Source organism: Protomyctophum bolini, assembly GCF_963924005.1.
Source record: "Protomyctophum bolini genome assembly, chromosome: 1".
Lineage (NCBI taxonomy): Eukaryota > Metazoa > Chordata > Actinopteri > Myctophiformes > Myctophidae > Protomyctophum > Protomyctophum bolini.
The window spans coordinates 16,325,228-16,397,316 of NC_137862.1; the positions used below are offsets into that span (position 1 = coordinate 16,325,228).

At 43.3% G+C, this 72,089-nt stretch overlaps 1 protein-coding gene across 3 annotated transcripts; it reads left to right on the forward strand.

Annotated features, from left to right (window-relative positions):
* The first annotated feature begins 22,472 nt into the window (after positions 1-22,472).
* On the forward strand, positions 22,473-41,615 carry sall1a (spalt-like transcription factor 1a). 3 transcript variants are annotated; one of them, XM_080768416.1, is made up of 3 exons: positions 22,473-22,604; positions 34,019-37,767; positions 39,973-41,615. In XM_080768416.1, exons 2-3 carry the CDS (start codon positions 34,234-34,236, stop codon positions 40,411-40,413), a joined length of 3,975 nt encoding a protein of 1,324 aa, XP_080624542.1. In that variant the 5' UTR covers positions 22,473-22,604; positions 34,019-34,233; the 3' UTR covers positions 40,414-41,615. The 3 variants fall into 3 exon arrangements, with proteins under 3 accessions (XP_080624542.1, XP_080624540.1, XP_080624541.1); XM_080768414.1 differs by lacking the exon at positions 22,473-22,604 and adding an exon at positions 26,768-27,724; XM_080768415.1 differs by lacking the exon at positions 22,473-22,604 and adding an exon at positions 30,807-30,929.
* The last annotated feature ends 30,474 nt before the right edge of the window (positions 41,616-72,089 follow it).

A 72,089-nucleotide genomic window follows, 5' to 3' on the forward strand; every position in this document is an offset into this window, starting at 1 on the left:
ATTTCTTTTGTCAATTATTTGGGGGCCCACTTTTAACATCCTCACAGCCCACTAGTGGGCCCACAGGTTGAGAATCATTGGATTATAGAGACAAGACAAACCCACTCCTGGCAGCAGAAGAGCCGCAGCCCAAAGTGACCGAACAAGGCGAACAATGCAGCAAAAGTGCTGAAGTACCCCCTCGTCTCCCGCCATTCATCCACCACCCCTCTTCCATTACAAAGTTTATATGCAATCAGCTCGTATATTGCTCTGGCGCATCCTCAGATCCACAGGGGCCGAATTTGGGTTTTTTAGAATTGACAGGGGGATTAATCAGGGAGATGGTAAAAGTGGAGTGAGATCACCCGGCTGCTCTCTTATCTCTTCAAAGAGAGAGATTTGTTTATTTTTGCATTCTCCTTCTTCATCGTCTTCCTTCCTGTCTGTTTTTTCTTCTTCTTTATGAGGACAGGAACAGCAGGTGCCCCCCTCTTTGCCGCCCGGACCTCTCCATCATCGCTGACGTCCTGCTGGCCTGCCGTCGTGTCACATCGCAGGACATGGACGGCGAAGAGAGAGCAGGTAGCGGCATTAAATCCAGTGTCAGTCTTCCTGTCCAGCTAGATATCACTTAACCCCTGACTGTAGACGTTTGTCACCTGTAGTAAACAGTGGGCTCTGTGCCACAGAGGGAGGGGGGGAGCTGAAGAGTGTGTTGGAGAGGTCAAGACGGACAAGAGCAGCGATTTAACAGCAGAAGTTAGAGAAGAATGAAGCCATGGTTGGATATTGAGTGTGAAGGGCTTAACAGGGACATGGTGATGCAGTCGGTAGCACTGCCTGTCACCTCATAGCTAGAAGGTCCCAGGTTCGATTCCTGCCGGGTATGCTGTGGGCACTGGGTGTTTGTGTTCTCTCCTCTGCGTCACCAGAACCCATACCCTATAGGTTTGTTTGGCGAAAGCGAAAGGGCCTTTCTGTGTGGAGTTTTCATGTTCTTGGTTGCATGTTCTCGCCTCCCCCCGGTCAGGTCAGTCCTTATACATTGAATGAAGCAGGAGCTCAGTTCAGGGCTCTCCCCAGGTTGGCAGAGGGAGAGTAGTGTCCAGGATTACAGTTCAGGCAATTGAAAAATGGGTTACAAAATCGTGCAGGATAAAAATTATAAGAAAAATAAGTAAAGAGCTTAACAGCACTGTAAAATGCTGTACAGAGCAAAGAAAAAATACATTGTGAGTGAGACCAAACAAATAATCACATCGTGAGTTTAAAGATTTGAATGAGGTCAGGGTTTATGTGTATTAATTCAGGGGTAATTCTGCATGTGTGGCCATTCTGTTTAAACTTTACACGTTCGTAGTGTGGTATATTTTTGTAGGGCGGCTATAGCCGAGTGGGTAGAGAGAGAGATGTCGTCTGGGAATGGAAAAGGTCACGGGTGGGTGGCCTCCAGCCTGCCCACTCTGTGTGTCCAAGACGTGTCCCTGAACAAGACACTTAACCCCTAACTGCTCCATATGGTGCCATATTAATGGCAGCCACTGCTCCTATAATAGTTATGATAGGTAAATGCAGAGAACTCATTCTACGTATTATATGCAAATGTGTACTGTAGCAAATACCCCCAACAACTAGAATAGGGGCTCACACACTCATTATGTATTAACTACATGTATGGACCGTCCTCATTATATGTCATATTAGGCAAACATTCTGGGGAAAAAACAAACAAACAAAAAAGCAGCCGATCTATAAGCTCATTACACGCCACAACTTATACCATAACACTTCAGTTAAAAAATAAACCAATCAAGTACAGACATTTTGAGGAATATATACCAATAATATTCTACAACTAAATTAAATTACATTAACCTCAAAACAAAGTAAACATAATCACTCGGATGACCAGTCCGAAACTATACATGTGAGCACAGTTGATTTGATTTCAACCATAATTTGAGTCCTCTGTAGAACACATTCTCATCCGTCTCTAGTTGTAGTACCGTAGGCATGGAGTTCCAGAGGTTTGCCCCCTTTACTGAGAAGGCAGACTGTCCGAATGAGTTGTTACACAACATTACAGTTACCACTTGTGGAGGCTTGTGTAGTTGCTCTACCAGAGCTCGGAAGTCTGTCAACCAGTCCAGAGAACAAAGGTGAAACATGACTATACAAACATTTAAAAAACAATTTGATAGTAAAAAAAATTTGGTTTGTGGATTGTGACCATGTTGTAATGCTGATAGGTGTGAGAAAATCATAGCATGCATGTACACCTGTGCAGTTTTAGCTGATAAGTCCCTTCTAATGTGACGAAAACAATTTAAATTTGGTTTAACATTCTTACATAATGACCATGTTGTAATGCTGATAGGTGTGAGAAAATCATAGCATGCATGTACATCTGTGCAGTTTTAGCTGATAAGTCCCTTCTAATGTGACGAAAACAATTTAAATTTGGTTTAACATTCTTACATAATGCTTTAGTTTTTATCCAAGATTATTCCTAAATATTTTACTTCGCTCATTTCGACAAGAGTTTCATTTTTGATGCATACCTCAAAGGTATCCGTAGCAGGCGTGTTACGGGTTGAGATACACATTGAAACTGTTTTTACTCGAGCCAATTTGAGATGTTCTGCGATTCCTGTGTCAGATGCGCAGCTGCCATGCTGGCTGTTTTAGCAGACGCATAGATGACAGTGTCATATGCATACATCTGGCAACTAATGCCTGAACAGGTATTTGGAAGATTGTTAATGTACATGGTGAACAACAATGGTCCAAGTACAGACCCTTGGGGCACTCTCATACTATTAGGAAGCAGTGTTGATTTCTCCCCATTGACCCTAACACACTGTTGACTTGTTTCCATTGTGGCCATAACTGCCACATTGTGAGCTCATAGATCATCTATTTTCGGCGAAGAGATTTGATGTAGAAAGAAAAAAAGTCAACAAACTATATAGGTTTAAGTGGTTAAACAATACATACTGTAACACCTGTATGTGTTATCCTGTCTTATCTCATTTGAGCTTATTTTCTGTTATAATCAAATAATAAACGTTAGCCCCAAAAGTATAGCCTAGGATGCCTTAGCCATTTCCTTGCTTTTGGGAGGAGGTCTAAGGCTCATGTGTGCTGTCCAAATTATGACAGGGCCTGACAGGAGGCTCCTTATTACCTCACCCCCTCTACTCAGCCACCACCTGGGAAGCAGACATGTCCGTTTGGGGGATTCTACGATATACTTACATATGTTCACATACGTCTGGGGGAATTAAGACGCGTTACTGCCGTCCGGCACTGCGACGTCTCACTCTGGGGGCCCCCGGTGAGTATTTACGACCGTGTCTGTCGTACTAGCTTGCTGCAGTTCACACTTTGGATTATTTCGTTTCTCTACTTTGCGTTTTGCAGGGGTAACGTCCTCAATAAATCAGCCAGCGGGTCCCCCACTCCCCGCACAACAACTCACATTCAGTGCAGCTTGTTTTACCCTCTCTTTTTTTAATTGCCGAGACCAATTGGATATGTTCTGTTGGCAACAGGAACGAGCTGCAGCTCACACAGTGGGCCTTTGTGGACCGAGCAAGCGGAGGAGCGCACAGCGACGACAGGGGCCTCTGGAATCTGTGCTTCTGCGTGTGACAGTCAGTACAAGGCCCTCCGAACACCGAGCGCTACAGTAGAACTTTAATGGTTCAAACCACTGTTATAGTCGTTATAGTTGTGGCATCCATCTGCTTGAGTTGCAACGATTTTTATATCTTTATAGATATCGTTGCTGATGGACAGAAACTTCTTATCTCACAAAGCCTTTCAAGCTTGTATATCTTGAGCTTGAAGATCTTGCGTTTGTAGATTTCGAGCTTGTTCTTCAAGCTCACATCAGGACGTGTTGTGAGCTTGAAGATCGTCTACTTAGTACAGAGACAACTCTTGTCCAGTTTTACTATGTCTCTAGAGGGTTTAAGAAGTGGTTAACAGTTGGCTCAGGCTGTACAGTATGTTATAGTAGGTGAACATTCCATGAAGATGGCAGATCTGCGGTTACAAGCTTATAGATCACCCTTTTTCAGTAAAGAGATTTGGTGTAGGGGCTGCGTGTAGCTGCCCAGTTGTCTCTGTGCTGAGTATGTCCTGTGCGTGCGTGCGGGTATGTCCTGTGCGTGCATGCGTGCGTGCACATTAGGTTTCATCTGTCCTCAAAAGACACCAACATTATATTTCATAAGTGAGGAGGAAGCATTGTGTTCATTACATCACACATGGAGGTTATTGCCAAGACATAAAGCACTATTGCAGGAAGTGGCTTCAAAATGCCAGTTATTCAATATTCAGTATGTCCTGTTATTATGACCCAATATTATGTTGAAATGGCGAGGTTATTTTTCTCCTTCTGACAGCAACAACCTCACCATGTGGCATGCTGCGACGTATCGTGAGCCTATAACACTACATGTATTTACGAAATTACAGCCGAGCTACACCAGGCGCGTCTATGTTTGTATGTCATTGATAATTTGATACCGGCCGGCTGCACCAGGCACGCGGATAGCGTGAGCCCCGGATACGCATGCTCTACAAATAGGATTGTTTCTAGTTTTTTAAATGTACGTATATGCTCCCACACGCACGTATATTGTCCCCCACAAACTGAAACAAATTGAGCAAATCTGCGCATGGCCACAGATCTGGTGTAGCCAGGAGCGTTTCGTGCGTGCCTTATTTTCACGGACTGTGCATGCGTCACGCACACATTAACTGGTGTACCTAACTTTGGCCGTTGGACTTATAAATCACTTTGCTTATACACACACGCGCGCGCACATGCACACACCGCGAAGATTACATCGCAAAACTCACATAATGCATGCACATTGAATGCAAATGTGGTCAGATTGACAGATATTTAAAGGGATGAATGGCATCTTCTTCATGGTACATTTGGCAGCACTTTCTTTGATAGCAGCAGTCCATTCCGACGAGCCGCAGACGGGGCCATGTCTTTGAAGATGAAAGACCTGTTAATCTGTGGACAATGGCACACGGGATCAAACGCCTCTATTGTGTTATCAATATGTGCAGTCAAGAATATCAGAAGCTGTTATGGGTAATCCCTTTATCCACATCTCAAGGAAGTCCACCACCAACTCTCATCCTCCAATTCTTCAGTGCCCGGGAAGTTTTTCGCACAAACATTGACAGTTTTAGGCATTTTCGCACACACTTTTTTGTGCTATTGTAGACTGCGGGACCCCACCCCACGCTGATAAGCACTCCCACACTGCTAATGTAAAGGAGTTGAGGCATTACGTTTAGTTTGACTCTGTTCCACAGATAATAGCCGATCTACAAGCTCACAACGCCTCATGTTGCGAGCCCTTGTGAGCTTGTAGATCGGCAATTTTCACACTTTTTGACTCCTTATATTATTTGACAAATTTGGCCAATGTTTGACCAGTTTTTATCGTATAGTTTGTTGATTACTTATTCTTTTGAGGCAGTAATGGTCTTTTTACTTTCTTTCTTTTTCTTTCTTTCTTTCTTTCTTTCTTTCTTTCTTCTCTTGTATTAAAAAGTTCCTTAAATTGTCACTTGACTGTCATCTGGTCTGGAGTGGTGAGTGACCCAACCCTAAACTCCTGTGGGGACCGACCCACAGGTTGAGAACTCCTGCTGTAGACTAAGCTACATGTTTGGAGGTCAAGTGCACAATGATGAACCAATAATAAGTGATACAAGGTCAGAGCCATACCGCTCATATCATACCGTGTTCTCGTTCCCACCAGATCGAAACATGGGAAACCATGAGTGTATTAACAAGGACAAGAATTAAGGGAAGAGAAAGAATTTGTTGGGGTTGTCTTTTTTCTTTTTCAAATAGTGTTATTTCCACTCCCACACCGCTATTGCCCAATCTGTACTTTCCCAAGGTCATGTTTTCTGGGTGATGGACACAAGTCAAGAGAACCTCCTTTATTTACCCAAAGCCATTTTATCCATCACTTCCTTAAAGAGAAAACTGCCAAGAGTTCCCTCTTGGTGGGCTATAGTAACGTTGTCCCAATTATCCGGGCTGAACCTCACGGCAGGTATCCAAATGTCAAGCGTCCCCCCGTGTTATTTATTTATTTTCTTCCCACATTACTAGCCCCGCCACGGAGTGCACACGGTAATTAGTACCTGTGGGATGTGTCTCTGTGATCAGGGGGTCTCGCGCTAAGCACGGCTCTGCTGAGCTCACACACCACATGCTCCCCTATAGCGGCTCGTGCAGCTGCAGTGTTCAGATTTTGGGGGGATTTGGGTTCGTTAGAGCCCCACGATTCAGCCATTATGGCCGTGTCAGCGACGGACAGGTAGGGGCAGGGGCAGTTAGTGTAGTGAGGTGGGTCTTAGTGTTCTGTTCACACAGCCCTGCTAGGGCTGAACAACTGCATTCCCACAACTCACTTTAAGTATAGGAATAGAAGTATGAGAGAGAGAGAGGGTTGCTGTTGAAGTTGTTTGGAATACTTTCTAAACGTGTCATAATGTTATACCGTACAGTTCAGAATGATGGGTCTGACACGTACTGTTTGGGGTTTTCATTAATGCAGACTCTGTTCACACAATTAGGCAGAGATTGCAGGTCAATTGTATGACCACAATTGACCTGCATTTGAGTCGCATCAAATGATTTGGCTTAGGACTGCGACGATGACAAAACATCTCCATGAATGTATGGCTTCCTGGGGTATGTAATTGATAGAAAACGTCTCTGTTAACACAAATGGAATCCTGTGGACCTCATGATCTCTATGGGAACGGCGTGGCTCCAATGTGGATCTTGAACCTGAACGTGACCTGCAGCTCGTGACATCAGACATCTCTCACGTCTGTCGTCTATGACGTATCTATAGGTAGCTCTCTGTTGAATGGGCGATGGGTACGCTGTCGCGTTGGATAGCAGCACGGGCTTGTTGTTGAAAAAGACACCATAGGCTAATTTTACTGTAGCACCATAGTAGCCGTCTGTCAGTGTCGGCTCTCAGGTGCTCTTCATTTGACTGCCAGTCTGTAGTAGTCTGTTTGGTGAAGAGCTGCGAGACTTTCATTATACACTTACATTAAAAACAATTAAGTGTAAAATGTGTGGAATGTGTAATGGAGGTATACACTAGCCTACTGACAGTGTGCGCCATAAATCTGTTTGCAAGTTTAACTCACACTGAGTCACACAGACAGACCCTCTTATGGATTGGCTGCATGGTCTCCTGCAGATCCACGTAGTCAGTGTGGATGTATAGCCTCACACAGACAGGATTTGAGTATTGCTTTCCATGCACTTGGTCCACACATGCTACAAATGTGCTCATGGGACTGAATGGTGGCTTTGTGTCAAACCTAATGGTAAGTGTTAATTCAAGCCTAATTGATAGTAACATAGTTCAGAACAATTGAGGGGACAGGTTTTTTTTTGGGGGTTGGGGGTGGGGGGGGGGGGGGGGGGGTCTTGAAACACTAATACTTTCTCCCTTGCTGCTGTGTTGCAAGCTTCACTAAATAAGATGAGAACAAGTAATAAACGCAACCATGGAACACTGGGAAATCAACTGAGCCTGGCTCAATGTCCCCCGGTTTGATATAAGAGCTATTCTATGCAAAAGCACTCCCTGCTCGTTTGTCCTCCCCTCTCTCCACTCTGTCCCCCGCTCCTCCTTTGTCACTTAAAGAATGCTCACCGTCTGTGGATTAATTAAAGTCTAAACATTAAATATTGATTGATGCATTATCAGCCGCTCGCAGTCGCCTCCTCTCGGATTGATTTCCGCCGTGATTTATTGTCATATTTGCAGAGTCATTTCACTTGATAACAAAGAGAAATGGCTTGCAACCTCGCCACACCCCCTGCAAGACACACGCACGCGCACACACACACACACACACACACACACACACACACACACACACACACACACACACACACACACACACACACACACACACACACACACGTGCGCGAGCACGCACATGCCCATTAGCCCCCCACATTGACACGCTCACTGGTGCCTCCCCCCACCCACCCTTATCTGGTCTTCTTCTCCCTCATTTCACTCACTTTTCCTCCCGTTTCTTTGTTGTCTGTCCCCGTGCGTGCGCGGTGTCTTCAGATTCTTTGTTTAAGAAAAAGGATGATGGCGTGCTCTCATACTGACACACTCACACTGTGCTCTCATACTGACACACTCACACTATTGCACTTTGCGAGAGTTACCCAAAACACAAAGATAAGTGATAGAAAATGACCAAAATATTTTACTCATCATCAGAGAACCAAGGAAGAGAACTGCATATAGTATACTATATAGGCCATCGTTATTTAGGAAAGTCATTAAGGTTAGAATAAATAATCCAAAACACTCAACTATTATAATATAACTTTAGGTTCTCCACTAAAATATAAAATGTACCATATTTTTTGCCTAAATTGTTTATAGGCAAAGGGATTTTTTTTCTATGACGGATCTGTCTGTTGTCATGCCATTTTCACACGTCAAACATAATTTATGATTTGTCTGTTCAGCCTGTCAGCAGTGAACTCTATTCATTTGTGGTGGGGGAGTCTGATTTATAAGCCACTGGGACCAGGTATTCACATTAGCATTTGTTATACAGATATTTGCTGCCAGCCTTTCAGATGATGGCATCACACTCTGTCTGTCTGTCTGTCTGTCTGTCTGTCTGTCTGTCTGTCTGTCTGTCTGTCTGTCTGTCTGTCTGTCTGTCTGTCTGTCTGTCTGTCTGTCTGTCTGTCTGTTTGTGTTGCACACTGTGTCTCACGCACACGCACAGACATGCACACGTATAAATAGGCCATTTGCAACCATTGTTGTAATGCAGAGAAATGAGTGAAATCCTTGCCCAACTTGAACATATACTGGGTCAAGGCCTAAATTAGCCACACACTCAAAAAAATATGAATAACAAAATACCCTGATTGTTTAATATTTTGTCCTCCAGCCTCAGTCAGAGCAGTCAACTCAAATTCTATTTCATATTTACAAGGCATCACATTATATTCATTCAGAAAATATTACATTCACGCCTAAGGTTCCTGCTATAGTTTTAGTAAATTAAAGAACATGGCGATTTAAACGCTCTGATTTTGCGCAGTCATGTGCTGTCATTTTAGAAAAGTGTATCAGAGTCATTAAGCATCGCGGGGAAGACAGGGCCTGTATTCTACAACTGCTCATTTAACCGGGATGTATTTTCTGTCTTTGACGTCCATAATCAGCACACGACAAGGACAATTATTCAATTAACCCTAATTAACGCCATAATATCCCCGCTAACCACAAGAAGATTAGTCGCTTCGTGCTCCCGACTACGTTGAAATGTGTTCACACGCAATCGTACAAGCTTCGTCTATTGTCTGGGAGCACTTAATTAAAGAGCTTAAATTTTGCTAATTGTTCATTTGTATTTTTCTTATTGGCCTGTCATGATAAATCATGGCACGGTAATTCATCTCGTCCGGACGTAGTTCATCTCTGTCTTGGTGAGCGCGGGGAGAGCTGGGGGTGCTGGGGGTGTTCCACCGAAGATGAAATGCTCTGCGCTTGGCGTCATCCATCAACGCAACGGGTGCACAGTGATGACACAGCCCTGATCTGCCTGCCTGCCTGCCTGGCTGCCGGGGCTCTTACAGTACATAACAGGCCTTCTCAAGGTCTCCTTTAATACAGTCACTCTCAACCTTCTATCTTTTCAAGGACCCCCGGTTTGATATGCACTGAGTCAGTGGTTTTCAACCCTTTTCATATCAAGGTCCATTATTCATCCTGCATTTGAGACCACGGACCACCATTTGATGACATTTTAGCCTCAGGCCCAAAACTTGTCTCAGAATATTGTGTTGTCGTTCTCTCTTGAGAGTGTAAAATGAAACCAAATGGGCATTTGGTTTCATTTTACGCTCTCAAGAGTTAAAGATAAGGGTCCATTTGGTTACCAACTCTCCATCATTTAGCTGGGGACCACCTAGAACTCCGTTCAAGGACCACTGGTGGTTCCCGGACCAATGGTTGAAAACCACTGCACTAGGTTAGTGTTTCACAAACACTGGGTCGGGACCCATTTGTGGGTCGCATGGACAAATGTTTATGGGTCGCGTTTTTTCATCTTGGGTGTCTTGTTTTGGAGGACATGGGGCTTACTGTGGTGCAGAGGTCAAAAAGGTCAAGTCAAATCAAACGTTTTTATCTGCCTCACACATTTCTTATCCACAAATGAAACATGATTTAAAAACATGAATATAGGATTTTAGTTTTGTCTTGTCTTGTCGACCAAATAGCCTGAAACTGGGGTTGTTGCCCACATAGTATTAATTAGATTGGTATCAGAATCGTGGTGGCGGAAAAGGACAGGTGTTGATTTCCTTGACTAAAACTATGGCGAAAAATCGCACATTGCACGGCCGCTTTTAGTTCGCAGACTGTAGCCTATAGGTCACAAATCCACATCTCAACTTCTTAAAAAAAGAAGTCTAATATATTATTCATTTATTTTCTTTGCTTTTTATGTCGTTGCTGTCCGGAAGAAACCACCTAACTCAATTTTGAGGTTTTAGATGTTTTTTGGATAAATGAATGCTATTGAACACCTTTCATGTCTGTGTTGGTTAAAATATATTGAACCAATGGAAAGTATTAAAAAGTGCTTCGACAAAAACCTACTAACCTACTAACTAGCTGGATGTTTTTTTTTCATTTTCTGTGAATTCAGAGATTATTTTGTCTGAATTCAATTCATATTTAACATCCAATGTCCAAATCAACTATATACACAGTACAGTCTGACCACCAGATTTAGCTGTGTATGCACAATGAAGGGTGTGAGTTGATTAATAATTAATTTGCAGTATTACCCAATATCACTCTTAATGTACTCAACACTGGAGGCCCAACAGTACTTCTGGAAGTTTGTGACGGGGGCCTTTGGGGCCCTTTGCCACGGATCTCTGTGCCTAATTGTTTTGCAGGCTGCTGGGTGGAGTTGGAGCTATTCAGACGTGAGAAGGGGAGACACCTGGCCACTGTCTCCCCACACAGTATAAAAGATCTGGTTCGTATTGCTGGGGCATGGCCACACAGAGGCCCCTTTTCCACCAAAATAACTTTGGTTGCACTGTTTAGTGTTTGGTATTATGCCTGCATTTATGTTCTCTGCCGTTTCCCCTTTATTTGTTGGACCCAGAGCCAGACCATAACAAGATCCTTAGTTAACATATCGTCTCTGTTCTACTGTTAGAAGGTTCAGTCAAAACGTTGAGTCTTTCTCTCCCCATGTCTCTGTTTATCATGTCATGTCATATCTCTCTCTCTCTCTCTCTCTCTCTCTCTCTCTCGTTCTGCAGCATACTCAAGCCTCTATACCCAGCCAGCATGCATTGGATCCAGTCTCTACCTATCGCCTTATTGATCACAAATGAAACACTGAACTGATCAATATGGTCTTAATGTGAGTTTGTTGTTCAATCACTTGCCATTTAAATCACCGACTCACATCCTCTTCCCTCCCAGCCATCCCTTTTCTGTCATATGCCTCACGTCTCACGTCAATTTGTTTTGTCATTTTGGGAGTGGTCGGTAATTATCATAAATATCTTCTAGGACTCACTTCATCAGCAGTTCGACGTTTCCACTATCTCGTCTGGGAGAATGCAGGAGCCCCGGCCGGCCCCCCACACACAATCCTCCCTTTTTTCCCTGCTTTTGTTGCCTTTTATACCACATTGAAAATGGGTACTTTTCTCTTACCACCGATACTTAACAGCAGGCTATTCTTACATCTTAAATGAGGGCTCCATGAATGTCACAAATGAAGGCGAAGTGCGAGCCCATTGATTAGGCTGGTAATTAAGATGTAAATGCAGCTGTGGGCTGCTGAGTGATCGCACCTGCGATAATAGCAGTGCACTGTTAACATCGCCGGGGGTTCGACTGCCATGCGCGCCACGGAGCTGCCTTATCAATGTTTGGACTGATACTGTTGTTTAAGTATAGACCACGCTGTGTGCTAGCACTGCACTATAACGATGCCTGCATTTAACAAGGCAACGACAATTTTCTCCACCCAGATCACGAGCGTTGGCTACTCAGACATTGCATTTACAAGGTGATAGTTTAGCTTTTTAAAAGTCGTGTTTTACACCTTGTTAAACAGACAGAAATGTGGTGAATGGTCACCAGACAGAATCACTTTGAAGTCCAGATGAAAAGGCATTTCAGCAAGTATAGAACTTCCGTATCGTCGTGTGACGTGTTTCCGAGTGGGCACTGGGCGGCATGTCAGGTTGGGAGACATTTGAACGTTGAAATGGTGGGCGTGTCAAAACAAAGTGGAGAATTACAATTGAAGTGGTTGTCATATTATTGGTTGAAACTGATTGGTTCAGGTATATGGATGCACAAGTCATATTCTGTTTTCTGGAAAGAAAACATTAGATTTTTAATATGACAAGGATGTGATCGAATCCTGTTATGATGCATTTTAGGTGTGAATCCCTTCACTTAACGTATCTGTTTGTACTGATTCACTCTCCTCTGCAAAAGAATATAGATCACACTCATTGCTTTATCAAGACACTGTATGCCTGATTAGTGATTATACAAGATGCTGAGTATACAACCCATCTCCATTGTATCATGACATAATGATGTATTGTGTACTCATTCATATTCATTATCTTTTACTTTATGCTCCTTTCTATATCTCTTATGATGACTAATCTGTCCTGGTCGCGTAATGGACTGTCCAGTACTACATTTTTATCTCATTATCTCATGTGTTTAATATAATCAGAACCTCAGAACGAGCCTTGCTTCACTTTTTCTCAGAGCTTGCCACTCAACTACGTATATCATCATTCACCACCCTAAACTGGAGGAACATTCTGAGGACTGCGTTGTTCACAACAATCTGGTGACAGAAATTCAGAATGAGGGACACCAAACTACGGTAAGTCGCCTGATGATGATTTAAAAAATGCTTTCCTCTTGTCTGCTATTTCCTAAATATTAAGTTGTTTTGCAAGGGTTATTTTAGTTAACCGTTGCCTGTCAGGTTTGTTCCCATGCTTTCAGATTTCAATGTGAATAGTCTTTCAAACACTGACAATAGTCTCTCTCTCTCTCTCTCTCTCTCTCTCTCTCTCTCTCTCTCTGTGCGTGCACTGTACATGAATGCATGAAGTAGGACTACGTTTAGGCTGTCATACAAGTGCTACGCTCCAGAGGCAGGCATGGAGCAGCGAGCGCCTGACTGTACCTACATGGAGCAGCGAGCGCCTGACTGTACCTACATGGTACATCCTCCTGGCTGATGCTCCCTCCCTCCCTCCTCCTCCTCCTCCTGGTTCCACCCATTGGGGGCCACACTTGGCTGTTAATGGAGGAGAGAACTGGGAAAGCAGTTGTCTGGTGTGAGCCAAGACTCGTTCTGTGAATATTAAAGAGAGAGAGAGAGAGGCATGCAGATGAATGGAGAGAAAAATAAATGGAGAAATACTATCATCAAGAATGCGAGAGATGCGCTGGGAGAGATGGAGAGACATTGAGAGGTACAGACGCTGTCAGACGGAGGCAGAGAGAGAGAGAGAGATCTGGTCAAAACAAAGCTGTGGTTTGGAGAGCTGGTACACATAATAGACACTGGTCTTTCACTGCACACCCAAGGCACTCTGGAAAAGTAGGGAGGCCTGCTGAATGGGAAAGGAAGTAATAAAAACATCTTTGAAAAGAGACCTGTGTGCGTGCGTGCGTGCGCGTCTGCACAGAGCAGCACCTCTGTTTCTATGTGAAAAAGCCTGCCTGGGCTACAGTATGTCCTTACAGTGTACCCTACCCAAAGTGGACACACAATTTACTTTTGTCAGATCAGTATATGGGGATAGAAATCAAAGCGCCACGGCATCATGAAAGAGGAAATCCCGTTCTCTCCCGCGCTCTCCTCACTGCAGACATTTTGACAACAGACCTGCAGGAAGACGAGCCATGGAGCTGCATTGGGAGGAGAGACACTCACTCAAAACGCTGGAAATGATGGGGTTATGCAGCCACATTTATTTGGGGGGGGGTCCTTGACATGAGAACCACAGAGTTTGAAGATGAAGATGCCGGGAGGCAGAAAGAGACGTAAAAAGCCTACAGGGGTAGGAAGAAGAAAAGACAGGAAGAGAGGGTGGGGGTCAAAGACACAGGAAGAGGGACGAGAGAAAGGGAGAGGGGATTAAGCAGAGAAATGAAGGGGAGAGAGTGAGAGAAAGTCATGGGGGGAGAGGGGAGGGTTTGGACTCCTTCCGGCGTCCAAACTTCTATTCTGAAAGGTAGGTTATATATAACTACAAATTGAAATAGGATCCAGCAGGAAAGCACTGTTACGACACAATTAGTCTAGGGGTAATTAAGTGTAACATTGAATGGACCGACAGGACACCAGCTTCAAAATGCGAACATTTATTTTATATATGGATGAATAAATAGGGAAAAGACGGATGTTTTACAGAATACAGATTAAACTCAAAAGAAAACCTAACAAACAGACACAAAATAATACTACAACTAAAGCAAAACGAATTCCTTTCCGAAGGGAATAAATTAAGGAATAACTATATAATCAAAAGTCCACAACTGTGTGGCGGCTGGGAGAGAGAGGGTTTCGGCCTGTCTCTCCGTTGTCTTCTTGGAACAGACTGACTCATATAGTGTAGGTGAGTAGGGAGAACCATGATCAGGAGCACTCCCACTCTAGACCGGCAGCCAGTCAGGGCCGATCACTCCCTGACAGACGGGCCAGCCTCATAGGTGTCAATCATCAATCAGTCCACCTGCGGATGATTAGGGAAAACACACACAGGCACCACTCCCCCCACCCTAGTACTGTGTAGTTGAGAACAATATAAGAACTTCTGATAAATATTCATATATATCCTCCCAAATATACACTATAATGATATAATGATCCCCGATCATCACACCCCCCAACCCAGAGGAAGGTTATGGGACATTCAGAACTTTCCTAACACCATCTCATTTAACATGCTCAGAATTTTCAAAACAAAACACACACACACACACACAGCCCTAAGGCAAGTGAAAAACAAAACAGAGTGGCAAAAGTAGAACAAACATCAGCGGCCCGCTTAGTACGTCGGAAATATAAGGACTAGCCAGAACTTCCTTCTCATTTATGACCATATGATTAATTTTCAAACCACAAAAACACATTTTTGAGCAAACATCTTTCCGAAAAGGCTACTATAGTTATGGGCACGCAACCCCAGCTGCAAATATAATTTAAAAGAAACCTGCGGAGGAATCTTGCAACATTACACCTAAGAAGAATACGAAATGACCAATAGATAGCGCTTGAAAAATGCAACAAAACACGTTTAGAAAAAACTAAGCACGTTAAAATCCATTAAATGGAGACAATATAGAACCCATTTTACCTCATTCATTCATGTGTGGACACGTATGCTTGGCCAACTTAAGGACAAAGTCGACATATAAAACCAACCCACTTTAGTACGTCAGGCTAACACATAACCCTTCTCATTTTAGAATTAATTTCACCACCAATAAAATGTTTTCAGATCGGTACGTAAGGTTATCAAATAAATAACCTGTCTCACGTTAGAATTAATTTTACAACGAACGAAACTTGTTCATATCGGTCCGTAAGGTTATCAAATAAATAACCTGTCTCACGTTAGAACTATACAGTTTCAAAATACTAACAGGCCAGCATTCCACACAATGAATAAATTACAGATACTCTGAAACACTACTTTATAGCCCAATCCTTTCGGAGCGCAAAACAAAGGATGCTTTAACGAGTTGGTTGAACACAACCACTGAAAAAGGGGAAAAACAAACAAACAAATGCAATCTCTCCCCTGTCAAGTGCGTCGCCCCTCCAACGGCACAGTTGACAGGAGGTAACCAAAAAAAAAAAGTTATAGGCCTATCGAAACGAAAAAATAAATATTTAGATCCTGCAATTTCACAAGAACTTACAAAACATTACTAACAGGAAAAAAATAAATAAGCAAATGCACATCAGTGTAGCCTCCCATGTAGCCGCACAAGGCACGTCGCTAGCAAACGAGCCATGTCAAAACAAAAGGAGTAGCTACACCGCCAAATCAAAATGAGCTTTAAGCAAGCTCCCCAGAGCTCTGATTATTTTTACGTACGAGCGCAGGGCAAGAAGCAATCATATGCCCTTTTTCATGGCAATAATAACATTCCCGTGCCCCGCCAGATCCCTTGTCATTACCAGAATGTGAAACACTTTTTGCCGACACTTGCTTGTCACACTGTTTAGCCTTAGCCGCTCTCCCCGCACCAGGGCCAAAATCACGGCCCGGAGAGACAACTGAACGGTGTGCCAACTCAAACTCATCTGCGCAAACGGAAGCCTCTGCAATCGAGGTCACTTTACGTTCGTTTAGATAAATGACAATGCTCTCTGGTAGGCAACACTTGAATTCCTCCAGTAAAATCATTTCACCCAACTGCTCGAAAGTAGTCACATTGCTTGCTTTGCACCATTTTTTGAAGAGTGTCGCTTTCTCACGTGCACATTCTACATATGATTGAGTAAGAGCTTTATCAGCGGATCTAAAATTTTGCCTGTATGCTTCAGGAATGAGTTCAAATCCGCTAAGTATAGCTGCTTTAACAATATCATAATCCAAGCTCTCTTGCCCAGAGAGGTTGGCGCAGATGTCTTGGGCTTTTCCAACCAATTTACTTTGGACCAACAGGGCCCACATTTCTTTTGGCCACTTAACCGTTATAGCCATCCGCTCAAAAGCACAGAAAAACGCATCAATCTCACCTTCTTTGAAACTAGGCACCAGAGCGATCTGCTTGCTTACGTCGAATGCCGACTCTCCTCTGGAACCACCAGACGAACCTCTTGGTACTATGTCACCAAGTTGTGGGGGGGCAGCCGCCGCCGATGCCGACGACGACAGGTCAGGGTAGGCCCGGCCTAAGCGAATTCTCTCGATCTCCCGTTCCGTTTGGGCCAATTTGCATTCCTCGGTACGCAGCTCGGCCAATTTGATTTGAAGTTCCATTTCGCGAAGGCGTATGGCCCCCCTTACGTCCTGAGGACTCCCCCCCTCTACTTGCGAGTCGAGGTGCGAGCTCTGGGGCCGTGCCTCCCCAGAACCCCCGAGGCCCGCCGCTGAGGATGGACCAGGCTCCCCTTCGTCCGCCTCAGCTACTAAGGCGTCGGTCACACCGACTTGACCTGCTCCTGATGCCATAGTGATAATGCCGTGTGATAACAGCTGCTGTGACACAGCCAAGAAAATTGCCTCTTTTTTCCTGGTACCTTCAGGCAAAGGAACGTTGTACTGTTTAGCCACTGCCCACAACTCCCAGTATGTACACCGTTCAAGTTGTTCAAAAGTCAAGACATCCACGACCGCAGCACTCTGAAAGTCAGAGTCCATACTATACCGCCACCAAGCTCTTACTCAAGTGATGCAAGCAACGCGATTTACTTAATGAACTCTCCCCCGCACCACCAGTTACAAACAAAACAACAAAAAACAATCGAACTGACTTAACACTGTTTTTGTTCGGACGAGCCCCCAATATGTTACGACACAATTAGTCTAGGGGTAATTAAGTGTAACATTGAATGGACCGACAGGACACCAGCTTCAAAATGCGAACATTTATTTTATATATGGATGAATAAATAGGGAAAAGACGGATGTTTTACAGAATACAGATTAAACTCAAAAGAAAACCTAACAAACAGACACAAAATAATACTACAACTAAAGCAAAACGAATTCCTTTCCGAAGGGAATAAATTAAGGAATAACTATATAATCAAAAGTCCACAACTGTGTGGCGGCTGGGAGAGAGAGGGTTTCGGCCTGTCTCTCCGTTGTCTTCTTGGAACAGACTGACTCATATAGTGTAGGTGAGTAGGGAGAACCATGATCAGGAGCACTCCCACTCTAGACCGGCAGCCAGTCAGGGCCGATCACTCCCTGACAGACGGGCCAGCCTCATAGGTGTCAATCATCAATCAGTCCACCTGCGGATGATTAGGGAAAACACACACAGGCACCACTCCCCCCACCCTAGTACTGTGTAGTTGAGAACAATATAAGAACTTCTGATAAATATTCATATATATCCTCCCAAATATACACTATAATGATATAATGATCCCCGATCATCACAAGCACGCACATCTCAAACACTTATACGGTTGCTGAACAAAAATATGTGCAGGTGAGAAGAGAAGATGTTCGCACACCGGTCTTGAGCTCCAAGCTTTTATTAAAATAAATTGAAATAAGAATAGTATTCTTTAAATAAAATAAGACTTCTTTTATAAAAGAAATAAAATAAGACCTAACTCTGCTAACACTGCTGCTTTATTGCCCATGTCCTCAGCCTATCAGAACAATATTCTAAAATCACATAGGCAGAAAGTGCTTTAAAGTACCAAATGTACCAAACATTAAGATAGGCTGAGGACATAAGCAATAAGGCACGATGAATCAGCAGCATCGAGAGAGCAGATATACAGTATATAAGCAGATAAACACCTAGTTGACTTTAGGCAGATTTTAATTTTTCATTTTGTCTCTCCTGGCAATTATGCTACAGTATATGAGGCTAATGGTAAAGTTTCCCCCAGACTATAAATGCTTGGGTTCAAATCAAGTGGTTAATTTATCCATTTATAGAGGATTCATTTAGAGTTAAATGAACCCTGGGGTTAAAAGTGTAAATGTTTTACCCCATCAAGGTGGTCTCCTCAGCGTTCCTTGGGGACCCTAGCAGGCTCTTGAGTGACTCCCACATCTGACTCAGCTTCTACAAGGAGGCTAAATAGAGCATGACAAGTTCAAGGCCCTGGGCACACTTCACCCTGCTAGCCTCTGTGGAGTAACTCAGTGCAGTGATATGATGGCTCTATTGTAATGACGACACCATTTCCCTCAAATCTGTTTGCCCAACAATGTGTCAAAGACGTTGCTGCTGTCTCCAGAGTCTGTCTGCCTCCCTCCCTGTGCTCTTGTGTAGTTAGTGGCACACAAAAACATTGAACGCCTGCACACGTGCACAGTTTGCACACACATGCATACTACAACAATTACACACACACACGTACACACCAGAGCTTTGGCTGTCTTCTGTGGTGACTATAGGAGCTAAATAACACATAAAAGAGACAAATACATGTGTAGGCACACACACACACACACACACACACACACACACACACAGCATCACAGCTCTTGTGTGGTCAGTGGAAGGGAAAACGCATGCACACACGCACGCACGCACGCCCACACCCACGCACATGCGCATGCACATGCACAGAAATGCAGGCAGGAGACCTCACATTAAGCTACAACACGTCTCCTTCCAACAGACAGCGGTAAGGCCTAACCACGGAAACCTCAGCCCAGTCTAATGTGTGTTTGTGCTTGTTTTAAAAGAACAATTAAGCAAGGAAAGGCGTCATATTTAACACATTTTTTTTCTTTATTGGGAATATGGCAGAATACGAACTACGGCAGAACTTTGCCATTTGAAGAATCTAATGGCGACTGAAGGCTTTGGGGCTGAAACAAGCACTGTTGTTCAGCATCATCAAGACTGTCACACAAAGGTAGTGAAAATAACAGATCTACAACTTAGCCTCGCGTTGTGAGCTTGTAGATAGCTATTTTCACTAGTTCTGGGTCTTGGGGAGACATCGAATTTCCTCTTTTGGGTGTCGAGATATTGGAAAAACGTTGAAAGTGGTTAAATATGTCTCTGTTTTTTTATTTCAATAATTACTACAGTGGTTGCATTGTGACACAGCTTCTTCTTTTTCTTTGTTTTGGAGATACAAGGTCTCCACCCGACATGCAGCAACGATATAGGTATGTATGATTATTGTCCTGCAGAAAGAAAATATAAAAATCAAACCCAGACGCTGCGGCACATTAAAAACTTTATTTGAATACCGGAGAAATGACAAATCAACTTTTATGCTAATTTATATACTTCAAAATATCAAACAACGAGTCGGTGGTTGTTTTTCCTTTCTTTTTTTTTTTTTTCGTCTTCAATTGTGGAACAATTAAACAAGCAAGTTCTAACTTCTGGGACCATTTACCCCCCCCCCCCCCTCAATGAAAGTATATGTGCAACATAACCAAAAGAGAGATGCCTACTGTAATCTCGCTCTCTCTCTCTCACACCCACACACACACACACACACACACACACACACACACACACACACATGCATGCACATATACTCCGACCCCACCCCCACATCATCAGGGGCCTCAGTGAAGCCCTGGCTGTTAATTTATCCAGACCATTTGTTATAACTCTGTTACATTTGTACCCTCTCTATAGAGTGCATCAAAAGTGGGGGGGCAGCATGGGTTAGGGAGGTGCCTCCTTCCCCTCTCCTCTCCTCCTCCTCCTCCTCTGGCTCCAGGCAGAGGCAGGGACAAGCAGGGAGATCAATAGCCCTGCGTTGGCCCATAGCAGCTCCATTTCTCAGGCCGGGACACTGATGCTAACTATCAATAGCAATAAGGGTTCTGTCTGAGACGGAGTTAAAGTGCCGGGCCAACCAGCGCGGCTGTCTGGCGGCCGTTGATAAACATCTCGTGTCCAGAATTGCTACAAATAAACCCACTTGATATGTTTGAACTTTGTGTATTTATCGTGCACGTTTTTTTTATATAGGACATGTCCTCGCACTGTGGTGGTTACCTGCACCCCCCCCCCCCCCCCCCCCCCCCCCATCATCCATCCTGCCTTGTAGCTTCACCCAGATGTGATCTCTGTGTGTGTGTGTGTGTGTGTGTGTGTGTGTGTGTGTGTTTACAGGCGTATGCAACATGAGGATATTTCCATGTGTAATTTTTCGTTTTGCTTCCAGGGTCTTAGAAATACATAAACACTGGGCTATTTGGGGGGTGATGTCTGTAATTTCTTCAAGATGTGTCGGGTCGTGTTTGGTTCCTCTTTTAACTCCCCAGTCTCAGTGATGTGTGTCGGTGTAATTCGGCTCCACTCGGCCAAACATCTAACAAACTAAAGCATCTCTTCTTCGTACAAATATCATTTGTCACTGTCAATATGAAAGCAGAAAGTGTTTTTTCTGGGGGGGGGGGGGGGGGGGGGGGGTGTCTTCCCGTGAATATGAAGAGAGTTAAACTAGTCTTCTTGGTGGCTGTACAATGCCGCAGTCAGTGTTTCCCATTAATCCAATTAGTCCAAGTCAAGCGAGCATGTTTAATCAGGTACAATCAAGTTGATTTGTGATGTGACAGCTGGACTGCTTAATGATTGAGATATTTGAGGGGATGTTTGTATGTCAAATGAAAAATTAAAGCAATGTTATGCATGCAGCATGAGAGAGAGACAGAGAGAGACGTTTACTATAGAATTCATATTATATCAATGTATATCAGAGCATTTCAGTTACTCCTGTACATATAAACACTTTGGATCTATTATAGTTCCCTCTTTAATACTTTATTTTTGGGTTGGAATTATGTGTAGATTTTAGCCGTTAGTTGTTAGTTACATTTTCTTAAAAAAAGATTCTACAGTCAGTATTTACTGCAGCCAAAGTGAATTTCAAAGTTAATTTCAGAGTTAAATTAACACTAGTGAAGAGGAGTCCAAATGTCAAGAGATGCATTAAACTGTACAGTGGAGAGGAATGTAACTCAGATTCCGAGTAGACTTCAGGGCTGAGAAGCTCACTTCCTTAAGTTGAAGTGTGTTCTCCAGTTACAACACTGAGGACAGGGACACTGCTGCCTGACTGCCTGACTGACTGACTGGCTGGCTGGCTCTCTCTCTCTACACACTCACTCTCTCTTTCTCCCTCTCTCTCTCTCTCTGTCTCTGTCTCTCTCTCTGGTAACGAGGAGGACTGGTGTCTGGGAAGTTGCTTCGTGGTCAGCAACTCATCGGCCCACATCTGTCGGCGCTTGTACACCTGGGCTCATCATCAGAATGCTCATAGACAGACACAGGTACATGCACTCACACACGCATGCACGCAAGGATGCACATGGTTATGGACGACACCAATGACACACACACACCTATACAGACATAGTGTAAACATGCTGCGTGCGTGCGTGTGTGCGACTGTGCGTGCGTGCGTCCGTCTACGTGCCTGTCTGCTCTCGTATACGTGTGTGTGCTCTTACACGCTTGTGTGTGTGTGTGTGTGTGTGTGCGCGTGTGACCTTTAGCACCTCTGTAACACTCTTACTATTTGCTTGTTTTGTCTCAAACAAGGCGGAGATTGAAAGGGGCTGCCTGTAAAGTGTGTGTGAGATAATGTAAGAACAAACAGGGGCCATTGATATGGGCCGATGCTGCAGGAAGTTTGTCAGCCAGGGAGGGAGGGATGGTGCACGTGCAGCGTGCACGGAGAGAGAGAGACACAATCGGCACGGACAAGTGCTACAGCAGGACTGCAGGAGGACAACAGAGGAGGAGGGGGTTGATCTCTTAATTAATGGAGGCTATTCTGTGCCGATGCAGGTACTGAATGCTAATGCGGGGCCATTTTTCAAAGTGCATCGACACTTTAGTTTAAATGCTGCATTCTGGTTCACCCCGCGAGTCATTTTAAGTCATCATTTTGCAAAATTATATCTGTGTTTTTTTTTTTACCCCCCTCTGCCGAGATGTTTGATCATTTGTGTGGAACGGAAGATGAGCTACTTTTTATTTTAAAGAAAAGTCTCCAAATAACGGGGCCTCAAGCAGGTTAGTTGTAATGCATATACACTATTGATCTAAATGTATACGTGTGAGCCAATTTGTTGTTCATTCTTCAGGCATGGTATGGATTTGAACCTTGGTGTCCCGCATGGGAAGCCCAAACTTCTACCGCTCAACGAAGGGTCGGTATCCCTGGGCTCCTGCGTGGTCTTCAGGCAGCAGTGCTACTGGAACTCATTTCAAATGGAAAATATTATTTAACATTACACATTGTTCTGGCATTAGGGTATTAATACATTCATTGTAAAAACTGAGAAATATCTAGCCTGAAGTTGTTTGCCTATTTATTTTTGTTTGTGCATGAGAGGCTGCAGCTTTACATGCCATCCCTTTAATCAAGGCCTTAATCCATTCGCAAGATGTCAGCAAGCTATATGAATGAGGCCATCCAAGACCTTATACATTTGAGATGATTGTTGATCCAAAACACTCTTTACTTTCCATTAAGCCTCACACAACCGTACGCAAACACAATCTGGAGAGTGCTCATTTAACTCTGGGCGTGTGCAAAAATCAAATGTGGATCCATCAGATAGTTAGAGTTAAATTATAACACTCCGGATTTGACTGTGTGACGGTACGCACCCCCACAACATAATGTATAATATTAATTATGTCTGTGTGACTTATACGCACCCCCACAACATAATGTATAATATTCATTACGTGTTTGTGAATTAAAGCAGCATTATAGGCCTATGCAACGTTCCTCTTCTATGTCAATCTGCTTTACTGTGCAAGTGCTGCCATTTACCATTGAGGTAATAGAGCCAGCCTGCTTACTCAGGGTGGAAAAATATCAAATTTTGACCATTAGGGCAAAATTCTTCATGCCATGTGTTATATAGGTGAGACATGACCTTTGACATGATCTGAAATGTCTCAATGGAAGAGCAGGGAGACAAAATAAGACCACCCCGATTGACAGTTTATCAAGTCCCGCCCAACGTTGTTCCTCTTTGCACCCATTGGTTGCTGTTTCTTGGTGGGACAAAAATCCTTTCTCTCCATTGAAAAAAAAAACTTGTTTTTCAGTTGCTTCGTATTGATATTGTGGACAAAATTCCATGTTATTCATTACAATATGTTTTGTTTATTTTATCCCGGTGAAAACAAGTCGCTCTTGATCTTCTTGAGATTCACAAATGCATCAATTGTGTTTAACTGATCTTCTGCAAATCAGGTCCATCCATGCAGTGGATCATGGAGGCTGTAATGCCTATAATCTGCTTGTTTTGTTTTCTAACGCAGTGCTTATAAGATATGAGTGGATCCCTGCAACGCCAACTCTGCACCATTTTCCTTCTTCTTGTCTTGTTTTCACACACATGTACGCGCGCGCGCACACACACACACACACACACACACACACACACACACACACACACACACACACACACACACACACTTTGTATTTGCAGTTGACCTAAATGAACATGTGATCCAACTCGTTGTAATTCTCCAGGCGTCGTCTTTAGTAGCAAGCAGGGCTGTGAATAGCAACTCACCACATGTTGAATGCGGTGTGTGTCACACGCACGCACACACACACACACACACACACACACACACACACACACACACACACACACACACAGGCGATTTTTTTCTCCCCTGGTGAGAAATACTTGAAAGATTGGTATCACACACAACATGCAGGTTGTTGGGGAGATTTTACCCATTCTTTTTACTATTCAATTATGCGGTCAAACGCTCTGTGTTTCTGAGCCATGATCAATTATCGGACGTCAGTGATAATAGTGAATGATGGCACTATAGGATAGGCAGGACCTTCTCTGATATGTTCCGCACACTATCTATCGATTGCGCGTAACAGGCGAGGGTGCATGTGCGTCATGTAGGTTCTGTCATTTACTCCCTTGAGGGGTGCGTGTGTGTGGGGGGGCATACACTTTCTTAACACAAAAATAACAAACGGTTAAAATGCATTATATATTTAGACATTATTCCACGGAGTAGGTTCTATATTGATATACTTCTAGTTCTATCTAATTTAACAACTAGCTGCACCGAGTTAACATGTCATTAAACTGTTAGGATATATACAACAAGCCATATGTTGACTAAAAAAAAGTAATTTTCTCCAGTGCATTCTTCGTTTCCCTCGGCGTTTTTTAGGCCCACTGTTAGGCTACTATAGCTTATACTGTTCCGTGTGTGTTTGCTGCCTGTGTCTCTTCTTGAGTTATTTCATTCTGCCCGGTCGGTCAGTCAGTCCCCAAACTATGGCCGGTTGTGTCTGTGTCAGTCAACCAGAGACTGTTAGCGCCCGTATTCTATACCGTGAATCTCATTTCAGATGTCTCTCGCTCGACTGGGCTGCAAATCACCCTGTTTACAATCTCACACCAACACTCACATCAATTAACTGGCCATTGATTTTCCCGCCCGGGACATTAGAATATTGCAGAACCCCCCCTCTCTCTCCTTTTTCTCCCCAACAAATTCAGATTTGCGGCACATAATTGCATGCATATAGGCTTATTAAGCTTTACACGCAAACAGTTTTCCCCTATTGATGATCATTTGTCGTTTTCCGCTGCGGTTTCGATTAGGGAGAGAAAGATGAAATATAGGCTATGCCTATGAACAATAAATTAAATTTGAAATTAAAATACAACAGAAAATAATATAAATAAAATAAAATAATAATAATAATTTGGAGCAATTTGCGATGATAACTCGCATCTTTAGCCAACCTATATCAAAAGTATAGTCTATTTTATTTTGTATTCCCCCCCCATGTCTTGTTCTCTTTTTTTTCCCCATGAATAAGTAAATAGTAGGCCAGCCGTCCTAAAAGATAGCTGACACAGGAGAGGACCAGATCCATCTAGCCCGCAGCACCTCTTTAAATATTCAGCGAGAAATAATGGCATCCGAACTGCGTCACCTATAGTCACGTTATTATCTTCATTTCTCAAAATCAGCCCGACTGATGGCTTCGTTTATCTTCTTCATGTAATAAATCTAACTCGACCCGGAGAGGGGCAACAACACACGCAGCTCTCCTGTGGGAACTCTTCTTTGGCCCCTTAAACATATCAGCTGAAAGCCTAGTTAGTCCATCATTTAGGACAGGAATTATAATAGAATTACAATCGGCTACACTTATTATTATTGATAATAATGTAGGGTAAATCTAATAATAGTAATAATTATACTGGTAATATTAGTAAAATTGTATATTGTTGTTATTATAATTATTATGCTAATAATAATAATAATAATAATGATGCAGGACATGTCTGCCAGATTTGAACAAATAATAATCGACCAGCACGTTTTATATGTAGCCTATTGAAATAGGAAGTGCAAGTGCATGAAAAGCATGCTGCAACTTTTGATGAAGCTCCAGCTTTTGCTGTACCGGACCCATGCAAACACTGTGCAGGACGAATCATTTATATGTATTAAAAAAGAGGATGTCTAATATATCACGGAAGCCGATCCAAATAAAGTTTTTGGAAGAAAAATAATAACTACATTTTAAAAGCGCCGTGCGGCTATATGATGACGATGTCCCTATATAATAGCCTATACTTTAGAATTGATTATCATATCACTTCTTCTTCAATGTCCCCCTGACTGCACCGGTCAACTCGCTCCCTCGTGTGTTGTGTGTGCGTCCGGCGAGAGAGCGAGAGAGCGAAAGACTGAGGGCAAGAGAACCTGAGAGAGAGGGAGAGAGAGAGAGGGGGGGGGGGCTGTGATAGAAGAGCGCGCTGACCAATCAAATCATAGATGGGCTGGGCTCCACATTTCTCACAGTGCTCCACGGCCACGGGCCCTCTTCTCAAAGTTTGTTTATTCGCGGAATGCAGTGTGTGTGTGTGTAGTAGTGTGAGTGTAGTGTGATGAACAACGTGTTAGTAAGTAAAGCCCCCTTCTACAATAATCATCAAATGAAACTGATTGGAACGTTGGATACGCCGTCGTCGTCGCGGACTTTGGGAACGCGTGCTCTTGCTGCGCCGTTACGCGCGGAAGACGCTTCTTCCTCCCCCTCGACGGCCGTGCTGGTTCTGCGCGCCGCCGCCGCTGCTGGAAGTCTCGCTACAAGAAGAACTTGTATACTACTAGGTGTCTGTGTGTGTTAACATATACACACCAGATCTGAACTACAACGAACGACCTGAACCGCGGAAGGAAAGATACAGGACGGGACGGCCACAGTTTGTAGAAAAGTAGCCTACTACAGTGACCAGTATATGTGACCAGACCCACGCCACGGAGGTTCCCCGAGACTCCCTACAACACCGACGCCGCGAGGAGGAGCGCCTCTCATCGGGTCTCAAACGGCGGGCTGGCTGCGGTTCATTGCCGCTTGATCAACATGAAAGATACGGTGGCAGCGGCACAGGCACGATGGCACTGAAGAGAATACGCGGACATTCCACTAGTAGTCAAAGATAAGCTTTCCGTGGCTATACCAGCTGGTCGCAAAGAAGGGTTAACTGTATCTAAAGGGAGTTGGGGAAACCCAGCCTTTCTTTTCCACACGGATCAACTCATTGGGTGGGAGCGCGGAGAGAGACAAGAGTCCCCAGCAAATCAGGAGCTAATTGATTAAAGAGACTTCATTTGAATAGGGGGGAGGGGGGGCTGGCGACTTGCCAATCGCCTTTTCAAAGAAGCCCCGTATGATTAATCGCAGAGCATTATTGATAATCATAACGGGGCACATGCGCGGTGGATGGACTCGATTTGGGTGATTTTGAGAAGATATTTGCAGTCATTTTTTTTGTATTCTTTGCTCGCTGATGTGTGAGCCAGCATGTCGCGGAGGAAACAAGCGAAGCCGCAACACTTCCAGTCGGACTCGGACCCTCATCTGCCCTTATCGGAACACAATGGTAAGTGGAGTCCACCACGGACTTGGAGCCTACTGATCTTTTTATCCAATCTCCAAAGCAGAGAACATTTCTTCCTCTTTTTTGAAATGTGTGTCTGCCCCCTTGCAACAGCAACGTTATTTGGTTTATAGCCTGTAGCCCATTTAAAAGTTGTGCCATAGTTTATCACTGGAAATCTAACCTTTTCCAGATTTATTCAGGATAATGAGGATATTGTTCTTTCATTAGGTTAAGAGTATAAGCCTCGGTTTAGGAGAACGCCCTGGACGCTAATAGGGCAGGCTAGATTGTTTTTAATTTCACAATATTCTACAACGTGCTGCGCACACACTGGATAAGTTATAAGTAGGAGACGCGAGTTAAAAACCAATCGCGTTTTTAATAACAGTCACCTTTATTCTTGATTTCTGCGGAGGGTTCGGCTGAATATAAAGTAGGCTAGCCTAGGCTCCGAGTGTGAGCGAATGATTCTGACTACAAAATATTTAGCCTTGACGGTTGTTAAAAGAAAAGAGAGAGAAAGAGGGACAGCGAGAGGAAAAATAATCGTTCTCAAACAATATTACTTTCCCTAAAGATTAGAGAGAAAATAGTTTTCGGCTTTTGTAAACTCACTTCACTGCGTTCACGGATAGCAGACAGTCAACGCGTCCCACCCAGTCCACTCCCCACATGCAGCTCCTCAAAGTTTTCTGGGCCATGACTGTATTAAGAGAATACACACATGTATTATCTCCTGTTGGTCTGCATGCAGGTCTGGGAAAACCTTGCTTTGACATTTCCACCGTATAACGAAACCAAGCCATTTTAGTGCATTTTAGGACATTTTTTTTTGCCGAACTCGTTTTTTCTGTAGCATAGTAAATAAGCACATCGAGGCCTGCGTTTTATGGTTCTCGAAAATATTACCAGATTTAGGCTACTTTTTGTTGTTGAAACAATAGCCTATTGAAGTTAACTCATCTAATCTTAGTCTCTACCCCCTCCTCTCTCTCTCTCTCTCTCTCTCTCTCTCTCTCTCTCTCTCTCTCTCTCTCAATCGCACAACATCGAGTATCGTTTATATTGCAAAATAAATCTTCGATCAGCTACAACACGTTTAAAAAGTTTCAACAGACTACAGGCAAAGGCCTGATCTGAAATGTATTTGTTTAACCAACTTGTAGATAAATAGGACATAGGCCTACCGGTAGTTATTCCCCCCCCTCACTTAATTTTCTGTATGGGTTTAGCCTTAGAGTATATATTAGCCTACAAAGAAAACATTAGCCAGTAGGCCCATATTCGCTGTGACGGTGTTTAGTAGGCTAATTAAAGTGTTATAACATGCATACACACCGCTGATATGTTGTTTCGTATCAAACAGGAGGAAAAACGAACATATTGCATTGTTGACTTATATTGCACTATATTCTTTTTTTTAAACTAGCCTATATCTAGATTTATGTAGCAAAATCCTGTTATGTAGGCTATATAAATTTGATATATTTTGTTTTGAAATATGTAGTAGTATAGGCTATATTTTATTTTGATTTAATCAAATCTAGAAAATTATATAGATTTTACTTTATTTGCAGATGGAATTGTATTCATGCATAACATATATCATATCGGACAATATAAAAATTAGTTCTAATACTTCTATTTTCAAGATTTTTATGTAGGCCTCATGCTTACATTAGATGTCACTGGTGCATATGTTATAATAAAATGCCAGACGCCATTCTGACTTTTGAATTTAGGTGTATTTGTTTTAATGACATTCACATAAAAATATAGTTTCACTGGTAGATTCATTGTTATTTCCTTTTTATTATTCATACATAGTACCATGTCCACATGAGTCCTGATGCATGAAATCTATAGTACAGTTAAAATAGGCCTATACTGACTAAATCTGTACACACACACACACACACACACACACACACACACACACACACACACACACACACACACACACACACACACACACACACACACACACACACACACACACACACACACACTCAGTCATATAGCACTGGCAATTTGACAGGAAGAGTTACTCTTTTCAACAGAGGACCTGCGTCAGAGCCATTCAGTGCTTATGCGACTTAGTTAAACCGGATCAATGCAATGCAGCATAGAGATCATCGCTGAATGATAACCTACTTGTTTTTCCACCGCATTCTGACCTCAAATTTAATAAAAGCGATGAAGTTACTTTTGTTCCCGTTGTCAGCAGACCGGTGGCCTAATGAAATTCCCAATTAATAACCCAAACTCACATAGGCTACTTAAACAGAGAGGAAAGTGCAGTGCGTGCAATTATAAGGCAAGGAACTTGGAATTCTTTGTAATTGACTGAACACTGATGAATGCATTACTGACTGACTGACTGACTGACTGGTGAAAACACACATCCACATGTATTTATTTTTAAAAGAGAATGCACATAGTCAGAAATAAAATAACAGAGAAGGGCACGCGTTTCCTATCATGCGCCCTCAATGATGCTGTGGGGACTGGGAGGCTGTGCTACGTACGTATGCTTGAACGTGTCGTCTGTGAGAGACAGGGAGCCAATGCAGGGTGGGATGTTGAGCTGTTTTAACCTTTGCCAGCGTCCCTCTGCGTGGAGGTGACGAGGGGTCAGGGCCTAGTGTGTTCCCCTCTACCTCGTCATTGACCCCCGTGATCAGATCCACAGGCGGCCGGCCATGCACGCAAGGCCCCTGCTTTTTTCACTGTGGGTGTGTGTGTGTATGTGTGTGTGTGTTTGTGCTGGAGTAGTAGGAGGAACGGAGGAAGGGGGGACCTTATCAATGTGGTCGCCGTCCCCTTTCGCCCTATCACAGTGTCCCCCCTGTGACGGAGATTGGCAGAGAGTGTCCCTCTTTTGCACTGCAAACAACAGGGATTCGGTTTCTTGTCTTTTGGCCAATGTTTATATAGTGTGAGTCTAGATGTAGCCTGAAGGACTTGTTCGCCCTTTTTTTCTCCTTTTCCCTCCCCTGAAGCTTTAAGCATGTCACCGGGGCAGAGCTGCTGAGACTTGGAGTCTTGTCCTCCTCGGCACCGTGGCAGCCTTAGTGTTGTTGAGTGGGAAAGGGATTTCTTGTTTTGGTTGAGGGGCTGCAAGAGACGAGGTGGTGCATGGGCGCCCACACAGACCCTCCTGAAGTTACAAGTGTCAAGAGGCTGGCAACAAAAAAATAAGAATGTAGGAACTCTTAAAAGCTCTCTTTTTTTTTCTGCTAATCCGTTTGTTTTCCATCTCGCAAATTCACACTTTGGTCAATTTGTTCGCCTGCTTGTCTTTCTGTCTGTCTGTCCTGCTGTGCTCTTTAGCTCTGTGCACTGCTTGTAATTGTGCTTGTTTGTCTTATAGACTCCATCTTCACACTGACTTAACTGTATTTTCAGTTTGATTTAGACTAATCTTTGCTATTTAGAGAATTAAACTTAATGCTAGCGTCAGTGCTGCTCACAAACCTTTATTTGGACAGTGGATTGTAGATATTCTGCAATAGTTTATATATATATATATATATATATATATATACACACACACACACACATTTATATATATTTATGTATTTTTTTATGCATATATGTCTATGTATGTATAACAAAAATTCACTGTTAGTTTAGTTTTTTCCTCATAACAAACACAATGTGAAACCTATTCAGAGTTCAGAGTGCACACACATTTTTGCGTAAGCGTCTAAATCAAAGTTGCTGACCCAATAAACAAACACAGTATGCTTTTATTGCAGCTGTAACAGTGTCACATGTTTTCTGTCACATTTCCTAACATAAGGTCCAGTTGGGGGCTAGAGTAGGACATTCAGAGAGAGCAGCAGTTTCTAAATCATTTAAAGAATGGTTTGCCTACCATACCGTTTGAAATCCATAAGGGCAAATGATGAAGAGAATTGAGGAATCATTTTTTAGTATGAACCAGATATATTCATCTTAATTATTTTTAAAATACATATTGGCTATCCCCAATGATGTGTGGGTGATGTACAGTATTTTAATTAATAGTAATGCAATGCAATTTTGCTAGTGATAATTCATAATCACCAACGGTTGCATCATATAGTGTTGCCCATAGTGGTAGTGTTTTATTTTCTCCATTTATCTATGTTTATAGTGAATTCATGAATAATATGCATTTTTCAATATTCTTTATAAAATCTCTTTAGATTTTGAATAGCCGATTTAAAACAAGTAAAATACTTACCGTCAGTTATTAGTTTTTTAGAGACTATTTAAGACATTTTTGTGAAAGACATTCTGGGCTGTCATACTCGGACATTCATGTGTGATTAATGCATCTTAAGATTTTTAATGTAATTTAGCGACTCATTTGGAGTTTAAACTGTACAAAGTAATCTTTTCGTGTATTCAGTACAGGATATTTAACCTGAAACACACACACACACACACACACACACACACACACACACACACACACACACACACACACACATTGTGTTATTTTGTGTCATTTTAACATTGTCCATAGGATCTTTAGGATTGAATGTTCGGCGATAGTAATCTTTCCATGCTACCTTGTGTACGCTGTTAGCTTTTAGAACACACACAAGGCATTTCTGTAATCCACACACAACAAACCACACACATATTTTTCATTACTAACACTTTGGTATTGGGTGGGAGGGTGCTGTGTGTGTGCGTGTGCGTGTGCGTGCGCGGGGGGTGATTAACGTGAAAACTTAACAGTAAACCCCCCCTTCCCCCCCCTCTCGTGTGTGTGCATGGTTTTGGTGGCATGAGGGCCCGGGTTTACTGTCATGGCAACTTTGCGTTATCTGATGTCTCTGAGCAGAGAGAAACTTTTTTTTTGTTGAGGGAGATAATCCCTGAATTAAACAGGATCTGTGCCTTTTGAGTAGACTGAGATGAGCACAGCCGGGCTGCACCGCCGCACTCGCCGCTCCCATGCTGGGCGAACAATGGGACGGCATCCTGTCCCTCTGCGGGGCAAGGTTGTGCTCCTCCGGGGGGTTTCATTTGCAAATGAATTCCCCGGCCCCGACCCTGATGAAAACGTTGAGGGCCGGAACCACAGTGAAAGGGATTCATAGAGAAAATGCAATTTGTAAATCAACTTGTATGTTAAACAGTGCAGATATTAGTGTGACAATGAGCGACGTGAAAGAATGAGGAAAATCTGGAGCACACAGCGGTCTGGTCTGCTCTGGAGGGGGGGCAGGGGTTCTGTCTCGCCTCCTTTATTCTCTGTTACCCTGCCTGTGCCTGGGCGTCTGTTTTATTAAAACGTATAAAGACACAGACAGAATAGTTTTCACTTTTTCTTTGTGACGATTGACAAAAGTATTCTTGTGTGTCTGTATTATTCTTTGTTTTGGCAATTTTGAGTTTGTGGCTACTGCATTTTAATATCCATCCCACTTTGGAATATATTTTTTACTATTTATTAACATGATTCCATTAGCACAATTTCTTTGGATGTTTTTTTATTAGAATCATTAAAGTCACTCAATGTGTATAAGTTAATGCAATCAGGACATAATAGTTTTTTATTTTATTTTTTACAAAAGTTTGAACTAAACATAATACGTAATATTATATTGACCAGTGTTATTCACACTTTCATTGCCTGTTGTGTGGGTTGAGTGGGTGTCCATAACAATCTGTATGCCACAGGCTGAGTTGTTCGTGTCAGGCCATGATTGCAGCTTGACTGGATACAAATGAGTTTAGTGACATGGATAACCTGTCCAAGATGCCTATAGTTGCCTGAAAATGAGCAAAGTTGACAGCAAATTGAAAGTCTAATAAGTCCTTCAAATACTTGATTTACACCGAGTGGACAAGTAGACACTGAAGGGCATGAAATATAGGAAATCAATGATTTTCTATGAAATTTCATTAGGACCCAATGTCCTCACTTCACAGTATTCTATATTTTGATAGATTATGTTGAAGATGATGATTACCTTCAGCTGTACTGATGAAACCCAGATGTACATCTTCAAAGATCACTTTTAAGCAATATTTGAGTAGTGCTATTGATTTTGCTTCCCCTCTTATCATGTTGCAGAGGCCATCGCATTGAATAAGGTCCTTTCTCATTTCTGTGGCTTATTGTTGCTTTTCGATCGTTGTTTTTGTGAACACATCAAGGGGATGAGTGTAAACCTGATTAACTTAAGATTAACAACAATGGAATTTCAAGAGATAAAGCTGCTTCTTCAGCTGTGAAACATTTTCTAATCGCTAATCCCCCCCCCCCCCCCCCCCCCTCTTGTTTTTCAGGGGATACAGAATGTTGCTCCGAGGACCCCCCCTGCAAGGAGTCGGATGCCCACGTCTGCAGCAGATGTTGCGCAGAGTTCTTTGAACTATCAAATCTTGAGGAGCACCAGAAGAATTGCACTAAGAATCAATTAGTTCTGATAGTGAATGGAAATCCCGCCTCCCCTACTGGCACCTTCTCCCCCGGCTCTCCTCCCCATAATCCTGATGACCAGATGAATGACACAGCAGATAACGCCGAGCAGCCAGAGTGCAGTGATATTTTGGAGCAAGGAGGCGTGCTTGACCAAGAGGAGTCTATGGATGTGGACGTTTCTGGAATCAGCAGTGGCCAGGAGGAGGAGGGCAGCAACACTGACAGCGGCAGCCCCATCAACACGGGTAGTGGACACAGCGGCATGGGCGGTGCTGGCCCCGCGGTGGGCATCCCCGCCATCCACGCTCCTCTCCCTCAGCTCGGCGCCCTGACCGACCTCGGGCATTTCTCGATGATAAATAGCAACGTCATCATCGAGAACCTGCAGAGCACCAAAGTGGCCGTGGCCCAGTTCTCCCAGGAGGGCCGCTCGTCCGGAGGGCCCAGGGTGGCAGTGCCAGCCCTCATGGAACAGCTCCTGGCCTTGCAGCAGCAACAGATCCACCAGCTGCAGCTCATCGAGCAGATCCGTCACCAGATATTACTGTTGGCCTCTCAGTCCCCTGAATTGCAGGTGCCCCCGAGTACTGCTTCAGGCACCGCGGGCATGGGGCCTGCAGCCAGCCCTCTAACCACACTCAGCTCCCATCTCTCTCAACAGCTGGCTGCAGCCGCAGGCCTAGCACAGAGCCTGGCTAGTCAGTCTGCCAGCATCAGCAGCTTGAAGCAGCTGGCTGCAGCAGCGCAGCTACCTCAGTCCAATGCAGGCAGCAGTGAGACATCTCAGAGCATCAGCTCACTGGGGCCCGCAACAATCAATACCCAGGCCGCCTCAGACAAGAGACCAAGTCACATGAGCAGCCTGCACTCTCAGCTCAGCAACCCATCGCTAGCTAAGTCATCCACGCCAGCATTCGGGATAGGTAGCCTGTTAAACTCTGCAGTGAACCCACTTCTACCTCAGCCCCCACCTGGCAATCCCCTGTTCTCCAGCTCTCTGTCTAGCATAGGCACCACCGTAGAGGACCTCAACTCATTAGCGGCCCTGGCCCGGAAAGGCAAGCCCCCGAATGTCACTTCGTTTGAACACAAGAGCAGCTCAGAGGAGGCATTCTTCAAACATAAATGCAGGTTTTGTGCCAAGGTGTTTGGGAGCGACAGTGCCTTGCAAATCCACCTGCGCTCTCACACCGGCGAGAGACCATACAAGTGTAATATCTGTGGGAACCGCTTCTCTACGCGTGGCAACCTGAAGGTACACTTCCAACGTCACAAAGAGAAGTACCCGCACATTCAGATGAACCCATACCCAGTTCCTGAGCATTTAGACAATATTCCAACAAGCACTGGTATACCATATGGCATGTCAATGCCCCCCGAAAAGCCTGTCACAAGCTGGTTAGACAGCAAACCAGTCCTGTCCACTTTGACCTCTTCAGTTGGCATGCTGCTACCACCAACAATACCTAGTCTACCACATTACATTAAAAAGGAGGACCATTCAGTAGCCATATCCAGCCCTTCTGTTACAGCTAAGGCTTCTGATTTGGCCCCAGTCGAGCCAATGTCGACTAATAGCAATGACGATTTTGAATTGTCTGATGATGGCGAGGGTGAGACCCAGCCTACCTCAAACGAGAAGACTGAAGAAGGCAGCATGTCTTCCAGCTTCATGACACATGTGAGCTCTGCCTCGGACCACATGACTGACTACAGAACGTCGAACAGTCCTCCCATGATGACCAACCCTCTCATGCCCCTCATGTCTGAGCAGTTCAAAGCTAAGTTCCCCTTCGGAGGCATTCTGGATCCTCTCCAGGGCTCGGAGACCTCCAAGCTGCAGCAGCTTGTGGAGAACATTGACAGAAAGGTGGCAGACCCCAACGAGTGTGTCATCTGCCACCGTGTGCTCAGCTGCCAGAGTGCTCTGAAAATGCATTATCGCACTCACACCGGGGAAAGACCTTTCAAGTGTAGAGTGTGTGGCAGGGCATTCACTACCAAGGGCAATCTGAAGACGCATTACAGTGTTCACAGGGCCATGCCTCCTCTGAGGGTACAGCACTCGTGCCCTATCTGTCAGAAGAAGTTCACTAATGCTGTGGTTCTGCAACAGCACATCCGCATGCACATGGGGGGGCAGATTCCCAACACCCCACTGCCTGACAGCTACCCCGAGTCCATGTGCTCTGAAACGGGCTCGTTTGACGGGGGAAACTTTGATGACCTGGACTTCTCAGACGACAACTTTGATGGCCTGGAGGAGGAGGGTCCAGACAGCAGTGTCCCCGACACGCCCAGGTCAGGCGATGCCTGTCATGATAGTCTCTGCAACTCCCCGGCTCACCCTGATGCGGCCAGCCAGGATGGGCAAGAGAAACATGGCCAGCACAGTGCACAATACATCAGTGCACAACACAACAGTGCACACATCAGTGCACAACACAACAGTGCACACCACATCAGTGCACAACACAACAGTGCACACCACATCAGTGCACAACACAACAGTGCACACCACATCAGTGCACATGACAACAGTGCACACCACATCAGTGCACAAGACAACAGTGCACACCACATCAGTGCACAACACAACAGTGCACAACACAACGAGACAGAAGAGCTTCAGGCGAGCCGAATGAAGGCTATGACAAATGGCTCAATGGAAGGGGATTGCCTCACCAATGACTCTTCATCCCTGGGAGGCGATGTTGAAAGCCGAAGTGCAGGGAGTCCAGCTGTTTCAGAATCTACCTCCTCCATGCAGGCGCCATCCCCCACCAGTGTGCACCCGCACCAGCGTAAATCCCCCAGCCTGGAAGAAAGGCATCAGAGGGCCTTATCCCTGGAGCACATTAGTGCCAGCCTCATGCACTCTCACCCTTCCAACATAGGCGCCTTGGACCTGACATCCGTGAACGCCTGCAAGGATCCCCTGGGCATGATGTTCCCCTTCCGCGAGCGTAGCACCATCAAGAACACAGCCTGCGACATATGCGGGAAGACGTTTGCTTGTCAGAGTGCCTTGGACATTCACTACCGAAGCCATACCAAAGAACGGCCGTTCATTTGCACGGCCTGCAACCGAGGCTTCTCCACCAAGGGCAACCTCAAGCAGCACATGCTCACGCACCAGATGAGAGACCTGCCCTCGCAGCTGTTCGAGCCCTCTAACACCAGCACACTGTGCTCCAGCCCCACCCCCTCCCTCCTCTCCGTGAGCTCGCTCATCAAGCCTGAGGTCAATGGCTTCTTCCACGGCCTCCAGGCCCTCCACTCCCAGTCCCACCCCCACCACCACCACCACCACCCCCACCACCACCACCACCACAACCACAACCCCCACTCCCACCCCCACCCCCCAGAGGTTAAGGACTTTAAGGACTTTAAGGACTTTCCTTCCAGCCTGGTCACATCCTCTGCCTCCACCTCGCCGGTGCTGTCGGCCGCCCCGCCCCGCAGGACGCCCAAGCAGCACTACTGCAACACCTGCGGCAAAACCTTCTCCTCGTCCAGCGCCCTGCAGATCCACGAGAGGACCCACACGGGCGAGAAGCCTTTCGCCTGCACTATATGTGGCCGGGCCTTCACCACCAAAGGAAACCTCAAGGTACGTTTTCTTCTTTTAACATTCCTGAAAAATGATCTTATGATTGATTATAGTATTTGTATCATACACTCTAGATCAGTGGTTACCAAACTTTTAAGCTCGAGACCCAAACGAGATGGTCGATGTTTCCACAGGACCCAAGCTAGTGTAAATAGCAGATCTACAAGCCCGCGTAGATCTGCTATTTTCACTACTTCTTAAACATTTGTTTTCTAATTCTATTATTTTCTAATTCCATATTTCTGTTTAATTCATGGAATCCTTTTGAAAAATCATTTGTTTTTAATTCATTCAAAAAATGTGATTTAAAAAAATGCTTTGAAATAATAATAATTAAAAACAAAATGTAGGAAACCAGAAATTTAAGAAATGTTTACTCGTGACCCATAAATATTTGTCCGCGACCAACAAATGGGTCCAGACCCAGTGTTTGGGGAAAACACTGGGTCTAGATATCCACCATGTTACATTGTGTATTAAAAAAATGTTGACTGGGTCCCCCAGGGGTCTGAAAATAGCCGATCTACAAGCTCACGACGTGTCATTTTGTGACACATTGTGAGCTTGTAGCTCTGCTATGCTGCCCTATTTGCTTATTAAGACATGTCCAGAATATGGACGCCAGGGTTCATGTTGTTAAACGCTAGTGTGTGAGAATATATTTTGAAAAACAGTCCAAACACAACATCTCTGTTTAAATTGGATGTGTCTGTGCACCCTGGCTTAATAAGTGGTAATGTTGTATAATTGATGAAAGGAACAGCTCTTTGTGAAGGGTTCACAGTGGTGGAAACTGGTTGAATCTGCCCATTAACCACTTAAGCTCTATATACTTTGTTGTACGACACATAGCTCGTCTACAGGCTCACAATGCCTCACATTGCCATGCGTTGTGAGCTTGTAAATATCTTCTATTTTTGAACAACATTTTAGAGTTTTTGACAATTTTTGCCTGTGGTGACATGGCCAAAATATGGACGCCAGGTTGAAAGTAGCTATTATAATTATTGGGTTGGACATGGAGAATGTGATCAGCAGAGCTCACAGCTGGGAATGGTTCGGTTAAAAGAATTCACTTCAGTTACCAGAGGCAACTGGCCTCAGCTATGTATGGAAAACTCTGTAGTTTTCCATACTTTGGTTCAGTTTCCTTTGGTCGTTAGGAAAAGGACCCTTCTCTAAAGTCGTGGTAAATACTATGATGATGTCAATCAGCTGAGAGATAAAGACACGTGTTTGACTTTTAGGGTTTTTAACCATTTAAATCCTAACCGGGTTCCGGTTAGGATTTATATGGTTTATAAATCAAAGTTTCCCCCGTCAAACGAGCCCGTTTCAGAGCACATGGACTCGGGGTAGCTGTCAGGCAGTGGGGTGTTGGGAATCTGCCCCCCCATGTGCATGCGGATGTGCTGTTGCCTATTCCCTTAACACCAAATCACTTGATTGAGAAAAAAACCCACTCTGTGAGCTTGTAGACCCACTATTTTTGCTGAATGGTCGTCCCCAGAATAGGGTCACGTCTCTAAAATGTTGTTTAGACTAGAGCTGTGTCAGCTCTAGTTTTCATATTTGTGTAAAAATCAAACTGTGGCTAGTAGCTAATGCGTTTAAATACTTTTATATTTTGTATGTTGCACTTTAGCAATCACTGACATTTCAGTCTTATCGATTTGCCCATTTCTAATATAATTCCTTGAATGCACCTTCTTGTCAAACTGTAAAAGAGGGAAACATATTGTCCTTGTTATGGAAAGGACAGGGCAGAGGTGACATGTCACATGCAATACTGGCCTTAGCAATGGAAGTAGACAGTGCAATCTTAACCAGTCCCTCCCAAGCCCTGTTGTCCCCACGTGAGACCAGCAAATTAAGGTTTAAATTAAATACTACGTGTCAGTGCTGCCAAAATAAGATGTTTACACCATGCTGATACTTTTCGGCACAGGAAACCAGTCTGCTGCGCTCAGGGTGTGAAGCTATTTTAATTTGAGCCCCTACATGATTTTTGTTTCCATTGCATCATCTCATGTGAAGTTCTTGAGGCCAAGTTTGTAAACATCGCTAATTATCGTTCGCCTTCCTTTCTCCCTCTCTCTGTGTCTGTTGCAATTCCCTTCCTCTGTGTCCCTGTCTCACCTATACTCACTTCCGTCTTTCTGTCTGCGTCTCTCTTCTCCTGGCCTCTCTCTGTATTTCCTGCAGGTCCACATGGGCACACACATGTGGAACAGCGCCCCTGCCAGGCGCGGCCGCCGCCTCTCCGTCGACGGGCCGATGGCGTTCCTCGGCGCGAACTCTGTAAAGTTCTCCGAGATCTTCCAGAAGGACATGGGGTCGCGGGGGAGCAACGGGGACCCAGCGAGCTTCTGGAACCAGTACGCCGCTGCCTTCTCCAACGGCCTGGCCATGAAGACGAACGAGATCTCCGTCATCCAGAACGGAGGCATCCCGTCCATGTCAGGGAGCCTGGGGAACGGGGGCAGCTCGCCCATCGGTGGCCTCACGGGCAGCCTGGACAAGCTGCACAGTGCAGAGCCCAACGCAGCTCTGGCCGGCCTGGAGAAAATGACCAACACGGAGAACGGCACCCACTTCCGCTTCTCGCGCTTCATGGAGGACAACAAAGAGATCGCCACCAACTGAAGTGCTTGTTTGGTCTGTTCATGAAGATGCCCCACACAGGCATTCTGTACAATACAGGACACGTCAAGAAAAAGAGAAAGAGAACAAGACAAGTGCAAAAAAAAATGACTAAAATGCATTGGCTTGCCATTGAAACTTTATGAACATAAAGTGTGAAGACAAATTGCTTTTTTGTACAATGTACAACATGTTATAGTTTTAAGAAGCTTATTTATTAGTGATTATAACCTTGCTTGGAACCAAGTGGAAGCATTAACAATTAGGTTTTTGTTTTTGTTTGTTTTTTCTGTTCAAAGCCAGAATGGGTATGTATGAGTGCTTAAAAATTTGCTTTTTAAACTTAGCATATCTGGGTAGATAACCTTACCTTGGCATTAAGTTATTTTCTGTCTGTAGTAGCTATAACAAAAACTGTTGATGTTCATGTGATGCATTAGATCTGTAATAAGCAAACAGACTGGATGTAAATAATGTACACTGATCTATTGTAGATGGTCTAACATCTGTGTATTCATGTCCCCCTGTGGAGAAAAAAAAGAAAAGAAAAACAAAACAATGAAACTTCAGGCAAGAGGACTAATGGGTATGGTAGTTCCTTTCTTATTGATGGCTATTTACATGTATTTTATTTAAGGAAGTTAAAAAGCATCCACGTTGCTGCATTTCAAGTGTTTCTTTAGCGTTTAACTTGTTTTGTTGTTACGGTTTCTGTGTATTGTTACTTTTTTCTGTTTACTTCCATAGTTTCATTTTTCCTCTGTTTTCTTTTTGGTTGCTTTTTTTTGTGGGTGTGAAGTTGAGAGCAAAACAGTTGTTACAGGGGAATATTGGACATACCCACTTCCTGGTTTCTGGAACTGATACAGCCAATCAAATGGGCAGGATTCTCCTTTTAAGCACCCCCCCCCCCCATGGGTTTCCACATTGCTGCTATCCTATAATAAGCATTCTCATTGACATCAAGTTCACATGTGGAAATACAAACTCCAACTAAATGTACATAATAGCTCATCATGACACAAGACAAATGTCCATCATGGCCAGGGGACAAAATGATAGTGTTTTTTATAAAATATAAATATATATTAGGTTTGACAACCTTCGGACTGTTACATGCACTTTCTTGGAAAGTTGGAAGATCATTTATGGGTCCAGTTTCTCTACACTTTAATACCTACTAACAACTAAGATACTGTAATTCTTTACTCTAATAATCAAATACATCAGTTTTCCAAAAGAAACATTGTGTGTGTTTGTGAGCTTTCATTCCCCCCCCCCTTTATTTCGTTTGAAATATTGTCAATAGTCACTGTCTACTATTGACAATATGTATAAAGCTGAGACTGACAGTTGGCCTACTTTTAGAAGCTTGTATTATTTCATAATGGTAGTAGCCTACTCATTCACACAACTGAAATTATGAAATTAAATTCACATTTTGCATAATGCTTTTATTTAAAGCATGAGCAAATATTTCTTTTTAGGAATGTGCATATTTTTGATAGACTTCAATTGGCAATTCATCAGTGTATGAGTCTATGAGATTTGCTCGTAATTGTTAGGTGAATTTGCTACATCATTTCCTTTTGAATGACCCCTGACCCGTCCTCTGTTCTTCAGTTCACTAGCTTGATGAGACGGATTTAGGAGGAATTTCACTCTGTAAGGAATGGTAGGTTTGTTTGACTAATTGTGTGCATGCCATTAACACGCGTCTTGTTACCTAGACGTATTAATTTAAATGTATTTTAAAACATTGATAGGGACGAGGGTTAAAGCTGAAGTTGTGTATCCTGGCCGCGCTTCCGTTTGATACAAAGTAAACAACGTCAATTAAGTGGCTGTTGTCGGTTTAGCCTGCAGTGTTTTCTCAACGTTTGTTGTTCTAAAAACGGCTTTATTTTTATGTTTACGGAATGTATATCGGTACTATATCGGCCAACCCGCCGAGGCCTCTGGTGGCATCGCAGGTATTTTCTTTTTTATTCAAACTAAAGTGATATATTTGTTTCCCTTTTTATATTTCAACAGCTGCGTTTAATTTAACACGTCGTTGCACATCCTCCTCCTGCAATACAGGACTGTTCATTTGAGCCTCGTCTTCCCCCCACTTTCTTCTCCCCATTCTTTCCCTCTCCCTCCTTGGAATTTATCGCTGGCTAAATTCCCCCAATATTTACAAGAATATTTACAAGATGTCGGAACTAAATGATCCTTGCGAAGGCCTGCACCCAACAGTGAATGAATCTGTTTTCCCTTTAGACGGAACGGGTCGCACTGCATTCTGACTCACATCTGTTCCCCCAGAGCTTTGTTTGTACAGAACAGCACCTCGGCTTCCTGAAGCTCAGCGACATTCTTCCCAAAGAAACTAGAAAAATAAAACTTGTTTAATTATAGGAGCTAAATTTCGTTGACTAGACTAACGCCCGCAATATTATAGCTATATGGTAAACATGTACGTTCCGATTATAATTAGGGTTAGGCTTAAGTTAGCATTAGCATATTGTTATTGTTATTGTTGTTATTATTATTATTATTATTATTATTATGCCTATTGTTTCTCCATTCAACCTTTTTTGATAATACAAATAATCATTTAATTCTAAATTATAAAAAGCACTATAGCCTATCTTAAATCTTTAATTAATTATTAGCCTGTAGTTCAGTAAGCTATTATCACATGATGATGAAGATGTAGCACAGTTAATTTTTATACATTTCATGGTAAATAGATTTAATTTAAATGTGTTTTTGTGTTATTTTATTTAAACACCTTATACTGTAAAAATGAAGAAAGGCAAAGAAAGAAACGGTGGCTTATATATTAGAAACAGATCGTTTCACGATCATGATGAGGAAAGTTTCGTCTCCCGCAATCAAAGATGGGGAGATAATAGGAGTGATATCAGTAAGTATATTATAACCATGCTGCTTATTGTCTTTACAAGCCCCTCAGTGAGTGAGTAGTCTGTTAAGTGTAAAGGAGGGTCTTCTCCCGTGAACCCCTACAAACCCTACCCGTCCCAACCCCCCCACGAAACACACCACCTCCCATTTTGCCCAAAGTATATTGATTGAGCCATGGAGTATTATGGAATCACTCGACTCTCAGGTGGCTGCAATGTGTACAATTGATCTCTTCCACTGTGGGTCCCAGCAGTGTCTCTCCTCTCTGCCGCACGACACAGCAGCAGACATGCAGCAGAGGAAGGAAGAAGTGGGTAGAACACACTGAAACACAATCGCTGCAGACGACCCGACACAGAGGGCCTTGAGTACTGTCCCCGATCTCCCCCACAGCAGCTCGCTGTAACACTTAACTCATGCCGGGGAGTGTATAGCGTCACGAGCAGCAAGACAGACAACATTGTACAGCAGGGCAGATGCATGTAGTGTGCACACAGACAGGCAGGCAGGCAGGCAGGCAGGGGACCGTCTGAACATTTTGGAGGCCAGCCTCATTCATACTTAGTTGTTTTTTCGGTGTCGGGCACTGTAAATAGCAGATCTATAAGCTCACAACGTGCCACAAATGTGACGCGTTGTGAGCTTTTAGATTGATATTTTACTGCATGCAACACCAGCATAAATCAGGCTTATAGTGTGCGACGGGCATGCAGACAACACAAACAACATTCTTTGCGATGTCAATTGGTTTTAATTTATCATAGCAGCTATGACTGCCACACACGCTGGTTTGCCACCTTGTTTGTGAGAGGACCAACAGTGGAAATAGGTCCCGTGACTTTATTGTGTTTCCTTCTCGATTGTTTTCTAACCGACGTGTTTGTACGACCGACCCGCCGTGGGTTCATGCAGTCTAAATAAACTAAAACTAAACTAAAACACATGCACATTGCACACACACACACACACACACACACACACACACACACACACACACACTCATGCACGATACAGTACACACACGGCAGTTGTATACAGTATGGATATTTTGCGACGTGTGTCTTCAATGTGTGTAGTGTACAGTACAGTACAGTACACATTTCAATATATGCGTGACATGCATCCTTACATAAATGTATGTTAGCATTAGTGTTCTTTTTTCATCTTCTTCCTATGCTGTTGTATAATAGACCTAAATGGCTTGATGGTATTTTAGCGTCGTGGAGGATGGGAGTCATCAGGGAAAGGGAACATTACTTTCTCTTTAGTTGGACTCCAGTCCCGTCCACTTACTGCTCTGTACTGTACTCTGGAAGGTTCATTAAAGGGTTGGCCTTAAGTACAAGGCCGTAAAGCACAGATTTATGCCACGATCAACATCTATCTATCCACAGGGCTGCAGTCAGAGGACGGATCGGAAGAAAGTGATTAATAACATCAACAAAATTGAAATACAACCATCCCAGGTAAAGGAATTCAGTTTAATTAAGCTATAGCCTAATGTCAATTCGGAAAAAAAACATCATCTTGACTGTACAGTTTGTTGTCTTCAGTGTGTGTGTGTGTGTGTGTGTGTGTTTGTATACCAGTTCTTCATGACAAATTGAGTCCTTACTGTTGAGATGGGGTATATTATTAATGGTTTTTTTTATTATACAGATCACTGATCTTCTCATGTCAAGATGACTTTCACTGTGACTGCAGAGGATGTTTTGTGAAGTCGGACCCCCTCCCTCCCATGTTCTCCTTTTTCCTTGCACGGTCAGCCCTCCCGAGTCGATACACACTCTTGCCCCAGGGCCTGGGTGTGTGTGTGTGTGTGGGGGGGGGGATGGCGACCACCACGACACCCTGCTGAGATTCTGCTTCTACTGCTGGGAGATCAAAGACCCGTGCAGGGAACAATGGTGAGCTGTGCAGCACATATGGCCACACCTGCATGTGCTGTCAATCATCCCTGACGAGTGACGCTACATGGTTCAGTTGTGTTATTACTCCAGACGCTGACATCTTACATGGGGGTTAACACATGTTCTGATGTGTTCTGCTTGTTTGGGTGTGCAGTAGTGTGAACCAAACACTGCACTGTATTTGTTGTTACTCCTACATATTGGCCACTGAAATGACAAGATATATCCCTGGCAAACTGATACTTTCTTAATTATTTTAATTTATATTAAAAGAAGATCGTCAAATAACAAAAATAGCCGATCTATAAGCTCCCGATTTGACAGGTAGTGAGCTTTGTGCATGCATACGGCTATTTATGCCGAATGTTTGCCTATTATATTTGCAAATGTTCGCTTCTTATGACATGCCACTATAGGGGGTATCAGGTACGGTCGCCCCTAAACCATCTCGCCCCTCGATCTTTTACGCCGACCGCTTGGTGCCGCGGTTCTTGTATTCTTTATTTTGTTTGACTGAGAATAAGGTTAGAAATAAGTTTAGGGTTAGGCATAGTTTTACTGGGGTTAAGTTTAGGTATAGGGTTAGGTTTAGGCATAGTTTTACTGAGGTTAAGGTTAGGTTTAACCGTTTAAGCATCATTTACTTGGGTTACTTTAGGAATAGCAGTCCGCACAGTTCCGCCGGCTAAATCAGCATCAGAATAATTGTATTAAATACATTCAATTTCCAGACATTTTTTCTGCGGGATGTTGATGCTGAAGTTTTCAATCGTGAAGCTTTTTCCTGTGTTGAACTCATTGTTTTAAACTGTAACTCACTGGGAGAAAATACAAGCTAATCTAAAATATCTGCTACATTCATTTGGTTTGTAAATATCTCTCCCTCATGTGTGAACAAGAATTCCATCATGCAAGCTTTACTCATTTCCGTCTCTTGATGAAACACCCCTTTTCTCTTCAGCATTTGATAAGCATTAGTTGTTAAACTCTGCAGTTGTTGCTTTTTCATTGCATCTAAACCTCACCCTCCTTTTGCATTCTCTGCCTCTCAGCAACACGCATGTCTCCCCGACCCGTGGTTCTCATCGCAGCGTTTCCTGTGGAAAATGGAGAGCGTCTGCGGCGTGTACACAGCTGTATGGAAGACAAGACCTCTAGATTGTGAGTACAAACATGAAGCGGATTTCTTTGGGCCTGTGGACTCTCACAGCTATCACAGACGAGCAATCAAAGTCTTCTAGGAAATATCCATCCATCCTAAACCCAACACATTTCTTTTTGTTGCTTCTGTCTGTTCTGTTCTGTTAAGTTGTGCTTTGGTCTTATGAGGGCTTTGGAGATACTGTAGTCTTCTTTACATGGTTTATTTTTATGGCACAGTGATCTGGAGACTATCGAAACGTCAAGGCCATTTATCTTGCAGTTCATCCGCTCCTTGCCTTTTGTGTGGTGAGAAAGAGGGGCGCAGTCCCATATTGCATTTCATGACCTATTGAGTCAAAGGAGTAGCCAGACAAACAGGTGGGAGCCCGAATGTAGACTCCTCGTGGGCCCGGCAAACCAGACTCGAGGCTCCCTGGCTATTCTTTAATAAGGCACTCATGCTTGCAGAACGGCCACAATGCTCTGTCCCCCCCCCCGTCGTCAAATAGGATCCTTCAGGGATGCTAATGAATGTACAGTAAGGGCTTGTCTTACGCACAGTGCCCCTGCTGTCTTGTGTCTCCTGGTTTATCATCACCACCGAAATTGTAGGGTCTTTTTTTACTGCAAGGGAGACATTTACGTCATTGTGATGCTAATTCTTTAAAATTTGGCGTCTAGGGTTTGTTCTTTCAGGCCCAGATAGGTTTATGAGACTAGGGCTTTTGTCAGGGTACAAGCAGCTTCTTTTTTTTGTCTTAAAGGAGGGATGCAGTCAAGGGTGTTCCTCATGGCCTGGCACAGAAGTTTTAATTAAACGAGCATTTCCATTTCTCGATGAATCCCACGTCCCCCTTGTTGTGTACAGTAGAATGGAGACAGATCGTCTTTCCCTCGTTTAAGAGACCAGCTTCGAGATTAAGTAGGCTGATTGTGTCCCTTTCACCATCAGAATTACGGGCTGGTAACCCTAGCCAGCACTGTCTGCACCGGGGGCTTAGACACACACAGGCCTGTGGACACTCTCTGTTAATGTCATCTTGCAGATTCAATTTCCCCCATCACAATCTAACCTTAAGTCCCACAGCCCCTGTCACATATTCTTCCTGTTTCTCACAGTGGCAAAGCAGCGCCAGTGGGGCAGTAAGATATTCCACTGCGGTGGCCTTCAGATGGAGATATTGATATTGAGCGTCTAGATGCGGTGTCAGTGTGAACTAGGAAGGAGCCCATCACCCCCCCCCCCTTGTCAGGTGTGTTAGAATCCATAGGTGCACTGGAGAGATGCTGTGAGTTTATTGAATTTGTCATTTTTGGCCTGGGAGTGAAAAGGGCACCTGTGTGCTGCTGTAAGCCCCACACACACACACCCACCCTACCACCCCCCCATAGCCACTGGTACTGCCACCCACATCACATGATGACAGCTGATGTGCGAGGACAACCCCGGAGCTGTCAAAGGTTTTTATTTATTTATTATTTTAAAGGTATAATGCTCTCGTCCAGCCCTCTGTGTAACATTAGTTACATTATTCATCAGGGGGAACGGTTGAAAGGATATTTGATTTGTCATTTTCTCATAAAAGCCTGTTCTGGCACTTAGAATGAAAAACTAACAACAAAAAACAAGTCACCCAGGGTTACAGTGAGAAAAATGTAGCTGTTTCAAAGGAAGGTTTTTAGGGCCCCTGTCAGACTTAACTTGATGACTGCTATAATAAAAGATACCGGCCACCCACATCAATTGCTTAGATCAAAGCCATGCATGGCCGGCGACATTTGCATGAATATTCAGTGGAGTTATTGGACTCTGGTACTGTACGTTGTGCCTCCATGTCCTTGACTGTGGGAACATTTTGATTTGACAAAAGGTTTAATTTGGATGTTACTACAAAGATAAGTACAAAGACAAGATATGACAAGTAGTTCAGGTTCATATCAATATAAATTCCACCCACTTAATGCTTCTTTAAACGTTTATTTTGTATTACTGTACAAGCAAGTGTTTGGACAAGAAAAAGCCATGGTTGTTTCTTCTTACTATTCTTTGGTTGGTTGTGAACTTACACTACTACACCCACTACATACAGTATACAATTGTGTTGCAGATGAAACTTTTTCATAGATGGCTTCATAGACTTGTTTGACAGCACTATCGATGTTGGATTTATTTTTATGTGTATTTTCAGACATTTAACCACTTAAACCGGTGTCAATACTTGACATTTCACTCTGTTCTTGGTCTATTTTTTTCCCCCTCTAAACCAAACCTCTTTGCTGAAAATATCCAATCTATAAGCCCACCGAGTAGCCTGGGGTAGCATTCCTTTTCGAGTTTATGATCCAGTCGGGAGCGGATGGTAACTTCCGTCATGTTGTAGTCATCTGGCAGGAAACCACAAGACGGAATCAGTACTATGAATGGCGGAATTCTTATTCCGCCTTGTGGTTTCCTGCCTGATGACTACAAAACAAGACTACAACATTACCATCCGCTCCAGACTGGTTCACACAGCGATTTTGGAACACAGACCAGGCTTTCCTCCGAGGTGAAAAGCCTGGTGACGCGAGTTTACGCTGCGAGCAGTAACTTGTGAGTACTAACTCTGATGAGTACTAACAGGGGGTCCCGGACCCCCTGTTTAAGACCCCTACAGTGTGTGTGTGTGTGTGTGTGTGTGTGTGTGTGTGTGCGCGAGCGAGCGCTCTTTAAGCACTCACTGCTCATGTTGTTTCCATGGTTGGTTTCCTCGCTGGACATCTCGCGGTGGGCAAGAGGAAATGTCTTCCTCTGTGAAATGTGTAATCGAACTGAAGATAAGAAAGGCATGAGGTCATGGCAATTCCCACAATGCGCCGTTTGATATGGAGATAGGTGTGTGTGTTCTATACAGTATATAATAGCTCAGTGTACTATAGTGCTAAACATGTTTACTGGGTTAGGGATTTTATTTCCTAAAGGCTGACACTCTGAGTGTGACTGAGTGCTGTGCTGTAGGCCTCATATAGTCTCATATAGCAACATAAGACATTTGTACAATCTGCCTCAGGTCTTAATGGATTAAGGAGGGTCCCAGGTTCAGACTCACTCATTCATTGTCTACCTTTGTTTTACTACGACTGCATTCTTTTGTGTGTGTGTGTGTGTGTGTGTGTGTGTGCACTCGCGTGCGTGTGTGTGAAAAACGTGTGAGAGTTTGTGTGTGTGTGTGTGTGCGTGTGTGTGTGTTGTGCGTGTTTGCCGTGCGAAAAACGTGTGAGAGTTTGTGTCTGGCGACCTCATGGTCAGTTAAGTCTACACCTGTGATTAATAGGAAATATCCCAGATCAGCCAGTTAATGTTTAATCAATCAGGTCAGAGAGAGAGAAGCCTCTAAAATGGGCTGGTTTATTTCTAACTACTGCATCACATTACATGCACCATGTTTTTTTACACAGTCAAAACTCATTAGCTCTTTTCCCTCTCCGAACTAACGTTGGCAAGATCGTCGTCGTATGGAAACCACAAACACTTATTTGGTCATTATGTCCAGTGTGTTGGACATTAGACGGTGGTGTGTTTAATGGGGGTTCAGTGGTCCAAGGGTCATGAAACTCACCTAAAAATAACCAATACTTACTAACCAATAATATTATGCAACCTTTCAGTGCAAGTCGTGAAATGAAATGGCAACAAAACCGCATGCTGTTGTGTTATGTGTGCTTCGTTCTGCCCCAGAAACAATGTCTCGTGTCATTTGGTCTTAACCATGTCATCCAAATACAAAATGTTTCCACATCTCCCTCGTGTCATTGATGTTTGCAACAATCGACCACTGCTGTTGCGTTCCGCTGTTCTGCTTTGCCATGAAACACAGCTCCAGAGTGCCTTGGGCCCGAGCCACCTCGCAAGTATGAAATCATCGCCTCCAACTCAGCAATAATGCTCTCTGAGGCCCTGGCTTGTTTACTAAATAATCGATCCAAATAAAAAGCAGCGGATAAAATTGACTGACCCTCATATACTTAATTATTGCAGCTACTTGACCAAATAGCATTTTTCAGGATGCGGCGTGTCATGGGCCATCAATATTCCTCTAATCGCTGTTAGTTATTGCCTTACTTTCGTTGCTGCGGTGGATGGGCCGGTCTCCAGTGGTCAGTTTGGCCCGCAGGCAGACAGGAGGGGAATGAGATGCTAAATGGTTGCGCAAACAATTTGATTATGCTGTTTAATTCCCGTCATATAGATCTGGCTGCTTGCTGATGCACTAATTTCTCCGAGGGCTGCACACAGCGGCATATAGTGCTGACCTGCCGACCACACACTGCACCGCACCAGCTATCCGTGGAAGAGCCTGTCTCTTCCAGAGTGGTCTTTTCGAGATCAATAGTGACTCCTCAGCGGTTGTGGATCAGAGTCTCATGGCCCCCCTCGCCCCCACTGGTCTTCACCTACACTTCCTAACCTTCACCTCCTGCAACTACCCCCCCAAGCCCCCTTCCCTGAAGCCCCCCATCCTTTGCATCTGTTCCCAGTCAACTGCAGCTTTAGTGTCACATCACAAGCTTACAGGTGTAAAGAGTGGGGAAAAGTTTTTTTGGTACATCCTCCCAATGTTTTGCACTTTCAAGTAAAGATACATGAGTCTAAAAGAATAGAGAATGAATGAGGGAAACAAGGGCCGATAACAAGAGGACGCAATGTCAACTATACAATGTCAAATATAGATGAGGTTTGGTCGAAGCAGAAATATAATGAGGCAGACTATGCTTCTGTAGTGCATGTAGACAAACATATGACATAGTCATATTTGTAAATGCGGGTCTAGCTCTCTGCAGGGTCTCCATCTGTGCTGTGAAGGTGGTGTAATAAGTCGGAAGGCTGAGGGTTAAGTTAACTTTGGCGATGGCACAGAACCCTCGGCAAGAGTGAAAAATGAGAAATGAGCATGGCAAAAAAGCTCTCGGCTCCCCAAAGTTGCCCGGGTCCCAAAAATTAACATTTCAATTCAAAACCAATAATAACGCATTGTGTCTGGCCTGAATGAGCGCTGCCGCTGAGGGGAAGGCGATACCTCCTGTTCCTGTGTGGATGAAAAAGCTCCTTCATCTTGTGCTAAACAGCCTGAAACAGGCCGGGGTCGGCCAGTCAGCCTTGGTTACACTGCACAGGCATGCCTGGGTGGACGGCCCCCGCTTCCTGGTGCCTTTACAAAAGCCAGAATCTACACAACACACACGCGCACACACACACACATACACACACATGCACAATCATGCATGGATACACCGTGAAATACTCGGGTGTTCTTTTGTTTTGTGTTTTTTTTTTTGGGGGGGGGGGGGGGGTTGGTTCCATTTGTACTGTATTTGAAGTTAAATGAACCACTTAAACCCTGTTTCGCACTTTGGATCTACAAACCCACAACCCACGCTGCATCGTTACGTATTGTGAGCTTGTAGAATTTATTTATTTGATCTTTTTAGAAAAGTTGAGACAATTCTTGAAAATCTTTGAAACCTTTCGCCTGACTCACGTGCACTCACGTGCATTCCCACATAGGGCTTCACTTCTAGTGATTTTACTAGTTGACTAGTTTACTAGTCGACTAGTTGTTTAACCTACCTATTATGTTAAAATAATATTTGTACATTTAAAAACTGTACATTGGTGACTATAACTATAATCTATTCTAGCTGATCTTGAGGCCTACAAAAAACAGGAAAAAAACACCCTTTTTTCCCTTATCAACTAGTCTCAACAAGGTCAACTAGTGGATTTACTAGTCGACTAGTTGAATAGTGGACTAGTTGCTTAAAGCCCTACTCCCACATGCATGCACAGACAGAAATGTACAAACTTTATATCATAGTTGTCATACTTTGCATGAGGAAGATGATGCATCACAAATTCTCGCTCAGTGCTTTGCATAGTGAAATGAAAGCACACTTTTTGTTTGCTTTGAAATGAATTGCAGTTGAGTTGACTAATTACAATATTGAGTTACCAGTCCATCTCTGGGTTACCGGCAGTTCATGATTTGAAACTCAATAGTTCCATAAGGCTGTATAATCTACATTCCTTCCTTTTTCTTTCTTTCGAAGAACTGGTGGCACTGCACTCATTCAGCTGTGATGCCTTATGTTGAGATCTAAGGCAGTGGTTTTCAACCTTTTTCATATCAAGATCCATTATTTATTCAGCATTTTATTTACGGACCACCATTTGATCAGATTTAAGATTATTTTGTTATCATTTTGTCTACAATTCCATGCTGTATTGATGTGGTACCATAGGAGAGATAAAGGGCAAATGTTGATCACATTATTTTACATTCTCTAATTGTGTAGACGTCTTGTAAATTAAGTAATGCAGATGTTTAACAAGCATCTTACCAAATGGACCCTTATGGGTTATTTTTACTCTCAAGAGTTAAAGATCTACAAGGGTCCACTACTTCGCAAGCTTGTAGATCGGCTATTTTGGGTACATGGTACGATGCGCCACCAAGTATAGATCGGGCGTATTGTGTCTCCCTTCACACTGGCTCCCCTGATATTCTGGGTGACAGGAGCTCCCAGGCTCTCAAGCGAGAAGAGGGCAACCAATGAACACACTGTGCCGAGGGTCCGTGCGTCTTGGCTTTCGAAAATGGGATTTGGAGCCAGGCTCTGTGGTCCTGCCAAGAAGGTGTCAGAGTGGGCCTCTGCTACATGCGTCCCTCCAGTACAGAGCAGATTACCCATCTGGGATGTGAGGGGAAGGGACATGGGGGGGCAATTTTAAAGAAGAGTCGCGCAAGAGAGTTTATCTGGCTGTCTGCAGGGAGTGATGCAGACTGTTAGTACGAAGTGATTTCTCCCGTGGACTGTACTGTCTATAGAGTGGAGACTTGTCCTGATGGGTTAAAGTCCCATGGCTGATGTTTCACTTTCTCTGTGCTGTAGCACAGAGGGTAATTCCCTCCCAGCACCAAGCCGATCAGAAGTGTCACCTAAAGTGCACAGGACTATTCGCCCTCCCCCACAGAAAGTTAAAATATGGAGATAGGAGGTTTCTGCCAGACAGCAGCGATGTACTGTTGTGCTGCATGGGCCAGAGCGTGTCTTTAGGCTTAGAGTGATGACATCAGCGTTCCCTCCCAGTGCAGATGCCAGCTTCCACTAATAAGGCACTGCTGGGACCGCTGCCCGCTTAGCTTGTCAATGAGTCCGTCTTGATCTGAGGATTAGGCCAGCCGTTCCAATTACAGCCTGGTGCCTGGAGGTTTGTCAGGCATCGACAGGGACGCCTGTCGATGGCTCCGCTGCATATTCCAGGACCCCTTTGACTGAGTGACAGGCGCCAGCCGCCACGTAAACGGCAAGGGACGACTGTGTGTGTGTGTGTGTGTGTGTGTGTGTGTGTGTGTGTGTGTGTACTCACTGGTATTAGTATCTGATATCTGTGTCATACAGTCAATACCGATGGCGGTCTTTGTTATATAGAGTGTGTGCAGGAGATGGAGAGAGAGAGAGAGAGTGTATGCAAGCATGTCTGTGCGTGCGACCTAGTGCGTGCGTGCAGTGCTGGAAGAAGTACTCACATTTTTACTTGAGTAAAAGTATCAATTCCACCATGTAGAAATACTGTTACAAGTAAAAGTCTGGTAATATAAATCTATGTACAAAAGTATTGGTGTCAAAATATCATTCTGCATAATATCCCATTTCATATTTCTACATAATATTATAAAAATCATTTGAAAATAACTTCAGCTTGTATGGCTGAAGTGGTTAAATGTTTCACAAAGTAACTAGTAACTAATTTTTTTTAATAATTGTAGAAGTGTTTAAGTCCAATATTTGCCTCCGATATGTGGTGGAGTAGAAGTGAAAATATCAAAGTGAAAATACTCCAGTAAAATAAATGTACCGCAACATTGTACTTTACACTACTAACACGCGCAAGCACACGCGCAAACACACACACACACACACACACACACACACACACACACACACACACACACACACACACACACACACACACACACACACACACACACACATTAGATTGTTGTATCCATGACATGGCTATCTACTTTGATGATGATGATGATGGCTGTGTCCTGTGCAGATTGAAGAGCACAGGTACACCAGTGTATGAGACTCACTCATTAATGTTGCATGGAGCATGTCTTTTATCTGCCATGACTCATGGCAGCTGTCAGTCACAAGCATGGCATGATAGGATTTACACAGAGGCAAAGTAAAATAAGTAGTAGTAGTAAGTGCCATTTGCACCGACACAGATGATTTTAAAGGCCCCTCATTGGGGCATGCAGGGAACATGGGTGTTCTTGGGTCGTGAGTATAGAGTTTAAGATTTCTTTCAGGAAGATACTAAACCGTTTCAACTAATCTTGCCCTTATTTATGCACTTTTACACCAGCCCTTTGCTTGAGTTAAACGGAATCCTGGAGCGTTTACACTGGCCGGACCCTGGTGCAGAGCAAACTAACTGCGACCTGAGGTGATCTCAGATGGAGCTCAACCCTATGTATACCATAGGTCTAATATGTGACTTGAACCACTTTTAGGGGTGTCCCTATTTTGGGCATGTCATTATAGATTTTGTTTACTTTGTTTTAGACAAAATATAGGTCAACACAATTTAAAAGCAGGCTCTGTACCCAAAAAGGCCTGTATTTAAGTGGTCACAATTTCAAACAGTCCCACACATAAGAGCCTTATTTATGTTAAAAATAAATTAATTCATAAAAATAAAAGCACTTGCAAAGTTATATGTAATACATTTGTGTATTCTTATGACATTAATTTCATTATATTTCTTTTCATATTCCATCTGAATTAGTTCACATTGATAAACGTTGGTGCAGTCAGTGTTCGAAGACTCTCCAAAATCAGGACTGGCATCAGACCCAAAAATCTGGCATCGCTCGTCACACTCAAGAGTTGTTCCAAGCGAGCTCTGAAACAATTCATTTCTGGTGCGAACGTCATTCAAACCAGATATACGATGCTGGTTTTATTTATCGGTGGAAGACAAGATCTTCGCTTATATGATGCTACACATGCTTGAGTTGCATCACTTACATGGGGAGTCAATTAAATTCATTAGTTATTTATAGTCCCTAGTTAATTTGATCGCTCGTCTCTTTATAATAGGCCATGCTCCATATTTTTCGCTGTCAATTTTGTCTTTGTTTTGCTAGCTGGGTGTCAGGAACCGGTGTCGCGTGTCACTCATGAAACATTTGCTACTCTGTGACATTCAACAGTCTTTATATTGTTTATATTGTCACATAAGATAAGTGAGAGGTGTGTCAAAATATTATATAGAGTTAGTGTCGAAGTGTCCTTGAGCAAGACTTGGTGTCCCCTAATTGCTCCCGATGTGTAGGTTGGTGCCTTGCATAGTTTCCAGTACAGTATGAACAGGGTTGCGACCACACCCCGAGAAGGTCGGTATTACAGACCATGAAAGCACAGGACAGCTGTGGCTGTGAAGACAGAATGTCTGTCTGTCAGGGGTATAATATTGATGTTGACAAAACCGCATCGGAATCTACGCTCCAGCGCGCGTGTGTGTGTGTGTGCACATAAGAAGAGAGACGCAGAGAAACAGAATTATTTAATGAAGATCAAGATTAGCGCCCTGACTCCTGTCTCGCTCTATTTCACCCTATGTATTCCTGTGTGTGTGTGCAGAGAGAGGGAGAGAGAGAGGGAGGGGGGGAGAGAGAGAGAGAGAGAGAGAGAGAGAGAGAGAGAGACGTCCTGTGTCACGCGCATGTATCATGGGATCCTATGTGAGACGTCAAAATGAATTGAAACAATTGTAGCCTATATTGTATGGGGTCTGGATCACATCTTGGTGAACTCTTGCAGTGTCTGAGATCCCTAGTCAGAGATCAACCGGTTAGTGTGACAGCCGATTTAAACTGACTGTTGGGCCTTTACTTAGATATAATAGTAGATTTTGATTATTATTACAACATACACATACATACATTACATCAACCACTTCGGCCCTATATAAACTTTGGCTATTTGAAAATAACTGATCTACTAGCTCACAACACGTCGTGGCATGATTGCTATTTTCAAAATATATATTCTTTTTTACATTTTATACATTTGAAACCTGTGAAATGCAACATTCTGCATATTGAGTATACTTTCAGCTTGAGTTACTTTAATTCAAGTACATTTTGATAGCAATACGTAAATTTTTAATTGCAGACTTTTACTTTTAACAGTATTGCACTATAGATACTTTTACTTTGGGTACTTTTTCTACCACTGGTGAAACTACTGTCCAACCATTTTAAATCATCTGCTACTGTAGCTATGCAATCTGTCAACAGCAATACTCGCCTTCAACGGGAACAAGGAAGTGTGACAAGGAAGTGACACGATTAGGTCGTTAATCCATGAAACGGGAGTTGTTGCAGATGTCGACTAATTAATAGCATACGTTTTAAACTGCTCCATGAAGTGACACAGAGCTACATACAACATGCCATGTCGGCAGACTGACTGGCAGCCTGCCCTGGAGAAATTAATACAGGCCTAACGGTGATACCTACGTTATCTGTGGGCCTATACTGTACATAGGGCTGCCACTATTATTACTTGATGACGATTACTTGTCACCAGTAAGACGCACTGAGGGCGAGAAGCGACCTCGTCCTAAAGGGCGACGTTACGCTGAAACAACAGAGCTTCTTAATACGGCACAGTTAAGAAGCAGGAGTTAAACTATTAATCTGTTGTCCTTGAGGTCAGATGTAGAGTTGCTGGCCAGCTCCATATATGCAGATCTAGGTGACGATCCAGTCTTCTCCATGTAAGGCTATCCAGGGTTTGATGAGGTGATCTACAATCTCCTATTTGCACTATTGTTGATATGATTGCGATTATCTCAAATATAATGATGTAGTAATTGTGACTGGCCTAAACCTACCCTAAAGGTTTGGCTCTGGTGTGTTTAGTAACATTATAGACAAAATGTACCCTCAGAAATTACAGTCCTACACTGGTACATTCAAGCATACAGAGTGAGTGTGTGCACAAATGTGCATGCACACACTCACAAGCATCATTCATGCGCATGTATGTACGCATGTACAGTATGTACTTTGCACATGATTGAACACACACACACACACACACACACACACACACACACACACACACACACACACACACACACACACACACACACACACACACACACACACACACACACACACACACAGGCATACAGTATTACCACTGAGGCACGTGCACACAACTTCATGCACATGCATCCAACACCTGTTAGCCTGATGCTGACTGTGCACCCCTGGCCCACATTTGATACTTTGATACACAGAAACTGGCGGTTTTCTTACATGCCATTAAAGTGAAATCTCATGCTACAAGGTGTACACATTTATCACATAGTCTTTCCACGTGTGTACTACAGTGTCAAATCCTCTGTGTTCATTTATCCATTTGTAACACTTGATATTCTACGAATGTAACCAAATAATGGACCCATACGAGTCAATTTGGTTAAGTTTGTAGAATGTCAGAGTTAAAACAAATACTCAAATACAGTTTTACTGTGTGCAGTACTTTTCTTTTGTTATATCCAAGTTGACCTTTTTTAACTTCCTTTTGTAATAATTATTTTCTGTTATGGTATACAGTAGCAGACAGTGGTGGAAAAAGTACTAACATTTTTTACTGAAGTAAAAGTATCAATAATGTAGAAATACTCTGTTACAAGTAAAAGTCTGGAATTAAAAATACAAAGGTATTGGTCTCAAAATGTACTTAAAGTACCAAAAGTAGAAAGTACTCATTATGCAGTTCCATTTAACCCCATTTAAAGTTTTCAAATGTATAATAATTTTTTGCAGATCTACAAGTTCACAATACAACAAGCTCACTGCGACACAGTGTGAGCTTGTAGATCGTCTATTTCCAAATGGCCAAAATGCATACTGTAGGGCTGAAGTGATGAATGTATTGTAATAATAATCCAAATCTAGTGACTAAAGTTTTCAAATAAATGTAGTGGAGTAAAAGTACAATAATTGCCTCTGAGATGTAGCATAGCAAAATTATTGGAAATAAAGTCAAATGAAAAATACCTCAAAATTTTACTTAATTCAGGACAGTACTTAAAGCTGCTAAAAGCTGCAACATTTTGACAATATGTCGAAATGTAGACCTTTTTTTTCCTTTTTTTTTATTCAGACAGCCAGCAGTGGCTAAAACCAAAAATAAATGTAGTCTCTGTGACACATCTAGGGGCCGCAATCTGCATTCAAAGATTTTCCTAGAAGCTTTGTCATTGGTCGATTTACCTGCCTACTTCCTGATTGGTTTTCGACCAGATTTCTTTCGACCAATGACGCTTCTAGGAACATCTTTGAATGCAGATTGTTGCCCCTAGATGTGTCACAGAGACAAAAATGTTTTGGTAGCGTTCTACCCATTGCTGCAGGCTGTCTGAATTGGCGACAAAAAAAAAGAAAAAGAAAAAAGGTAATTCAAAATTTGACATGTAGTGCTTATAGCGGCTTTAAGTAAATTTACTTAGTTACTTGTCACCACTGGTAGCAGCTCTACGGTGCTGTGCTGCATGCTGTATAATGTTACCTGAGCTGAGAGAGAAGGGTTAGCAGGCCATAATTAAATATGAATGCAGCGTCATGGCCGTTCACCCAGCCAGTTAGTTTGGCCACCGAGAGGAGAGCTCATCAAATCAGTTGTTATGTGTCACTCTATACTCGTACGACAGCAGCCCCCCTGACTGGGAATCTCGGTGGTCCTGTTTGACAAAAAACAAAACGAAACAATACAAATAAGAAAAACAGGGGGTTATGTGAGAATCACCTGCATTCAGAGTTAACCCATGAAGACCTGAGGCCCATTCTACAATAAATGCCTTCTAAATCAGTAATTCTCAAACCTTTTTAACCTATATAATGCAACACAGTCTAATGTTTTGTGCCAGGGTTAAGTTTAAGACCCCCAGAAGAGCTGGTCATTATGTGTTAAAAAAGTAATTCATATTTTTGTATTTTTTTTCCCTAAACACCCGCAGCGTGGTTTGAAGTGATGCATCGTTTGTGAGCTTGTATATCTGCTATTTTTGAACACCACTGTTCTAAATCTAAATCACAAGAGTTTTTCTGAAAAATATATGTTGCTATATATATTTAAGTGGCTAAAATCTAAAATGATACAGACGCTTTCCCGGTTTTAACGAGTTAATGGATTCGAAATAAACCACAGGCTCTTGGTCTTTAATGAAAGCTGGATTAATGAAGAAGAAGAGAAAAAAAAGGCTCACCTCGCCTCAGATTGCATGGTCATGCAGATAATTCACTTCTTCTCAGTAATTGGATGCTGACCAGGGTTAATATGTAGGGTGTCATTAAATGGAAATGTTCAGTTGTAAAAGAGGGGGAACTGTATGATACAGCGAGTGTTTTCTATAGAGCCCTGTAGAGTTCTGAGTCCCTTCTCCTCGGATGGCAGAGGCCTGCTTTATCCGAGGCAACTCAAGCATGAATTCTGCATGGGGGGAAAAAAGATCGGGGGGACAGTTATATTCACTTCTGTTTGTTGCCCGCTTGAATGAAACGACCTTTTAAGATAAAAGCAAATCTCTTGAGCGAGTCAGGTGGCAGAAAAGGCCAGATGCGGTGAAAGGAACTCTTTTTTTTACCCCCTCTTTTTTCTCCCTTCAAAAACGACAGTGAAGGAAGGAACGCAAAGCCATGGGGGTAGTTAAAAGACTGTTTGTGTGCCGTTCACCTCGCGCTCCCACCATGACAATGCCACATGGGAGGAGGAACCCAGCATGGACACTTGCTTTTGCTTCCACACTGGATTGGCGACTAGAGAATTGTCTTTTAATTTTCATTTTATTCATAGCTTAACATTGTCAGAGCAAAGTCTTGTGACCTCACCCCCCACCCCCCTCCCCCAAGAACATTTAGTTGGTCAGACAATCTACCTTTGGTGAATCAATGCAAGATAATGTAAAGCTTTGCTAATTAACCACATTAACCTAGCTTCCCCATTCTGGCCATGTCATTCATAGGCGAACATTTGCAGACAAGTTTCAGCAAAGTCATTTGGTGTAGAGGGAAAAAAGGAGGGGACCCGTATAGAATCCTGGGGGACTCCAGTCAATTAAGTATATAGGGATTAAGTGGTTTAGTTTCCTGCTCAAACGATATTCATGGGACATGTCCTATAATTAGTCCCCCCAAAAGCGTCTTCTTTGTATGCGTCGGCCTGAATTCCTCACAGCCATAATGGTGAATGCCTCACTTCTGTGGCTTCAGGAGAGCATGCACAACCTGCAATTCTCTCAGCTATATGGACACTGTAAAACATAATCAAATTAAGAAAAAAAACCACATCCCCCCAAGAATGTCCGTGCACATGCCAAGAGCGGACAAAATGAATGCAACCTTGCTTGTTGTTTCGTTATTGCCATGCCTGCCTACTGGGCAGTGCCACGACTCACCCATGGCACTATATACCACCTACGGAGAGGGACGGACTCAGGGCTGGCTGGCCCGGGTACTTTTGGTGAGGAAGTTAATCATATACCCCAGAGTAGCACCGCACAAGAAAAGCAGTGTTTGTAAACCTGCCCCCGCGGCTCTGCCCATAATTGGCTCTACAAGTGACTGCCCCGGCTTCCTGTCAGCATTATATCTGTGTTCACACGGGCCCAGCTGGTAAGACATTTGTTCCTTTGAAACATGGCTGCTGTTTTGATCTCTGGACTGTGAAAGCAAAGTTGCTCAGCACAATGGTTCTAATGTGGGGAGGATTTTCCAAGGCTGGCCACAGGGGGAAAAAAAGGTCCTGCTGACTTGCGCTCAAAGCCAAGAAGAGGACTTTGGAGAATGTTGTTGGACTGGTTTCTCTGTTTTGTTGTACATGTGTGTGAGAGTATACGTATAGCAATTTTCAACAATTGAGGATGCTGCTCAGAGAACACAGCTCAATTAGAGAACAGAGAATTATGTATTAGTAGAATGTAGTTTAACTTTCTACTAATGGCTCAGTGTCCAAAGTGTTTTGGGCATGTCCTTAAAGATGAGAATTTAACACATTTGTGTAGAACAATATTGTATATTGTACATATTTGTCATATGACTATAGCATAATGGCTTAAGTGGTTAAACGAAGAACTAGTGACTATAGTGTTAGTTTAGCCCAGTGGTTCTCATAGTGGGGGTGAGGGGGTTCCAGTGGGTCCCCAGCTAAATTTCAATTTGTTAATATAGCATCACAATAATTTTAACACCTTTATCCATATTTGATATGTTGGTTATGCAAAAAAAATTATGCACAAGCCCACAGTGGCATCACTTGTTGCCACGCTGCGAGCTGCTACTTTTTAAATTCTTCTTAAAAAATAATTCTTCTTCTTTGAAATAAGAAAAATGTTTGGAAAATACATATCTAAGTGTAAAAGTTAAAGATGTTCTAAGGAGCATGTCGCCACCCCTGATGATAATCTGTCCTCCGTGCGCTGAACAGATTGCTGTTAGTAAGGAACGTTGGAGGAGGTGGAAGTGGAACCTTTATTTTGAAGCTAACGTTAAGCTAACATTGGATCTGTAGCGGGATTTAAATTGGAAATTTAGAAACACGTCCCAGTCTACGTGTTGAGAGAGGAAGCTTCCTGTGCGGGCAGCTGTCATCTGACACTTCCCACAATCTAGCATTAGCTGCTGTGTGGCGCTCGTCTCCACACCTCTGTGACTCCGTCCCGTTAATAACCAATGCTGCGGGAAACGGGAAGGCGGGCACACACTGGAATTTGCTAATCATTTGTAATAATTAACAGCTTGTTTAACATGCACTGAGATACACACTGACACACACACACACACACACACACACACACACACACACACACACACACACACACACACACACACACACACACACACACACACTATTGCAGATCAATTGGCATTGGTAGATGCCTGCCTAGGCTTTAACTACAGTCTCCCTGATAAAAAGTCATGACCATTGGATCTGTCATCTGCTGTTCAGACCGGAAAGGTATTATTACTTGCGCATGCAGAACACGCAAGTACTAGTTTCGCCCAGGACGATATTCGATGCGTGCCGTATGCACCGTCCCAGAAAATGACGTAATGACTACGTGTGCCTGATACGGCAGTGGAGCCAGATTACATACATGTATACATAGGAGCATTACCTTTAATCCTCCCGACACTAAAACATATCGTCATTACGTCACCATCGAAAACCAATTACACTCTGGCATTGGGTCCTTTAATCCACATCTTTATTACGTCATCATTGAGAGCTAGTTATACCAGTTATACCCTGACGTCATATGCTCAGACGGTGCATACGCATCAAAAGTGGTGCAAAGTAACCACAGTATACCGCTAATCAATTTACAAATGACATATACATACAGAGGCATTTAATATTAATATCACTATAGTCCAAGATTAAGTACATTTAAAGCAATTAAATAATTATACTGTATACGTGATAACATATTTTATTTCAGTTTATATACATTTTTATTCATCGGATATTGATCTATTTTTCTTTGAGAAACTAAAAAGGGATCCAGAATAATTCTAAATCGATAAAACTGTATTTATTTTATAGATAGAAACTTGTACCATTCTTCATAATACTACTTTTTTACATGCATAAAGTAGGTAGATAGCAAATAGCTAAACCTAATAATTCAACATTTCAAACGTTCCTTCACAGAGAAGCTGAGATTTGACAGTTTGTAGCGGTCGACAGTACGCACACTGGTAGGCCATAACTGGCCTACTAGTGTGCAACGGTAATCTATTCTACAGCATTAATCTACAGTAATAGCAGGTGTAGACAACTCTGAACTCTGCCTAGGGAAGAATCTGGGACACAGGTGGGTTATTCCCCGACTCTAATTATTATGACAATGTCCTGGTGTGAAAGAACATATGATACGTTATATTGGAAATATTTAGTTTTTGATGTGGTGTCATAATTAAATGCAATGTTGATTGGGGGGGATTTGATTTTAGAACACTTTCCTGGGGTCTAAATTTTAGCAGTGTCCATGATCTCTTGGACACTGGGCTCACTTACTTCCTGGACTACATGTTGTCTCAGTAAGACAGCTCTCCCCCTATCCATAAGGAGGAGCAGTGCACCAAAGCATTATGGGAATTGTAGTCCAGGAAGGAAGTGAGCCCAGTGTCCATGACATCATGGACACTGCTAAAATCTAAAATATCCCCAGGAAAGTGTTCTAAATCTCTAAACATCATTAACATATATTTGTTTACAAAAAGGGTGAAGTGTCGCTTTAAACACCATTGCACTTTGTGTCCAAAAGGTTGCCGACCACTGCTATATACAGGCTTCGATTAATTTGATGTACTGTAGGATTGCTTTTATGCGGAACGGAAGAGGGGGGAAGGTGGGACATCTGCTTGAATTTCTGTGTTTCGGATACTGTTAGGCGGAAGCATTCGAAAATTGTGACAGTCAAAAGTATGCCTCGAGAGACGAGAGTAAATATACATACTTTATGTTGTGACTGACACGCGCGCGTGCGCACACACACACACACACACACACACACACACACACATGACACACACACACACACACACACACATACACATACACATACACATACACATACACATACACATACACATACACACACACACACTCTGTTAAATGTTTGCTTTGACCTCAACATTGTCATTTAGTCTATCTTGTTTAGCTTAATTCAAAGAGAAACACCGCCGGCATGAAGAATTGTCCAGCATCATGTGGAACTTTATTTGGCCATGATGAATATGCTTGCTTTGATCGTTGATGGATATGAGTTTTGTGAACTTTCAAACATTGCATGTTCTGTTTGCTTTTCTTTGGAGGTGGGCATCCTGCAGGCCTCTGACAGATAACTTAGCCAGGTATGAGGCTAGGGTGCTACAGTGCTCGTATATGCTTTGCGGTGCGCCGAAAATAGCTGATCTACAAGCCCACAAAACGTTGTGATCCGACGCATTGTGAGCTTGTAGATCGGCTATTGTACGATAAAGTATAAATAAATCATAACAGTTATGCGGTTTTGTTATACTCAGAGCAGGGCCTTCATTGGGCCACACATGGACGAGTGTATGTTCAGATATGACTCTGGGCACTGAGTTCTCCCATTTATAGTGGAGAGGCTAGATTTGTTTGGGATTTTTTCGAAAACCACACACTGATGAACATCCTGCCCTAGACATTTAATTGTGGCTGTTCTGTTCTGCGCAGCATGCTGGGCTCTCCTTTTTTAAACCTTGTTTATTCAAAGGCGTCCACATGTTGGTTGTAGCTTACTTTCTGCTCCCTCCTTTAGACACCAATGCCATTCCTCCAGACTTCATGAAAGTAGTCTGACGTTGATGGGATGACCATTTAAATTCATGCCGCCGCTTCCTTAGCCGACCACAACATTTTAATTTACAGTTCATTCATCAGCTTCTTTTAACCGGTACGGCATGTAATTTGATTTACACCGCGGATTGCAAGAACTTTGATATTTGAGTAGCACTTCAAACTTGTATTTCACTTTGAGTAAGCACATGGAGGGAAGTGAGAGGCACTAAATGTGTTTCGGAAGAATCGTCGAAACGTTCTTCATCGTTTCAGCGCCGTGAATTCATTTACAGCGTGTCTCTCGCGCCACAGTCTCCTGCCAGCGTGTGCTTGTAATTGATCTGTAAACAACACCCACCAAGTTATGATTTACCGTTGGCTCTCGCCGTTTTACATTTAAAACACACACACACACACACACACACACACACACACACACACACACACACACACACCAAGAGCAGAAGCTGAGCCACTTTGGCACGTTTGATATGTAATCTAAAAAGGCAGCGAAAACAATACGCTGCCACCTCATCCATAAGTCATTTCGTTCTTATATTATCTAAAATAAAAATTTAACCAGCACCGGTGCAGCAGCATCCGACAGAAAAGGGGGAGGGAGTCGGGGTCTTTATGAATGGCAGAGAAAAGTCTGTGAATGATAACGGCCATTAATATGTCCATTGAGGGTCACCACGCTCAACGCCACATATCAAATCCCCCCTCTGAATGAGATCGGTTCCCTCCTGTCAGAGACCATTAGATCCGTCCCACGGCCACAGTGGCCAGCTGACAGGGGAGAAACTCTAGTCCCCCCTGCCCCTCTAGTCCCCCCCTCACACACACACACACGCACACGCGCACGCACACACGCACACACGCACACACACGTGCGCGCCGGCCTATGAGTCATTAGCATTAGAAAATGAGCAATCAGCTGGAATGAAGCACGAGGGAAGCAAAGGGGGGTTGTCCTAACTTTATACTTGGCAGATCAGAAGCTATGCCAAATGGAAACAAAGGTGCGAGAACAAAGTTCTGCCGCCGCCATGCATGTGCATTTGCATAGGCGGGCGCTGTACGTAACACACACACACGCACACGCACAGCCTCACCAATTCCTTCCTTTTTGGAACACGTTACATGTTAACACTAGTGCAATACATGTACCATCTTTTCAACTGAACTAAACTCATACCGGCTGACTGATAGAAAATTGTGTTGAACCTTTCTTTGACTTTGGAAAATAATTGAGTTAAAACACTCGATAAAACATTAATTAGCTTAGCTGTCTGGAGCAGATAACATAGATAAAACCCTATGTAATTCATATTGATTAGAATATGCACAAGGAGTGTAACCTCTTAAGACAAGTTTCCTTTATTAAATGGACACAAAGCCGCGGTCATTCATCGTACAAAGAAAGATCACTTTAGATTTTATCTTTTCAAATAAAAAAGGTTTGATTGGATTTCTTTCCGAGCAAGCCGCACAATCTATTTTATTCTGTTTGATTGTATTACCTCTTAATTAGTTTGTATATTGAGTAGAACAGGCCATATTGATTTGAGCTGCTTTCATTTGCATTGCAAAAATCCCCTTTAATCCATTATAATCTCATCTTTACTCAAACACTGCAGACTGACTTGCTCTTGTTTTTATTTCTTGGCGTCAAAGAATGTTGGCTCTCCTCCGACCACCGATAGCCTACAGTAGGATATATATAACCTGAAAATTAGGAGCTTCTCTTTGTGTAAATGCGGAATGCTTCCCTAAATCTAAGTGGGTTTATTGAAAAGGGCAGTTTCAGGACTTATTTCCATGTTACAAGTATCACATTGGGGAATTGCACGGTTAGTTGTATGGTAATTCCAAACACCCCGTACCTAATGACAAGCTCCGCTAGTTTCCCCCGGCTGTGCCGCGTTGTTGTGAGCCGGGGCTAATTTGGGGTTGTTCCAGTGAGTGATTGGCACTTGTAGGTGCCGGGTGTAAATCTGCTGACCAACACCCGCGGAGTCATGTCGCACACGGATCAGCGTTGCAGGCGGCAAAAAGCCCTCCCCGCCCACACCTTCCCGCGTGGCACAGCGGCAGCCTTAACAATCCTCTGTAATTAACCTCACCTGAACCCTAATGGACCACCTCGGGGACCCAGGGCCTTGCCTGTGTAAAATTACTGTCACACATGGAGCTGAGGGGGCCGGCGTGCCACAAGGCAAGGAGGGAGGGGAGGGAGGTTCTGTGTGTCTCTCTGTCTCTCTCTCTCTCTCTCACTCACACACACACACACACACACACACACACACACACACACACACACACACACACACACACACAGTGCACTACGTCACAGGGAATAGGGGCCAAGCACGGCTCCAGAGATGTGGTTGAGAGAGCACGGTGTTGGAGAGACAGTTATGCGAACCAGAGCAAATGTCTGTGTTTATTTTTTCCTATAGCTGTCCTATTTTAAAATGAAAATGTAGGGTATTTGTGTGTGTGTATAAAGTATACTACCACACGTGTAAATTACCTACTAGGTGCTAACAATATAGTAACTGCATTGAAAAATCTATTTTTATTTCAAGAATCATAGTATATCGATATGTAAACACCAACAAATTGTATCATTTGTATTGTATCGTGTCGCTTTGCAATTCAAACAATGGGTAATGCATCGTTTTGCCTTGCAAATAATCTATTGTATCAATAAATACTGAGTACTTGCGTTGTATTTAGCAATTTTAAGAAGAAAAATGAAAAGGAGGGGTTTAATTACTTTTCCATTCAATATCGCTGTGTATTCTGTAAAAAACCTGTTTCACACAAATTTAATTTATTTGGTAAATAGTTACTGTATCGTATCGCCAACCATGTGTCGTGATACGTATCGTAGCGCTGTTAAAATATATCGCTACACCCCTTAGTACCTACTGTATATGCATGTAAAAGTAGTCCCAAGATGAGTGCCCACACGTCACATTTTTTGATTTGTTCTGAACATTTCCCCAAAGAAAATCATGGATGATGTGGTCAAGTACAAAGCTGATCAAATCATAAAAAGTGCATTGACAAGCCCGATACTGTGGGAAGGCGTTTTGTTGCGAGTCCCTGAATGGACCCTTATCTGTGTGTGCATGCTTCATTAATTAGCAGGGTTGGAGAGTTCTCACATAGACAACAGAAGCTGTTGGTTTTTATCCTGTTCTCCGAGCCACTTTAGGGGCCCTTGAGCAACAGCTGCGTGCAACTACCAAAGCTCTCAGCGGCGCTGTGAACATGTGCATCGTTTGAACACGGATCTGAATCCTGTGTGTGCCAGGGGTTTGTCCACACTGAGCCCAGGGCTTTGGGGGCAGACAGGGAGGGGGAGATGTCTGTCTGCCGGCCTCTCTCTCTGATGGATACAGCTAGTCTGAAGTCATCCACTCTGCCCTGCGGGATGTTAAAGCCAGGTTTCCTGTACGGCCTTTCTCACAGTGTGTGTGTGTGTGTGTGTGTGTGTGGTTCAAACACACAGAGCAGGCGGGTGAGTCAGAACCGCTATCCCAGGATCAAAAGGCTTGAACAGGCCCTGGTTTTACCATCAGCCCAGATCACCCTGCTGTTTATCACTGTGGCTGTGGTGTGGTCCTCTGCCTTATCACAACAACAGAACATTGATACGGAAGGGGAGGAGGCCCAAAAAGGCCTTTTAATACGTGCATTGTTCATTTCTGCCGTCTGACAAAATGTACCATGCGTTTTTTTAGGTGAAGCTGATGAGGAACTTTCACTGTGATGTACTAATACCAACTTACTATATTATTGAACTTGCCTTACAGTTTCACAAGTGAAATCATTGCAGTGATACCCCGGGGCATGACGAATAAATTATATGAACATCACTGACTGGTGATTTATGTCAACTTATATGTATTTGACCACTGACCCCCATGTCAAAGGGACCAGGGTCCCCCAGAAGCAGAAGAAAATGCTTTAAAAAAATATTAATATTCAAATTAAGATATGCACACATTTTCCGCATTTAAAAAAAATAGACGATCTACAAGCTCACAAAGTGATACAACGCTGAACGTTTTCCCGCTTTTAATGGGTTTTATGATTTTGCCAAAATCCTCATTAGCGCTCAGCATGTTCACTGATGTTGCATAGAATGAGAAAGGTGTAATCACCACAACACATCAGCTCCTCTATCATTTCTCAATGAAGTAAACGTGTGAAGAAAAGATCATTGAAAACACATTGGTTTAGTGTACGTATATTGGTGAGATGGGGGTCAGTGGTGCTAGCATTTGGCAGGTTCGTCAATCGTCATACACGATCAGTTGGGTTGCAACACATAATAAACTAATTGATTTAATTTCATCCAAATCCAATTTAATGCAAATCATTTGTATTTGTCCTGTGACACATTGTGAGCTCTTATTTTTTGCATGATAAAATTGTACACCAAAGTAGTAATTAGGGCTCAAGTGATAAGTAATACTTGATTTCAATCGATTATAAAACGTCTATCAAACATTTGTTGATTAAAAACACGCATTTGATTATTCAACAAAATAAATTGTAGAATATTCACTATGAAAATAATGGATAGTTGCAGCCCTATAGTCTGATACACATCACTGCCATATCATTGCTGTTGGGCAGAAACCTCATACTGTCTAGTCCATATTCAGTGTTTCTGTATATGAACCCCCATATCTCACACACACACACACACACACACACACACACACACACACACTACAGCGCCACACACAAGCATCGAAAGTAGCAGATCCACAAGCTCTACACCCGGTTCTGACACTGTAGATATGTTAAAGTAACAGTTATGGACATACTGTATGAGGTTTCCACCCGCCAGGGACGATATGCAAAGTGACAGGCTCATAGATCCCTCTGGCCTATACTGGCTGTTTCCCATAACACCCCCCGAGCCTCTATCTGTCTGCCTCGTCCATGACGGATAAAGAGACAGGATGTGGGTGTGGGAGGGCCCGGCTCTGTGACTGAATACGCAGTCAATGGGCTTATTTTCATTACGGCCAAACAAATGTGTCACCCCAATCATCACACGGTTGATTTTAGCCTTCTGTTACTGTAGCGCCACAAGCATTTCCTTTTGTTGAAACGCTCGCTGGCGATAATCCCAGCCTGACAAAGGGGGCCGTGTGCCACCAATGAGGGTCCATGACCAAAAATGTAAAAGCAGTCATTTCCACTTACATAGTTTGTCAGTGATATCATGCATTATGAGGAAGCGTGTGTGTGTGTGTGTGTGTGTGTGTGTGTGTGTGTGTGTGTGTGTGTGTGTGTGTGTGTGTGTGTGTGTGTGTGTGTGTGTGTGTGTGTGTGTGTGTGTGTGTGTGTGTGTGTGTGTGTGTGTGTGTGTGTGTGTGTGTGTGTGTGTGTGTGTGTGTGTGTGTGTGTGTGAGCACTTTTAGGCTTGTGTTTTTGCAACTCTTGTAATCCTGGGCTTAAAAGAATATGAGGTCATTTAAAATATAATTTCATAATAAAATATCAATATCATGCTTGGATACTAGGGATGGAACGATATGAAAATTACACGTCACAATTATTGTGGCAAAAATAATTGCTAATAAATAAATCCAAATATGCTAAACTTAAAATGCCACTTTTGTTAACCACTTGAAACCCCAGCATCCCTATTCTGGGGGGAACGTTCGTCAAACATAGTCAATCTAAAAGCTCAGTTGATTTGTGTAGAGTGAAATAAGTCTGTTTTACAGTATCATCCTGGTGTATGACGCATGACATTTCACCGTGTGTGTGTGTGTGTGTTTGTGTGGGGTCTGAACCAGTGGTCTTCAAACCTTTTGACTACAGGTAATTCTCAAGGCACACCTTATATTCATAACCAAAATAGCCAGTCTATCAGGGATCGTGTAGATTGCCTATCTTCGCTAGTTCAAAAATAGGCAAAAGTAGGTGAAAATATAATCATAATGGTACTGATGCCATGATAGTAAATTAAAGTTAAATTAATTACTTTTAGTGTATATACCATTATATCACGGTAATGTGTGGTTTTCACAAGATCCCAATAACGGGCAAGCCTTGACATGTGTGCCTTGTCACACCGCAGTGACAAGGCACCGCACCTTAAGTACTAGACCGGTGCCCCGGCTGTAGAGCACCGAGTCGGTAACGATGAAAGTTAAAGATCCTTGCCCCCCACCCGGCTATGCACTACCCGTTGTATACCTGTGTCCCTGTGTATACAAGTGTCCCTTTAAGTCAAGAAATGTAGTACTTTTTCCACTCTTCACTCTGTCCTTCACTCGCAGCCTGGCTCCAGCTTCACAAGGCAGTGCTCTGCAGTAAACGGGACTAAATATCTTTTTACTCAGATGTTGCCGTAGGGTTGCCAGACTGTGTGGGCTGCTACAGGGTGACCTTACAATGTTACTACTGTGTAAAAACCTACACACAACAGGCAGGCATGGCTGTTGCTGCTTACTGGGGGCTGGAGGTAATGTCACTTGTTCATTGGAAGAGACATGCTAGATTACGAAATAAGTTTCCCAAGTACGCATACTGTTATGAAATACTCAGTTGCACAAAATATAATGAACAAATCCTAAATACTTTGCTGACCTGGATCTCGCAGGTTCTGTACTTTGCCCCCATGTTTTCCCCTATACTCCAAATATCTTATCCGTAAAGAGCCCATCTACAATCCCACAACGCGTTGCAATGCGAACCGCTGTTGGCTTGTATAGCAACTATTTTCACCGAATATTTGCCTTTTTTCACAGAATGTTCGCCTATAATGACATGCCCAGAATAGGGATTATGTTCATGTGGTTAAATTGCGGGTGATTTACAAAAAGAAAAAAAGGTAGTGCTTCACAGACAAATCTTCAACATTCTGGGAGAAAATAGGCATACAGTAGTATGGCTTTTCAGAATTACATCTCTTCATTTGATGTCACTGCATCCGAGCCGAGCTACTTGACTGACATTGTGTTGATCTGGGTCAAGCATCATTGATCCTACGTTGGGGGGGGGGGGGGTTAATAAAGGTGAATTGAGGAAGGCCTTGGAGAAACAAATTGACCCGCCCCTGTCACCCCCTGTGACGGAGAAGTGCAGCGTCATGAAGGCGCTGGCTTCTGTCACAGCGGGTGCCACTCCTCTGCAGCTGTGTAAGTGGAGACGTGGACTGAAGAGACAGCGATGTGATACTGTTGTATGTGCATACTGTAATTAGACACAGGTGTATCTATGCAACTTCACACA

What these genes read in the sequence shown, in the direction of transcription:
- sall1a (XM_080768414.1), top strand. Translation starts at nt 27,646, where the DNA reads ATGTCGCGGAGGAAACAAGCGAAGCCGCAACACTTCCAGTCGGACTCG. An exon ending in GCCCTTATCGGAACACAATG is followed by an intron (nt 27,725 to 34,018) that starts GTAAGTGGAGTC and finishes CTTGTTTTTCAG; the next exon opens with GGGATACAGAATGTTGCTCC. An exon ending in CCACCAAAGGAAACCTCAAG is followed by an intron (nt 37,768 to 39,972) that starts GTACGTTTTCTT and finishes TATTTCCTGCAG; the next exon opens with GTCCACATGGGCACACACAT.